The 71,486-nt window shown below is 37.8% G+C and overlaps 1 protein-coding gene and 1 pseudogene across 1 annotated transcript; one reads left to right on the forward strand and one right to left on the reverse strand.

The window, feature by feature from the left end:
• Positions 1-16,565: 16,565 nt before the first annotated feature.
• On the reverse strand, positions 16,566-19,457 carry LOC137815962 (uncharacterized). Its single transcript, XM_068619069.1, has 3 exons — positions 18,615-19,457; positions 17,543-18,077; positions 16,566-17,092 (listed from the first exon to the last, which is right to left on the reverse strand). Exons 1-3 carry the CDS (start codon positions 19,455-19,457, stop codon positions 16,566-16,568), a joined length of 1,905 nt encoding a protein of 634 aa, XP_068475170.1.
• Positions 19,458-25,513: 6,056 nt separating this feature from the next.
• LOC137815963 (E3 ubiquitin-protein ligase APD2-like) lies at positions 25,514-52,741 on the forward strand (annotated as a pseudogene).
• Positions 52,742-71,486: the final 18,745 nt, after the last annotated feature.

Here is a 71,486-nt window from a genome sequence, read left to right on the forward strand (position 1 = left end):
ATTTTCACTGTTGAAGGGTCTGAGACAAGGTGATCCTTTCTTGTTTCTTATAGTGGTTAAAGGTCTGGTAGGAGTTTCTAGGAATTCTGCCGAGCTTGGAATGGTAGATAGTCTGGAGATCGAGAGTAAGAAGGTTAGGGTAAATATGCTTCAATATGCAGACGATATTTTGTTTTTTTTTTTGCCATGCGAATTCTAAAAGTCTGTTTAACATTAAGGCAATGTTAAATTGTTTTGAACTGGCTTTGGGTTTGAAGGTGAATTTCCTAAAAAGCAGTATTGGTGGGGTGGGAGTTGATGCGTTCTATATTTAGGGTTTTGCGGCTATTCTTAATTACGATGTAATGAAAGTCCCTTTCAAGTACCTGGGGTAGCCTATTGGGGGGTGTCATAAGAGGGAAGCGTTATGGGATGGAGTGGTGGCTAGAATCAAATCGAGATTGGGAAGATGGAAAGGTAGGAATTTGTCTGTGGATGATAGGATTTGTCTCATTAAGTCATTTATTTAGGCTATTCTGTTGTTTTACATGTCAATGTTTATGTTGTCGGCTATTATGATAAAAAAGATCGTGAGTATTCAAAGAAACTTTCTTTGGGGGTGGGATTCTGAAGGAAGGAACATCGTTTGGGTTTCTTGGGAAAAGGTTTGTGAGTCTCGAGAAAATGGTGAGCTAGGAGTAGTTAATATCAAGAATTTCAACTTGGCTTTGCTGGGTAAATAAGTGTGGCGGTTGGGGTCTAATGAGGGAGGTTTGTGGAAAGAGGTTCTAGAGTCCAAATATGGAGGCTCGAGAAATCTGAAGAAGGATAGGTGTATTTACAATGCTTCCCTTTAGTGGAAAGATTTGAAGTTGATTTGGAAATTGGAGAAATAGGGTAGTAATTTTGAAGACTGCTTAAAGTAGGAAGTTGGTAATGGGAAGTCTATCAAGTTCTAGGAGGACCAGTGGGTAGGCACTAAATCTTTGAAGAATAAGTTTCCAAGGCTTTTTTCTCTTACCGTTGAGAAAGATACGTTGTTGAATCGTAGTGGGATTTGGACAAACAGTGTTTGGGAGTGGAGAAGAAGCATTTTTTTATTGGGAGAAGGTCCATGTTAAACAACTTCTCGAGGTAGTGCATGTCTCGTGCCCTGTTCTGAAAAAAGTTGATAGGTGGGTTTGGAAAGTAGATAAGCTTCAAAAAATTTCAGTTAATTCGACTTACGGGATTCTAAGAGATGTGAATGAGGGGGACTAGACGAGGATGTCTAAATTGTTTTGGAGGATAGGCTTTGCTTTAGCTCAGGTTACTGCTTGGAGGGTGCTGGAAAATAAGATCGCTACCAAGGCTAATTTGCACATACGCGAAATTGCAGTCGGAAGTGTTTGTTGTTGCTTTTATGGGTAAGAGAGGAGGAGCTAAATCATATGTTTTTTACTGCAGAGTAATTTGGCTGGTGTGGAATCTTTGTCATACGTGGTTGGGTATTTTGTCGGTTGCTCCTTTTCATGCTTACTCTCATTTTCTGCAGTTCAGGGTGAGTAATGCTCCAGAGTCAGTCAATTTAGGGATGATAAATAGTTGGATTGCGGTGATTAGTGCGATTTGGAGTCATAAGAATAAGATTATTTTTAAAGGTGGAGTTTTTGGATTCTTCTAAGATCTTTTCTTTGGTTCAATTGAAGGTTTGATTTTGGATCACTTATAAATCCCCTTTTGTTTGTTTTTCTTTTTCTGATTGGTGTCTTGATCTGTTGGTTTGTCTTTCTTTGCTTTAGTTTGTTGACAGTAGGAGTTTTTGGTAGGGTTAAATTTAAAGTAGTTGTCTGGAAATTTTATGTTGTTAGGATGTTCTTGTTTTCTTTGTATATGGTTTGGATCATACCTTAAGTGCTTCATATGTATATATTGTTTATTGCTGATAAAAAAAAGGAAGGCTTCTTCACAGAGAATGTTTATCAGATTTTCATGATACCTTGAAAAGACAATCTTCAACTTTCTAGGTTGAACTTCATAGTCTTCTAAGAAAGATAAAATTTCAAGAATTTGGAATATCCATCATTAAAAATATTGAATGGATAAATTAGCAAGATTCATTGGTCATGGTCTCCCCATCAATTAAGAAGAGATTTCCAATTTCCAATAATATGTAAGTTGTGAATCATATACGTTGTTTTTGTATAACTTTAAATAAAATAAGCTTTTCACTATTTATTTTTGTAAATTGAACCGGAAAAATACATTTTTTTTTATAAAAACTGTGATGTTAGATATTATTTAACAATATTAGTTAGTCTGTAATTTAACTAATATACCATATTTAGTATGAGTCATGCTATGATTAGTTTGTCATGTAAGCTAATTTTACAATATATTAGATGAATTATTGATGAGTTAGTGTAATTGTAAATGGATTTTTTTTAAAAGGATATAATTATTTGGCTATGGAAATCTTCAGAGTAAAATTACTGTTATGATATATGAGAAGTTAGAAATTGTAAATAGTTTAAATTGTTTTTCTTTTCTTTTCCTTTTTGGCAATTGCATCAACAGTGCAGAAGAGTGCAAAAGAGTGCAAGCCGCAGAACTTGGATATTTCTTTGACCAATTCGTGTAGGTGGACAAGTGGGAAAATATATTCGTGTCAGTTAATTATACAACAATATTATATCTATGCATGTGCATAGTACTAAGTATAGATACAGAATCGGAAATCCCTATTTGGATTTTTTTGGTGTTTTTGAAGGAAAAGATTTATAATAAAAACATGTCTAAGAAAATTAAGATAATAAAATATTATTTATTATACAACTAAAACTTGGCATTGTAAAGAAGTATTAAGAAATGTTAAATTAATAAGAAATGATTATCTAAATTTTGTTGTTAGTCTGAATCTTTTGTTAGACTCAATAGTTTGTTTTTGGGGGTTTTACCTCGTTTTATAGGTTTGTTTTTCTTGTTTTTTTTTATGAATTTTGGTCTAATATTTTATACTTGTTTGTTTTCTTTTTACTTTTTTTTTCTTTTTAGTAATATATTTTTTTTTGTAAAGGGGATGATTATTAGATTCTGGAGTATCAGTTTAGATTCTGGAATATCAGTTTAGAGATACAAGTTATATAATGATATAGGTTTTATAATGATGTCTATAATAAAGTTTTATAAAAAGAATTATATTATAATTTTTAATCCTCTAAATTCTCCTTTTATAGTTTTTCTTCAATGTACAAGTACTATATGAATTTATAAGCAAATCCTTAATCTTTAAAACATTAGCATATCGGTGTATTAATTTCTTTTGATGTTTCATGAGGAAACAATACCTCTCTCTCTATATATAAAAGAAATTTAGTGACAAAAATTTAAAATGATTTAAAAAAATAAATTAAAACTTTACTTTTAATTCGGTTACCACTTTGACAATGATACTTATTCCCAAGAGAGTATAAAAAATAGAGTTTTTGAAACTATCCATGAAGCTCTCTCACTAGATTCATTTGAGCTCTCTCACTAGATTCATTTGAGTGCTCTAAAATAGTTTATGAAACTTTAACTAGATAACACACCCATAATGACTAAGTAAAAGAGAGTTAGAAGTTGGATTTATAAAGGAAAAAGAAAAAAAAAAGGATTATTCTTATTTCCTTAATATAACCTTTTGATACAAACTTAAACTTTTAATGAAATTACTTCATTTGCTATAAAAAAAAAAGAGGATTTACTCATGTGTGTGACTCTTCAATGGGATAGTATATATTTTCTTGGTAATATTAGTGTTGCTACGGATTATCATCATCCTGGAACACGAATATGAAATAAAATATGAAACAAACTTAGAATTTAGGTTAAGGTTTTAGTTGAACTCACCCTGCAAGACAAGGAAAACAGCACTAAAGCCCTATAAAGACTATAATGGTCACATCTTTAGTCTATGTAACATGAAACCTAGCTAGCAACTTTTTCCATTTGTTTCTGCCTTTTCATCTTATTATGTTTGTCGCAACTTTGTTTAGCACCACATGCGCCATGTTTTTTTACAAAAATGGTAGCTTCATTTTCGTAGAAAAAATGATTCATTTTGGCCCATTTATGGATATCCTTCTCTAGCACTAACAGTGGTATATGTTCATTCGTTACATAATGACAAGAAAATAATCAACACAGAAATCCGTCAATATAGCGACATTTGGTCAAAATATATTTGTGGTCCAACAAGGATAAGAAAAAAAAGATTCGATATATGTGACCTTCAATAGTTTCATCAACATCTTAATTCAAGGAAAAATACAACCTTATATATGTTCATCTCGTTTGAATATGAGGAGCACTAATCTGAAGGCTGATTAGAACCTTTTTTCCATTTGCCTTTGCACCTGTCACGCCTTGCTATATAAGTTTGTCGCAAACTTTACTTAGCATCCATATGCAATGTTATTGTAACAAAAATGGTGCTTTTTCTTTCATGGAAAAAATTATTCCTTTTCTGCCATCATTTTGTGAATGCCCTTCACCACTAACCGTGGTACATATTCATCCATATTCATTGAATATTATTGACAAACTCAATATATATGAATATGTTCATAGAGTGGATGTGGTCAAAAAAATTGTGATATAATATTGAAGATGCTACATTGAGTTCATGATATTTTATGACATTTTATAATATATATATAAGTAGGTATAAATCTTATTTTTTAATATTTTTATAAAGTTTTATAAAGTTAAATTTGATTTAGTTTATTTTCTAATATGATATTAAGTTATATAAAGTATATCATAGAAAAAATTTGTTGGATTGATAAGTTACTATCCAATATATAATCTCACATACAAATTAATATATTTTTGATTTGTTGAACACATGTCATCACTCATAAATATATATTTTCACAATGCATGAGTTGATGGATCTTGAAGTGAGTAAAGTAATAATATAAATAAATTTAAAAAATCCATACTTGCCATGCTTGTTAATAATTTCATCAACCTTTAAATCATTAGAAAAAAGAAAAATGCATTATATTTATGGAATATAGAGGGACTGTAATGCAATGCGTGGATATGTTTTCTTCCATGTGTTGTTTTGGATGATAAAATAAATAGCTTATTCGTTGAGATGTTAAACAAAGAAATGAAAATAGAAGACAAGGAATGTAAGTAATATGATGAGAATATTATCGCACGCCGTCGGGTATAGACCCGACCGAATTCTTTTCCTGGTATGTAGAAAAGATGTATAGAAAGCATCATTAGAAGAGATAAATCTTTTCTTAATATTCGAGCTACGTATAGTGTTGGAATGACAGCTAGAAGTCTCCTTCAAAAGCATTTTTATAAGTTATAAATATGCAGCACGATAAGTGTAAATATGAAGCTTTGTATTGAATAATATAATGTTTTAAGGTAGGAGTTGAATGTACATATTCTTATTGAATAATGCAATGAGCTGAACTTGCTTGAACATGATGTCAATTTGGTCTTAATCTTAAGAGAGCAATTTAGTGAAATACATATTTTTTGAAAAAATTACCTTTTACATGCTGCACAGACTTCATTCATTATGTATAGTTTTTTTTATGAGTTTGTGTGCCGAAAGTAATCCATTAATATATTTTTTTTTTCTTGTTTAAAGAAAGGTAAAAGTTGAATGTGATATATATTTATCTGGATTTTTTAACCGTAAAAAGTATATATTTTTATAATAGAGTATTTAGGATGTTCTAACCATTTAGGTAATATTTACATTAAGAGACTATTGGTATATCATTAAAAACATATTCTTATTCCGGTATTCTATACAACATAATTTCTCCAATGTTATTTTCTTTAATTTGTGTTTTACAACTGATATCAGAGTCATTTAACAGCCTATCTTAACGAGTGTTTGTTGGGCCTATTGTGCCACTCGCTATCGGGTCGTTATCATATCACCCATAATATGTTGTCCCACGCACGAGCTGTCACTCTCGGCGTGAGAGATGTGTGTTGGAGATCACACATCGACTAGAGATGAGAATATTTCAATATATATAAGTGGGGTGAGTTAGGCTTAAAGTCCACTTTGTAATAAGTTGTAGGAACTAATTGAAGGAAATAACAGGAGGCAAAAGGTTGTAGAAACTAATTAAACGTAATTGCACAAGATTGCAAAATTGCTGAACTAATCTTATTCATTTTGATTTACTTCAATAATATATATAATAAAATTACAATTACTAGGAGCTATAAAATAGGAATACTAATAGCCCTATAAACTGACCATTAATGCAATTCTGATTTGGAACAACCTTCATGCCCAACAGATCTCTTAACTTGATGAAAACATCGATCTTCAATGGCTTAGTGAAAATATCTGCAATCTGATCTTCTGATCTACAGTATTCCAATTTGATCATGTTCTTCCCAACTTGGTCTCGCAGGAAGTGATATCGAATATCAATGTGTTTACTTCTTTGATGAAAAACCGGATTCTTTGCAAGATTAATTGCAGAGACATTGTCAACATAAATCTTAATTGGAACATTTAGATTAAAACCAATTTGACTCATGATATTGTTTTTCTCAATCGCCATCAATTCTTCATTCATAGTCTCTTGCCATTTAGGATGTTGAATGACATCTGCAAGTCTCACAGGTTCTGATTCTGCAAGAAAAGCAAAGTGAAACAAATCTCCATTGTCATAAACTTCATCATCAAGATTTACTTCACAATCTTGAAGGTGTACAGGTTGTCGTTGCTGCCTTCTTGGTCGCTCCAACATAGTTGCAATTGGAGTTGCAACTTCAGGTTGAATTACAACTTCAGGTTGAACTGCAGGTGCTTCAAGAGTGACTACATCTTCCACATCATCGTTCAAAACGTAAATATATCGTTTTTTCAAATCCATTTCAGCTGCTGCATTCCGTTGTCATTCCTCATCTTCGGCAAATGTAACATCACGACTGATAATCACCTTCTTTGTCATTAGATTGTACAATTTGTATCCCCCATGCTTATATCCAATGAAAATGGTTTTCTCTGCCTTATCATCCAACTTCGATCTTGCTGCCTTAGGGACGTGAGCATAAGTAATTGACCCAAAAACCTTCAAGTGTTGCACATTGGGTTTGAATCCGCTCCATACCTCAATCGGAGTTGTGTTAGGAACACTCCGAGTGGGTGATCTGTTTATCAAATATACCGCACATGTTACGACCTCAGCCCGAAAATAATTTGGCATACCTTTTGCTTTAAGCATGCTCCTCGCCATGTCCCTGATTGTTCTATTCTTTCTCTCAGTAACTCCGTTGTGTTGAGGTGTGTAGGGACATGTTATGTTATGCAACCCAAGTTCTTCACAATGCCTCTTGGACTCATTAGACTTGTATCACCCCCTCCATCACTACGCACCATCTTAATTAGTCTGCCACTCTCTCTTTCAACAAATGCTTTAAATATTTTAAAGCAATGGAATACCTCATCCTTGCTTTTCAATAGATAAATCCAGGTTTTCCTTGAAAAATCATCAATAAAGGTTAAAAAATACTTATTACCTCATGATATGTTCATCGGGCCACAAACATTTGTATGAACAAGCTCCAAAGGAAATTTTGCACGCCAAGGCTCCATAACAAATGGTATCCTATGATTCTTTCCAAAAATGCAAGCCTCACACAATTGATCAGGGTGATGAATATGGGGTAAACCATTCACTAAATTTCGTTTGCAGAGATTTTCCAAACTCTGAAAATTTAAGTGCCCAAAGCGTAAATGCCATAACCACGATTCATTATTCACTATTGCATTCAAGCCCTTGAATCACCCATATGAATATCTACTAGAAACATGTGGTTTTTTGATAAAAAGGTTTTAAGAATCAAACTACCTTTTTATCAAAAATTGAGAATTGATTTTTAACTATGTGCATCACGTAACCCTTTTCGGCCAGCTGTCCCATACTCAACAAATTAATTTTCATATCAAGTACATAGAAAACATCATAAATGTACATGTGATCACCATTCTTCAATGTGATAAGAATTCGCCCTTTTCCAGTTACCGGAACGAACTTGCCATCACCGAATTTCACTTTTGTGCGAAATGAGTCATCCAAATCTGCAAACAACTCTTTCTTACCTCACATATGATTCGTGTAACCTGTATCCAAATACCAAGTCTGATTGTTTGGAGTTTCATTTGATGTGGCTGCCATTAGTACTGCATGATCCTCTTCCTCTTGTTCATGATTACTATCTTCTTGAGCACAATTGGCAGCATGATTATCACCTTTTCATCTGCACTCATTTGCATAATGGTCGTGTTTATGACAATTTTAACACTCCATATTTGATTTATTATAAATGCCTTCTCGTCCTCCGCGACCACGTTCTTCGCGCCAAGAGTTGTTTGAACTTGGAATGTGATTGGAACCAGTGTTGTTTTGCTCAGCGCCTCCATGATTTTGGCCACCACGGCCTTTGCTGGAATAACTACCACCACATCCCCATCCTTTGCCTCTTTAAATTGTTATATTATTCATATTTATTCATATCTCATTTTCTCTACTCCTTTGCTCCTTGCTCATTGTTTCCTCCATTGCTTGCTACACCTCAAGACTCACATTGCTCGCTCCATTGCTTCTAGAGCTTTTCCAAACTCGCAGTAGTTGCAGTGCCACATTCTTGGTTGCACCTATACTCCTCCCGAACCTAGAGAACCACCACCACCACCAACATCACCAGGTTAGTAAATTTTATTATTTTATTTTTATTATTATTTTTTTGCAGATATTATTTTTCATGAGTTTAATATATGTTAAATTATAAGTACAATTTATTTTAGTTATAATTGTTAAGTTGGAACTTGTATGTTAAAATTGTTAGGTTAGAATTATTAATTAGTTAGATTATTTGTTATAATTGTAAAATTAGAATTATAAATTAGAATTGATTAATTTATATTGGATTTGATGTATCTTAATGAACTGTGTAATACGTGTTGGTGTTAGTATTGGGTCCGGGGATATTTGACCCCCGAAAAATATTGTTCTATTTTAGAAAGTTCATGTTTTAATCATTATACTATCCGTATTTTGTTATACTTAAGTTCACTGAGAGATTCTTAATTTCTCGTTTGAGGCTTAATCCATTCATTTATGTGGTACTTCTCGAATTGTAAAAATTTTCATACATCAAACTAAAGTTTATATAAAATTCATTAGATATTATATTGACCATAACTGTATTGAGTTGTTCGGTTAAACATAGTTGTTAATCTACATTTTATATATTTTACATAATTTTGGTTCATTGCATGTTGTGTTGATCTTCGGGTACATATTTGACTATGGACATTTGGTGTCGTCACTTTCATTTCGTGCCATCAGAAGACTAATGTGAAATGATGCTGAAATTTCGTAAAATATAAGGGATGACGATTAAAGATTATGTACTACTGAAATATAATAAAAGTGAATCTTCTCGAATGGAATATGGTGACACCTTTAAAAAATTAGTGAGATTTTACATAAGTCACCATATAATGTCAATGATGATTGCAATATGGATCGAATTTGGATTAATTCACCCTGCATATTTATAAAAACTTCTTATAGTTGGGAACAAATTTTGATAGCAATTAAAATTTCAAATATATTCCTAGCATTCAAATATGTTCAGCATTATCATTTAGGTCAGATGCTTAGAAGTACTTTTCAGTCAACTATAAGGATCAAAATCATGATAAAACAAGCGTTAAGAATAAAATGACAATACCAATCATCAATCAAGAACAAAATATTATGTTAAAATATCACCTCAATACATAAGAGTTTGAACATATTACTCTGAATCTCAAAGGGAAGAATTAGCCACTCATGTTGGTCATTACAAGCATAAAAAGCAAGAAAGGAAGATCCAAAATGTTTCTCCTTGACAGTTGCCTATGGGGTTTTCTATCTCTATCTATTATCCTAATGATGTCTAGGGTTATGCCTCGAGCCTTCTATTTAACCTATTCGGTCTTGGGTTAAGTGACATCTCGCTTAAGCGAGTTATTACTTGCTTGAGCGAGTTTGACTAGAAAAAGCTCAACTTCACTGGAATGAACTCGCTTGGGCGAGTTCCGTTAGAGTGATCTTGCTTGGACGAGTTTTGAGCGAGTTTCCAATGTTCCAACTTCCCCTTTTCACCTTGTCCATTCTTCTTTATCCCTTTCATCTTTATTTCCCCTAGACTAAAATTAACATAAATTTGGGAATAAATCATTCTCATTCATCTTAAAACACTACAAAAAATTGTGTAAAGTGGCAGTTATTAATAACCGCCACAAGTTTCCGTATAATACAACATCTTAGTAACCACCACAATTATCTTTCAGAGTGTGTCATTTTGAATTGCTACAATTATCCTTCAAAATAAAAACCCTACGTTCCCCTTCCCTCCATACACCATTCCTTATTATTTCCAATTTTTAGAAAACTTGCTTTGACTCTTGGAAACTGAATACACTCTTAACTCTGCACACTTTTCATAAACACTCACATGAAACCTCTCTTCACTCCTTCTCTCTGCTAAAATTTTCGCCCTCTCTCTCACGAAACCTACCACTCTTCCCCCCTTTTTCTCTACAAAACACTCACGAAACCTTTCTTCACTCTCGCCTTCACTCTCACGTTAGGTTCTTTACTCTGGTCCTCACGAAACACAAACTATAAAGCGTTCACATGTTACACTCTTGCCTTCACACGTCTTCTCACTCTCGTGTGCATAAAACCTAGCCTTCACTGTCTGCCACTATTTGTCAGCGTTTATTCAGGTTCGAAATCTACTGTTGGATTGTTCCTAATTTTTCAAATCTATTGTCACCAGTGCAAAATTATAAAAACAACAACCATTTATTTAATATGTTTTTACAGTCAGACGCTGTCGTTCAAAATGCGGTGGCAATTTTGAAATTAACTTCATTTAAGAATGCGGCGACTATTTGTTATCGCCACATTCTTAAACAAAACGCTTTATTTTAAGAATGCGACTGGTAAAGTCACATTCTTAAACAAGGCACTTTATTTAAGAATGCGGCTTTACCTAATAGCCGCATTCTTAAAACAAATCGCTTTGTTTAAGAACGCGACTTTACCTAATAGCCGCATTCTTAAAACATTTTTTACCCTAACACAGAAGCGCGCCACTTACGCTTTAAACTTTCCTTTCTCTGGGACTTCGTTTCTCTTCTATTCTTCTGCTAGGTGTTTCCTCTCTTCTTGTAGCCACATTGCCTTCGTGCCATTGGTCAGTCGTTTCGAGCTCTCTACTTTTTCACCATTAGTTTTTGTATTTTTCTGTTTCTCTTATTTGTTTGTTTTCTGCCATTGCTAGAAGGTCACCACTGTTTCATTGGCATTGTTTGGGATTTTACTGCGCCTTGCTCCTTCGTTGTTGCCACCTTGCTCCGTCACTGCTATCGCCGCCGTTGTCGGTCCCGCGCTGCTCTTTGTTGGGTTCAATAGTATCAAAGTTCAAGAGGGGGTGAATTGAGCTTTTAAAATTTTCACACAGATTCACTCTTTTTAGCAAACATAGGAAAAAAATCAATTTATTATGCAATGAGCAGATTTATTTTTATGCTTACTTCATCAAGACAGTATTTCAAATATCTGATTTTAAGGTATTAAGCGATTTTAACAGAGAACACAAAAACACCTTGATAAGCAAAGAAAAAACATATAGTAGAATTCTGAGACAATTTATGAATGTCAAACCATACAACACCTTTGAATGATTCGTGCTAATTGATATACTTGGTTTTTGCAAAAACAATGTGCTTTAATTATATTTAAATTAGTTGTCTAGATTTCAACCAGTTATTCAGATTCATTTATCATAAACCAAGAACAGTATGAACAAACCCAGAAAGAATATATTCAATTTTAATTGAACAAATTTATTTTCTGTCAAATCAGCATACACAACAGTAATTGAGTGCAGAGATTAAGAGAGATTGAACACCACAAGATTATACTGATTCACTCATATGAGCTACATCCAGTCTCACCTCTCCCAAGGTGAAATCCACTAAAAATAGTACACACCAATTACAAAACCTAATGTTCTTAAGCCCTAGAACAACAAGACACACCTAGCTGAAAAACCCTATTTCAGCACACACAACTCTTCAAGAAGAGTCTTACAACAACAATTACAAAGAAAATAATGATGAAATGAATACACCTGGAAAAAGATTGCAGAAATCTGACTAGACCAGTAGAACAGATTGCAAAGAGCAGTGACAACACCTCCAACCAAGCTTAGAACAAAACAAGAACGAGCACACCTTTTTCTTTTGAAAAACTCTTTCAAGAACACATCCTCATTGTCTGAAAACTCTCAATCTTTGATTTAAACTCGTTTTCTCAACACCCTTTTTAGTGAGTTATAACTCTCTTCATATAAGAAATGATTTATAACAGAATTTCAAAAAACAATTTAAAAAGTTGTTATAAAAAAAACAGATTGAAGTTATAATGAATAGATTTATTTTCAAAAAGGCAAATAGAGATTTTAAACAGTTGCAACACAATCATTTTGATAGCATAAAAGGCTGATCCAAGATACTTGATGCACAAAACAAAGTTATAAAAAAACTTTTCAAAAAACAGGCACCGGTTAAAAAAGAATCTTATTCATTTGAGAAAAAACAGATTCATTTTCTGTGCAGTAATGCATATTTTGGTAAAATATGAGAAAACCATTTTAGAAAACGTTGTGCTTGATCTTATCACCTTGATAAGGGTTAAGAGGTGGGTCACGATGCAAAAATCTCACTTTAAACACACTCTAACCTATATACAAGACTACCCAATTACAAATAAAAACTTCAAAGCAAAACACACATTGCTACATCAAACAGATTGACTTGAAGGAGCCACATCCATCTTCAACAATCTCCCCCTGTTTGATGGAGACAAATCCCCATGGCTTTGTTGTTTTGAAGAGAGATCAATACCTGTACTGCACCCAATACCAAAATACAAAAGCTGAAAGTGAACATATCATAAAACAGATTTAGGGCTAGAGTGTAGCTCTTTGTATCACAACAGCATATCAAGTTTGCATCACTAGCAATATGAGCTATTTTTCTCCCCCTTTGGATCATCAATCAACATTAATGCATAGAGAAATATAAAACCAAATAAAAGCTAAACATAACAGTCCAGAAGCTAAACAATACAAATTGTTCAACAACATAAGCATAAGATAAGCACTAAAAACATATCACTTATACTTGTAGTATAGTTCTGCCTACTGCTCCTGGATTCCTTCAATTTGATGGTCAAGATGCTGGAATCTGGCTTGTGTTGCCTCAAAATAGGTCTTTTGATAATTTCAAAGCACATCAAGACGATACAGAACCTGCCTTTCAAACATAGACATTGGTTCACCTCTGTATTCTGGAGCATGATAGGCAACAAAACCATTGTGGTTAGCTGCAGCAACATCTTCATTCATTGATTGTGGTGCTGGTGAATCTCCTCTGCATTCCATAGATGGAGATCTCTTTCTCTGACTTATAGAAGGTTGAGCAGGAGACTCCATTCTGTGAGATGATGTACTGTTATGTTGCTTGCACCGTATCATCTTCCATAGGCACTGTATTATCTCCCTCTTCATTGGTGAGATTTGATCCTCCATGTTCCTTCTTGTGAGTCCTGCTTTTATGAAATACCCAACTGTTTTCCACTTTTTGAAAACCCATCTTGATGAGAGTGGAATTGTCAATCTCACTCATAGCTTTGATAGTCTCATTCCTCTCATTAGTAGTATCAACACCAAAGTAATCAATTAATTTTGATACAAGAATAGCATAAGGAAATTTGTAATCAACTAACCTTTTTTTTCAACATGTGTTCCATTATGATGTATACACAGTTAACTTTTATCAGATTCATAATGCAGTACAGGAGGATTAAATCTTCCTCATGCAGAACAACATGGTTAGTGCCTCTGGGAATAAGTTGCCATGCAATAATATAGGCAATTAATCTTGGAGTTAGATTCAGATTACTTTCATGAAACCTGTTAACACTTTGAGTTGGATTCCTCACACAGCTCCTGTAGTATTGGATTTTATTAAACTTCTGAATTCCATTTGTGTTCCCTTTTCCAACCTTCAATCCAGAGTACTTGATTCCAGCCACTGAGTTCCACACATCATTGGAGATTTTAATCTTAATACCTTTCACATATGACACAAAGTTCTTTCCATCCAGTGTCAAGTTGGTGTAGAAGACCTTCACGAGGTCTGGATACACATTTCCAGTCATCTCTAAAAACTGCTTTAGTTTTTTATGCTTCAGTGCAGATCAGATTTTAGTTAGTTTTTCAATTTTTAGCCATGTGAACTTCAAGACCTTGGGTATGTTGATATATTTTCTACTCATCTCATGTATGTAGGCAGTTATGGCCTCTTCATCTCCAACAAACCAATTTTCCAGAACACCTTGAAAGTTGTTGTGCTTCTCCTTATTCTTCTTTTTCTGACGTGAGGAGGATGCCATTGTTGAACCTGTCTTAAGTCTGCACATTAATAAACTTGAAGACAAATTAGTGTGAAGTGAAAAACATACACCAAAAAATAAGCAAAGAACACAATTACCTTACCAGGTTTGGTTCAATAGTGAATGGTAAGAATTAACAATGATGGAAACAAAATTATATAGCAAACCAGTAGTGTTTTGATCAAGTATTTAAGAGCAAAGATATGTAAAGATTTGATTCCCTGTGCATGTGCAAAATATCTTTGAAAAGGAGCAAAAGATATTTTGAAGCACGGTTCACACATCAAACTTCCCCATTGTGTAATGAATACATCAAATCAGTTACAAAATCATGACAGAAACCGTCAAAGATTTGTTGGTTAATACCCACAATGTCAGTCAAACAGTCAAGGAACAGATATTAATGTTTCTCTTTCCTAGTCATCAATGCACACCAGTATCAAGAAAAAATAAACATGTTTAATTGATAAACAACATATTTATTTTTCACTGCAGTAGACAATTAACATTTATAATACCTAATTCATTCAGCAAAAAATTAAACCTATCTTTGGCTAAAGGTTTAGTAAGCAAATCAGCAAGTTGCAAATCAGTATCAATGAATTTAATTTTACATGTTCCATTTGATATGTGTTCTCTTAGAAAGTGATGTCTTATCTCAATGTGCTTATTTCTTGAATGCATAATGGGATTTTTTTGTTAAACTGATAGCACTTGTATTATCACACAGAATAGGTATTTTATTAAGCAAGATACCAAAGTCATTTAGCTGTTGCCTTAACCATAGAGTTTGAGCACAACAACTCCCTGTTGCAATATACTCTGCTTCAGCAATAAAGAGAGCAACACATGATTGCTTTTTGCATTGCCAAGAGATCAAGCTTGATCCAAGTAAGTGAGAGGTGTCACTGGTGCTTTTTCTATCAATCTTGTAACCTGCAACGTCCGAATCAGAGTAACCAGTTAGACTTAATGAAACATTACCTGGATACCACAAGCCAACATCTTTTGTTCCTTGTAGATATTTCAGAATCCTTTTGGCTGCATTGAAATGTGACTCTTTTGGAGCAGATTGAAAACGAGCACACATGCACACAACAAACATTATGTCAGGTATGCTGGCAGTAAGATAAAGACCCAATAAGTCCTTTGTACTTTTTCTCATCAACTGGATTTCCAGCCACATCATGATCAAGATGGTAGCTGGTTGAGAATGGTGTGCTGATTGATTTGCACTTGTCCATTCCAAATTTTCTTAACAAGTCCTTGTAATACTTATCCTAATTTAAGAATATGCCATCCTTGAGTTGTTTGACCTGGAAACCTAGAAAGTGATTCAGTTCATCCATCATGGACATTTCGAACTCACTCTTCATAATTTCCTCAAAGGTCTCACACATTTCTTCATTGGTTGATCCGAATATGATGTCATCCACATAAACTTGAACCGGAATTATGTCTTCCTCTTTTCTCTTGATGAACAATGTTTTATCAGATGTGCCTCTATCGTATCCTTGTGAAGTCAAAAAAGCACTCAATCTCTCATATCATTGTCTAGGGGATTGCTTAAGTCCATAGAGTGCTTTCTTGAGTTTGAACACATGTTCTGGATGTTGATGGTCTTCAAATCCTGGGGATTGTGAAACAAATACTTCTTCATTGATATATCCTTTCAAGAAGGCGCTTTTCACATCCATTTGGAATAGTTTGAAACCTTCCATACATGAGAAAGCAAGGAGAAGTCTAACAACTTCTAGTCTAGCCACTGGAGCATAAGTTTCATCATAATCTATTCCCTCTTCTTGGTTATATCCTTTAGCCACAAGTCTAGCTTTATTTCTGGTGATCACTCCATGCTCATCAATTTTATTCCTGTATATCCACTTTGTTCCAATGATGTTCATTTCATATGTTCTTGGAACAAGTGTCCATACCTCATTCATGGCAAACTGATTCAGTTCTTCCTGCATAGCCAGAATCCAGTTGTTGTCCCTTAAAACTTCATCCAGATTCTTAGGCTCCACTTGAGAAACAAAAGCCATTGTCTCACAAATTATTTGGAGACTTCCTAGTTGAAACACCCTTTTCAATATTTCCAATGACATTGTCAAGTGTGAGATCTCTTGGGGTCGTCCATTCTTTTGGTAAATCTGCAGAAACAATTGGTTCTTTGACAACATGTGAGTCATTTGCATCTATATTAATCAAATAATTTTTATGTAGAACAATTCTTAAATCATCACATTCTAAGTCATCTGAAACAGATTTTTGCATGTAATTGTCAGATTCATCAAACAATACATGCATTGATTCTTCCACAGTTAGCAACCTTTTATTGAAAACCCGATAAGCATGTCCATTCAAAGCATAGCCAATATGAATACCTTCATCAGATTTTGCATCAAATTTTCCCAAATTATCTTTGCCATTATTCAGAATAAAGCACTTACATCCAAACAATCTAAGATGACTTGCACTAGGTTTTCTACCCTTATACAACTCATAAGGTCTTTTCTTAAGGATAGGGCTAATTAGAGTTCTATTTAGCACATAAGTAGCAGTATAAACTGCATCTGCCCAGAAGTATTTAGGTAGCTTAGATTAATTCAACATAGTTCTAGCAAGTTCTTCTAGTGATCTATTTTTCCTCTCAACAACATCATTCTGTTGGGGAGTCCTAGGGGCTGAAAAACTATGTGATATCCCATGTTTTTCATAAAACCTTTCAAACTTAGCATTTTGAAACTCCCCCCCATGATCATTACGAATAGATTTTACACAGCATCCATTTACATTTTGCATAACTTTTTCCAATTTCTTAAAAGCCTTATAAGCATATTTTTTATAAGCAAGAAAGAGAGTCTATGTATATCTAGAATAATCATCAACAATCACCAATGCTTATAGATTTCCAGCAAGACTAGCAATTCTAGAAGGTCCAAACAAGTCCATATGCAGCACATCCAAAGGTTTCTTAGTAGATACCATGTCTTTTGATTTAAAAGAAGTTATGATTTGCTTACCTTTCACACATGCATCACATAGTCTATTATTCTGAAATTTGATATTAGGCAAACCAGAAACAAGATCCTTGGATTTCAATTTGTTCAAATAATTTGTATGAATGTGAGCTAACCTTTTGTGCCACAACCAAGACTCATCACTTTTTGACAGAAGACATTCATTTTCAGAATCATTTTCCAAGATATCCAAGAGATATATATTGTTTACTCTTTTATCTGTAAACAAAACCTCACCAAAAGAATCATGTGAGATTTTGCGCCCATTTGATTTGAAATTTACCTTGTACCCTCTTTCACACAATTGACTGATACTTAGAAGACTGTGCCTTAGTCCTTCCACATATAAAACATTTTCAATGGTGGTTGAACTTCCAGTTTCAACATTTCCTTTTCTTAGAATTCTTCCACGGTTATTGTCTCCATAAGTGACATGTCCCCCTGCCTTGAGTTTTAGGCTAGTGAACTTAGTTAGGTCACTGGTCATATGCTTTGAACATCCATTGTCCAAATACCATTGGTTCCTCTTGTTGTTTTTCTGCAAAAACAAAACAAAAATAATACACATGGTACCCCTTTTAGTCTAGGGTCCAGCAGGGATTAATACCTTTCCTTTGGAAGCCATTTGGCCAAGCTTTTAGGAACAAGGTATTTTCTAGCAATGCATGTTCTAGAAGTATGTCCAAATTTCATACAATAAAAGCAAGTAACAGGATATACTTTTTTACCACTGTTGAAAGAGGAAAAACTTGTTTTTGAAGGAACAAAAAAACTTGGTAGCTTTTTAACATTGTTTTTCTTTCCTAGATTATATCCAATTCCATTTTTGTTGAAAACATCATTTTGTGACCCTAAAAGAGTCTCAAGATTATCTTTTCCCTTAGTGAAGTTAGATAAAGTTTTCAACAAATACTCAACTTATTTTTCCAACATTTTACAGTTTTCACAAGTCTTTATAGAAGCATGGAAACATGTCAATCAAGGCTTACAAGATCAGTTTTAGCTTTATGCAGTTCCTCCTCAAGTGATTTTACCTTAGGTGCAAGAACATTATTTACATTTTGCAATTTAGTACATAATCATGAGTTTCTTTGAAGGCAACTAGCAATTGATCATAATTGTCAGATTCCATAAAGAAATCACTCACCGAATCAGATATTGATCCTTCATCTTTCATCATGAAACAGAGCTTTGTTTCTTCACTTTCTGTTGAGGAGCTGGTTGTTGAATATACTTCATTTTCTTCCCAAGAGATATAGGCTCTTCTCCCTTTACTTCTTTCAACCTTCTTGCTGGCTGGTTTTTCTTTTATTTGATTGTTAGGACAATCACTCTTTATGTGACATGTTTTACCACAACCAAAACAAGTATAGTTAGAAGAATTAGATTCATTCGGTTTAGGATACCTCCTATTTTGTTGAGTCCTATCTTTGCCTTTCTTCTTTAGGAATCTGCTAAACCTTTTTATAAGTAGGCTTAGTGTTTCATCATGTTCAACATTCTCTGCCTCCTCACTGCTATCATTATGTACACTTATTTTCAATGCAACTCCTTTGGTTTTCCTCTCCACTGTCTCTTGCTTTTTAAGCCTTTTGAGCTCTAGCTCATGCTCCATTAATTTTCCAAACAGTGCAGTAGTGGACAGCTTTGACAGATCTTTGCTTTCTGATATAGCAGTCACTTTGGGTTGGCAACTCCTATCAAGACACTTCATCACCTTAATAGTGAGCTCTTCTTTGTCAAACACCTTTTCCAGTCCAGTAAGATGATTTACAATGTGGGCAACCCTCTTCTGTACATCAACAATGTTTTCTTCAGGTTGCATCCTGAAAAGTTCGTATTCTTGAATGAGTGAGTGTTTTCTTGATCTCTTCACATCATTCGTGCCTTCATGAGTAACTTCCAAAACTTCCCACATCTCCTTAGCCGAATTGTACTAAGATATTCTGAAGAATTCATCCATTTTCAATGCAGAAGTTATGACGTTCTTAGCTACTAGATCATATTGAGCCTTTTTCTTTTCACTCTCATTCCATTCAGATCTTGGTTTTGCAACAGTTTCATCTTTTACAACATGCATTGGCACAAAAGGTCCATGGACCACAACCTCCCAAATATAAGAGTCAATAGATTCCATGAAAATTTTCAATCTTATTTTCCTGAATGCATAATTCATCCCACTAAACATAGGGGGTCTATTAATAGACGAACCCTTAGCAAAAAGCACTTTAAACTCAGACATATTGCACACAAACTTCAGTAAAATACAAGTCCTAGCTCTGATACCAATTGTTGGGTTCAATAGTGTCAAAGTTCAAAAGGGGGTGAATTGAGCTTTTAAATTTTCACACAGATTCAATCATTTTACCAAACATAGGAAAAGAATCGATTTATTTTTCAATGAATAGATTTATTTTTCTACTTACTTCAGCAAAACAGTATTTCAGATATCTCATTTTAAGGTATTAAGTGATTTTAACAGAGAACAGAAAAACACCTTGATAAGCACAAAAAAAAACAGATAGTAGAATTCTGAGACAATTTGTGAATGTCAAACCATACAACAACTTTGAATGATTCATGCTAATTGATATACTTGGTTTTTGCAAAAACAATGTGTTTCAATTATATTCAAATTAGTTGTCTAGATTTCAACCAGTTATTCAAATTCATTTATCAGAAAACAAGAATAGTATGAACAGACCCAGAAAGAACAGATTCAATTTTAATTGGACAAATTTATTTTCTGTCAAATCAGCATACACAACAGTAATTGAGTGCAGAGATTAAAAGAGATTGAACACCACAAGATTATATTGGTTCACTCACATGAGCTACATCCAGTCTCACATTTCCCAAGGTGAAATCCACTAAAAACAGTACACACCAATTACAAAACCTAATGTTCTTGAACCCTACAAGAACAAGGCACACCTAGCTGAAAAACCCTATTTCAGCACACACAACTCTTCAAGAAACCCTATCAAAAAGAGTCTTACAACCTCAATTACAATGGAATGAATGATGAAATGAATACACCTAGAAAGAGATTGCATAAATATGACTAGACCAGTAGAGCAGATTGCCAAAAACAATGACAACACCTCCAACCAAGCTTAGAACAAAACAAGAACAAGCACACCTTTTTCTTTTGAAAAACTCTTTCAAGAACACATCGTCATTCTCTGAAAACTCTCAATCTCTGATTTAAACTCGTTTTCTCAACACCCTTTTTAGTGAGTTATAGCTATCTTTATATAAGAAATGATTTATAACAGAATTTCGAAAAATGGTTTAAAAAGCTGTTATAAAAAGAACAAATTGAAGTTATAATGAATAGATTTATTTTTAAAAAGACAAAGAGAGATTTTAAACAGTTGCAACACAGTCGTATTGATAGCATAAAAGGTTGATCCAAGATACTTGATGCACAAAACAAAGATAAAAAAAACTTTTCAAAAAATCAGGCACTAGTTAAAAAAGAATCTTATTCATTTGAGAAAAAACAGATTCATTTTCTGTGCAGTAAAGCATATTTTGGAAAAGCATGAGAAAACCATTTTAGAAAACGTTGTTCTTGATCTTATCACCTTGATAAGGGTTAAGAGGTGGGTCACGATGCAAAAAGCTCACTTTAAACACACTCTTACCTATATACAAGACTACCCAATTACAAATACAAACTTCAAAGCAAAACAAACATTGCTACGTCAAACACATTGACTTGAAGGAGTCACATCCATCTTCAACACTCTTCACCACCATCGTTGCCTTTACGCAGAAGGTTGGTGGTGTTTTATATTTTTTTAACTTTGTTTTAATGTTATTAATTTGTTTATTTTTTATTTATTATAACTTGTATTTTTTAAAATTTATATTTTTTTTTAGGTTAGAATAGAATTATTAAATTATTAGATGGTAGATAGATTTATATTATTTAATATTTATAATTATTTAATTATTTTTAATTTGTATATTTAATATTTTTTAAAATAAAAGTTTTCATGTTAGGCATCACTATGCAACTTGAGATCTCAGCTATACTGACACCTCAAGTAACAAAAATCATTTGCCATCACATGAAAAAAATATTATTAAAAAAAGAAAAAATAAAGAAAATACAAAAATATGGGGGACTAGACCAAAACCTATATGTTAACAAAAACGATACATAGGTAGACTATATCTAATCATAAAAAATTCTAAGAACATACTAGATGGTAGCCTATTATACCAATGAAAAAATTCTCTATGAATAAATCCTAAATTAGCCAGCTTATCAGTACATGCATTTCCTTCCCTAAAAATATGAGTAACCCTAAACCTGATTTTTCCACAGTAATTAAGACTAGTATTTCATCAATTACGAAGCATCCAGGGAACATTAGTCCTAACAGTAAACACAACACAAACCAAAGCAGAATCACATTCCAGCCAGACATTAGTAAGCCCCATCTTTTGAGCTTCCTCCATAGCATGTATAACCCCATAAAACTCAGCAACCAGAGCAGACTAAACTTCAAGAAACACAGAGAAAGCTCCAATAAATTCCCCCACACTCCTACAGAAAATACCTCCACAAGTAGTAAGACCAGGATATCCCCTAGCAGCTCCATTAGTGTTAATTTTAATTCAGCCTGGTGAAGGAAACTCCCATATAGGAAGAGGGCGAAGAACTTTACCAGTACGAGTATTAATACCGAAAAACTTGATCACATTGAAATCCAATATATCATTTTTCATTAAAGCTTTAGACAAATTTCCCACTATACGAGTTAAATCTTTAATAACTGAAATAGTCCTAGAAACCTCAATCTTATCCTGAAAACGAGCATAATTCCTCATACGCCATATCATCCAAATAGAAAAAGTTATCACTGCAAGCTTAATCAATTTAACCAAAGGACTACCATTACTCTTAATAAAAGAGAGGAGATCATCCTTATTAGATAAATGAGAAATAGGAAAAATCTGTCGAACTCAACTCCAAATTAAAACATTCAAAATATAAGTGTTAAATAGATTCCTCGTGCTTTTCACAAAGTGTACACATATAACAAATATGCAGACCTTTATTTTAAATATGTTGATCTGTAGGAAGCTGCCCATGAAAAACTTTCCAAAGGACAAGAGTTTTCGAAGGCGGAAGATATGAAGACCAAATAAATTTACCCCAACCACAGGGAACTCCTGGATCCAAAAAAAAGTCATAGCCGATTTAAGAGTGAAACGACCAGACTCATCTAAAATCCAATTAGGAATATCCTGTTCCGCCATAACCATGACATGACTAAAAAGATTAGGCATTTGTTGTAAAGACAATGGAATATTCCAATCACCACTTGTCCAAAACTGAGAGACTGTATCCGAAATGCTAGCACCATCAAATAATCCTACAATATTCGTTAAAGAAGGAGTACCGCACCATTTATCATTCCCGAAATTAATAAAAGAACCTGTACCAACAGTCTAAGAAGTATAATCAAGTATAGTAGAATAAAAGTGCTTAATTCCAGGCCAAAGAGATCATGATCTATAAACCATTCGAAACTCATATTTTGATTTAAGAACCCTGGCTTTCAAGAGCAAAGACCAAGGCATATTGCTATAAGAAAAGTTCCAAGCAAGCTTAAGAAGATATGCATTATTTTCATGGTGAGGGTTAATAATCTTCAAACCTCCATTCTCAAGGGGAGAACAAATCGTAGCCCAATTAACAGTAGTTATATCTTTTTCCAGAATATCACCAGTCCAGATAAAATTTTGACACCACTGCTTAACTTGTTTAAGAAGAGAAACAGGTCATTTACACAAATTAAAACTATAAGCTAGAAGACCTGTAATCACCGTATTGAACAAATGAACCTGACCCATCATGCTAAGAGATTTACCTTTCCAAGAAGCAAGCTTCAATTTGACTTTATCAGCCAAAGGTTGAAGAAAACGACCCCTTGGAGCACCAACAAAGATAAACACTCCTAAATAAGTGAAAGGAAAACAACCATGACTACAAGAAAGAATACATTGATTTTTTGGTGACAAATCTTGCAGAATTATTCATTGTGAAGAAACTACTCTTAGAATTATTAACATATTGACCCGAAAAATCACCATATGTTTTAAGAAAAATACTCAAATTTCTAAGAGACTTATTATTTCCTATAGAAAAAAAAATGTCATTTGCATATAGTATATGAGAGGGGGTGAGAAAACCTTGCGCACTAGCCATATGTAGTATATTCTTATCATTCACAAGCTTTGATAGACCTCGACTAAGAACATCCTCTGCAAGATAGAAAAGTAAAGGAGACAAGGATCACCTTGTCTAACACCTCTACTACAAGGAAAAAAAACCCACCAAACTGCCATATATTCTTATAGAAAGCATAGCTGAATGAAGAATAGTACTAATCCAACCGACAAACGAGGTGTGAAAACCAAAGCGTGACAAAACTAATAGTAAAAACTTCCAACTCATAGTTTCAAAGGCTTTGTGAATATCAACTTTGTAAGCCACATTACCTCCGTGAACCTTTTTAGAAAGCAAGTTAATAGCTTTAGAAGCAATACCAATACAATCCAAAATCTTTTTGCCCTACACAAATCCATACTGATTAGGAGAAATAATTCTGATAGCCACAAGAGCAAGCCAATCGGCCAAAATCTTGGAAATAACCTTAAATTTAAAATTAGCAACAACAATTGGCCTATAATCTTTAATGTATTCAGCACCCTGAATCTTCAGAATAAGAGATACCACATTACTGTTCATTCCAGGGAGAACCGAGTTTTGTTTAAAAAACTGTTGGACAACATTGCAAACATCTATCCCAATAATTTCCCAACAACAATGATAGAAAACACCACTAAAACCATCAGGACCAGGAGCACTATTACCAATAAGGTTAAAAACAACATTATTTATTTCCAAAAAATCAGGACATTTAATCCACATCATATTCTCCTAAGCGGAGACCAACTCAGGAATATAAGTACCAATAAAATCTTCCATATTGCCCATTTCCTGCACATGAGAAATAGACTCAGCATAAAGAGTTTTATAAAAGTCCAAAATATGTTCTTTAATGAGTTTAGGATCCTCAATAACCACATTATCAATCCGTAGATGATGAATCCCACAAGAATTATTTCTCCTCTTGACCACAACATGGAAAAATGCAGTATTTCTATCCCCATCTTTACACCAAAGCATCTTATCCAGGATGCATTCTCATCTACAACAACATCTTTGTTTATGAGAATTTGCTGGTTTATTGAGATTTTACTTGCTCAAGTGAGAAAGTACGAAAAACACTGGTGCCTCTGAATTGATCTCACTCAAGTGAGAATGGGAAAAAATTATGTGCTCACGGGTGTATTCTCGCTTGACCCTGACAGTGTTTTTACAAACGCAGAATTAGGTCCAATGGTGCCATTAACTTCAAGAACCTTGGTGAGAAGCTCTCATTTTTGCTATGTGGTAGCTTATTTCTACTTTAATCTTTCATTATTCCTATTTCAAACTTGCAATCTTTGATCACTGTGTGCCAACTAAGTCTTTTACCTCTATATTTTGCCTAATTTTTGTGTTAAGCCATGGATTTATGTTTTTGGGTTAAAATTTGGGGGGTTTTGATTTTTTGAGTTTTGAAAGGGTTATGATAAATAAAGTTAAACTCTATGCTCTATAGAATTTGTTGGTATGATTGAATGTTGATTCTTGCATTTTGGATGGTTAGTTTTAGAAATTTTACCCTTTTGCATCAAAAACTTAAGCATGCATGGAAGGTGTTTGTCAAAATGCATTGTGAAAATTACATGGGATTTTTATTTTGGCATATGGATGGCTAGTTGACAATGCACAATAGGGGTTGTAAAAATGCTTTTGTGGAAATTACATGAGATTGGTTAAATTTTGAATTGAGATTGATAATGTATGAGAAATAGGTTGTGCCTCATTTAAATTTTTCAGTTATGGGTCGAAACAGGAGTACTGCAGCTCAAATGGCCCAAGGAAAAAGAGTGAGGATGGAGTCTCTAGAACCTCCGAGAGAAAGTAGATTTGGAAGTAAAGAAAAGCATAAAAGGTATGAAGAAATAAATAATTGGGCTTTTATTCCAGAGAGAAGAATACAGTTGTTGCCTGAGCAATATGACCCGCTCTTAGGGGGCCTGCAAAGAAGGAGTTGAAAGAGGCTAACTAAGCCCCTTCTGATGTGGTTCATGAATTTTATGCAAAAGCTTGGGCAGGAGAAGATGGAGTTCAAGAGTTGCGAGCAAAGGTACAAGGGCAATGGGTACCATTTGATAGGGATTCCATTAGTGCATTCTTAGGTGACCCCTTGCAGTTAAGAGGAGATGAGGATTGCACATATCACAGGTTGATGTCGCAAATTTATGGCTTCAATGATGACATACTGGCTAGGGAAATTTTTCTAGCCAATCACACTTACCAAATAACTGCAGTTGGTAAACCATGGAGGATATTAAGGAAGCATATGAAGACGTTATCTCAAGTTTGGATGGTCTTCATGCTGGCCAATATGGTACCTAATAACTATGTATCTGACTTAAATATTTTCAAGTGCCATCTTCTATATTAACTTTTAAAAGATGATTATTTTGTTGATGTGGCCAAAATTATTTTTCATGAAATTTATAAATTTTCTAGATTTGAAATTGGCCCAAATAATCTGAAGGAAAAGGATACTTTGGGGGTTCCCTACTTTTATTATTGCCCTTTGTGCAGAATATGGTGTGGAGGTTAATCCATCTGTGAATATTAGACCTCCAATTGATTTGAAATTTATTGTTAACAACTGTACTGCTGCAGAAGACTAAGCACCACAACCTGGTGAGGTTCCTATATATCAGTCACCTGTTCACCAACCATAATCATCATACCATCTAGGAAAGACAGGTTAATGGAATAGTTGCAGCAAATGCAGTCGGAGTAAAGAGCTACTTGGGACCATATACAAAGGCAAGAGAGTGACAATCATAGAGGGATAATGAGGCTCCAATAAGACATATATAAATCCTTTCCTCAAGGGCAACATAACCCCTACATGCCTCTTGATCAATTTGCTACTTATGTTGCTTGGCCTGGGGACAGGTACTATTATTCTTGGGGGGCAGATCCAACTAATGAAGCAGGACCATCTACGACTGGTGTAGATGATGAATTTAACACAAAGCTAGATGACTTTTAAGGGACGACTAATATGGTTATTTCTTTTTCAGTTTTTTTATTTTATTTTATTTTTCTTATTTAATTTGTTAGCATTTGTTGGTTTAGTTGTCTATTTGTATTAATTTTGGAATATTTTGTTGTTTATTGTTTTCTTGAATTATTGTTATTTTTTAGGTATAATTACCTTATTCGTCCTTACATTTAGGGTCAATAATCAATTTAGTAAAGTGGTTTCTTAAAAAAACAATTTGGTCCCTATGTTTTTTAAAATGTATCTAAAATGGTCTTTTCTGTTCATTCGCACCAAACGGCATCAAGTGCTACTTATGTGGCAGAGAGAAGTGGGATTGGGTGTTGTGTGAGGTGTCAAGTGACGTGGATTGAGAGATTAGTTTAGTGAAAAATGAATTTGGGTAGGGTTTTTTAAATTGCAATTGTGGGTTAGGAATTTTTAATTGTAAGAAATGAGTTTCTGAGGTGCGATATTGTAAGGTGTGATCCCGTGGTGCGATTATGGGGTGCGATTGTGAGCTTCCCTCCCTCCTTTCATCACTCTTTCTCATGCCTTGCCCTTTTCTTTCTCTCTCTCTTTTTCTATTTTTGTAGTTTCAACCACACTTCGTTATGGGTATTACGGGGATTCCCTTATCCTGTTTGGTCCAACCTCATCCCGTTTCATTAAAATCAGTTATGTTTTTGTGAAGCAGCTTCAAGTGGCAAGCAAGGACAAAATTTAAGTCTTTCTTCACGCTTTCAATAAGAAGCCCAAGTTAAGCTCCCAAACTAATTGGACGGTGTTGGATTTCTTCCTTCTTGAAGCGTATAAAAGCAAGGTAACATTGTTATAAGGTTTGGTTTGGTTTGTTCTAAAGCAGTCACCCAGAGAATGTGTTTGAAGAAATTGATTTTTCAACTTCAACGGATTTCTTTGTGGTTAAATTAGGGCTTCACCATCTGTATTAGGTGGGAAGAACGTACCTCTCGTAGTTTGGATTAGCTACATGGAATGGTGATTAAAGATCATGGTTGCCTCTTGTATCTTTTTTTCCGAGTATGAATGTCAGGTTTCTCTTAAGAATCATCCTTATTTTGCTGGAGACATGAAGTTTGAACTACCACAATTCCACAAACTAGCTTCCTTAATGCAATTCCTCTTTGAGGGACTGTTAATGGTAATTAATTATAGGACTAGTTGTCTTAGCTAAAAATTGGGTCAAAAACTACTTTAAGGCTATAAGTAGTTGAGCATCGGCTACAATTTTGGCACTAGATTATTTTCTACTTATATCACTAGCGCAGAAATTCTAAACAAGGGCGGTTGTTTTACATTTACAAATGCAGCTATAGAGCCACATTTGATCATCACGCATTCGTAAATCAAAAAGATACAAATGCGGCTATATAGCTGCATTTGTAAATACTATTTATAAGTGCGGCTATTTCTGGTAGTCGCATTTGTAAATACTATTTATAAGTGTGGCTATTTCTGGTAGCCGCATTTGTATATGCTTCTGAATCAGGTGATAGGGTTTAGGCTATAGCATTTACAAATGCGGCTATTACCATAGTTGCATTCGTAAATCTTGCGCTGGATTTACAAATGCGGCTTTGGTAAATAACCGCACTTATAAATAGTGGGTTTTTTTTAGTGCAATCTATTTAGTGCTAAACCCATATAAATTAACCTGTTCAATTATATATACCCAGCCAGACAAATACATAAATTCAGAGAATCAAATATATATTGATCAAAATGTACATTACAAACAGTAATCAAATTACGTATAATCCCTACACTATTGATCAGCTACCCTAGAGTTATAAAAGTTTATGAAATATGTGGACCAAGAATGTCTCACATATGACATGGCTTCCGAATTCATTGGTATTTCTTTTGTGAATAACTGCATTTCAAAATATAATTGACATAAATTAGTTTTAAGATACATATATCTTCAAGAATTATAAAAATGATTTAACATATCATGTTACCTCTTTCCAACCAGTTTTAACACCTAGTCTTACAATGGTAATCATCCATTGCATAATGTAATAGCCACACTCATAGCTTCCTGATTGTTTATTACACTATAATTCAATAAAAAGTAAAAGTTAGTATCTTGATAAACAATGATAAGAGAAAGAAAAAAATTACAAACCTTTATTCTTATCCAGTTCAAATTATTTGAACTGGATCGACCTTTTAGGATGTTATATCCACGCCATGAACTGGTTAATACAAAAAACCTTGTTAGTAGATGGTTAATTAGTAACTTACAAAGTTAAGTTTATAGTGTACTTACGTATCAATGATATTCTCAAAATTTGTGGGTATCTTCTTGTGTAGGGAACAAAATCACACAACAGTCTTATCAACCATTGATATGACAAGTATCTGTCAATGATGCCTATATCATCCATGAAAAGAGTTAGTAAATATTTAAAACATGAAATAGTAATATAATTGATGACATATTATTAAACTTACTCATTAATATAAGGGCATAAATAAATTTGTTTTCCCTCTTTTTCCAGGGTGTTAGTGATGTATGATTGGGTCTCATATGTCCTTGGTCCAACGGGATTAGTATATGCAGGATCTAAGAATCCATACACATTTTCCTTCTCCTCAGTGAGACAGACTCCATGCAAAAACCTACAAGTTATTAGTTAAAGCATAATCAATAATAATTTAACATAAAGTAATTGAAATATAGGTAAAAATACTTACATCATAAAAAATTGAATTATATTTATATTGAGCTCCTGATTCCCAGCTACAAATTCTAATAAATCTGTGTTGTACATCATCAGTGGCATTTCAGTGTTTATTTGAAAAAACGTATCACCAATCTGACTAGAACCTAGACCTAAGGAAGCTATAGGATCGTCAATTGGAACCTCACGCTTCTTCTCCGGACTTGGTTTCCAAAGAGGTTTCTACAAGATAAAGAACATTTGTATTAAATTATATGTAATATAAAAATATAAATAAAAATTAATACAATGAAATGAAATTATTACATGAGGTTGTGGCATAAATCGAATGAGGTGTTTGGGCCAGGCAACGAATGTCTGAAATGCATCGACCACAGTGGTTAAATCATCTGAAGGTAGTGGAACGCGAGCATCAGGTACTTGTACTTTTTCAACTCTTACCTTCGCCACATCAGATGTAAGGTGGTGGGCTTTTCATAGACTTTTCCAAGGGCCACCACCTGAGGAATCTTGCCAGCCGCTACCAGTAGCTCACATTCCCTCGTCTGCCCAATGATATCATCCCCTGATGTTGTAGAAGCCGCACAACTTCCCTTTGTGCTCTTGGGAGTGGGACTAACAAGGGGTTGAATCGGCTCACCACAAAGTTGTTGCGATAGAAACTCTTCTCACATTCGATCATTCTCTTATCTCATTCATTGTAGGAGCCTCACAACTTCCCTTTGTGCTCTTGTCACACTAGTGTGAATCCTGATTCATCAACTTTAACCCCACTTTTATTGTCAACCCATTTACACTTGAAAACTGGAACGAAAAACTTACTGTAGTCAACCTCTCATATCTCTTCTATAAACCGATAGTATGCCATTGATCCAAGTACTGGATTTGTATCTTTCGAAGTCGAAAACTGCATTGACTCGGCTTCAAGAGTAACACCAGAATTTTGAATTGTACTCTTTTCATCCATGGACTTCGGGTAAAATATACAATTATTCACTTCGTACGTTGTACATGAGATGACATCAAACTTCAATCCAGCAGCTAACCAGGTCAAGGTCTCTGATGTCGTTGAATCCTTGAACACCTCATCTTTAAACCAAGGCATGAAAGTTCTATCATGTTCCATCAAGACCCATTTCTCTGCTTGTCTTGGGTTATTTGCCTTCACAATGGCTTTATGAGCTTCTATGTAAGGTATAACTTCATCTGTGTTATTCAATATGTACAAATGTGCTTGCAAGACTTATGATCGAGATTTGCTTACAATATTCACACCACGTAAACATTTACTTGTAGAACGGCTGTGGTGCCATGAATTAGCTGGAAGACCTATTGGATTTGCTTTTGACATGTACTCTAAACAAAATTCAATACTTTCTTCAGCTATGTACCTTTCAATCATTGAAGCCTCTGGACGATAATGATTTTTCACATAACCTTTCAAAATTTTCATATACCGCTCAACAGGATACATCCATCTTAACTACACTGGTCCACACAATCTAACCTCTCTTACCAGATGCACCACTAGATGAACCATGATGTCAAAAAGAGATGGAGGAGGGATCAATGACTTTACAACAGATGGAAGAGAAGAATGAACACAAACGGGTTATGGTATGTCTAACATTTTTTGGTAAGATCCCACGAATAGATACCGACAATAACTGTTGCATCAAGATGTGGCAATCATGAGACTTCTGTTGGGTTTAATAGTGCCAAAGTTCAAGAGGGGGGTGAATTGATCTTTTAAATCTTTCTCGCAGAATCAGTATTTATCACAGTGTACAGAAAATAAATCGATTTATTTGAAATTGAACAGATTTATTTTGGCACTGTTTGTGTTTGAAAAACGTTTATACAGTCAAGTTAATCACAAGATTATGCAGATCGATTTTCCAGATTCACACACATTGATATAATGAAGAAAAATAGTGAATCACAAAACAACAAGCGTCAATTTTAAGCAAGTGATTAAGGTTCAATTGATAGCTTGACACTTAATTGAGAACCCTATTACAATCAACCTGTTCCAGTGGCTTTTAACAGATTATAGATGTTCTTTTTAGCATCAATCAGTTTTTCCAGAAATTAAGAACAGTATGAACCGAGCCCAGAAAAAACAGATTTATTATTGATTGAACAAATTTATTTCTTGACAGTTTAACAGTTATGCAGAAATTTAAGTGCAGAGATTAAGGGAGAATGAACACACGGCAATTATACTGGTTCACTCAACTGAGCTACATCCAGTCTTCACCTAAACCAAGGTGAAATTCACTAAATCACAATTCAAACAAACACAAATCCCACTGTTCTTGAACCCTACAAGAACTTAGGTACACTTGCTGAAAAACCCTATTTCAGCACACACACACTCTTCAAGAAACCCTATCAAGAAGAGTGTAGAACCAAACTTTTACAAGAAAAGAAATGTGAAACGACTACACCTGATTGAGGATGCAGAAATCTGCCTTAAACCAGTAGAACAGATTGCTAGAATAGTAGCAACACCTCTCACCAAGCTTTTGGAACCAAACAAGAACAAGCACTTTGTGATTTTCGAAATCTTTGAAGAACAGATGCTAATTCCTTGTAAATCCTCAATCCTCTGATGCAAACTTGTTTTTACAATTGTATGATAGATTGTTAAACTCGGAAACAAGTTTTCATTTTATAGAAAACCAACTTATAACAGTTTTTTGAAAAACAGTTAAAGCTGTTATAAAATGAACAGATTGAAAATAAAATGAACAGATTTATTTTCAAAAACAGTTAGAGAATTGGTTATGTGAGGAGACTTAGTCAGCCATTCTGGTGCAGGGACAAAACTGAAAACCGTTTAAGATAGCCATGGCACCAGAGTCAAAAAGAATCTATTCATTTACAGATGAACAAATTTATTTTTCAAAACGAAAACAGAGAAAGCTTAACTATTTAAAACATAGTCGTTTTGAAAGGTAGAAGACTTAGTCAAAATACTTGATGCACAAAATCTAATTTTCACAAGACTTAGCCAAGGCATCAGTTTAAAAAAGAATTTGTTTATTTAGAAAAGAACATATTTATTTTTATGCAGTAAACGATTTTTGTAAAATATGTGAAAAACAGTTTAAGAAACCTTATGCTTGTTCTTATCACATGGCCAGTGGTTAGGAGGTGAGTTACTCAGCAAAAAGCCCACTCTTAAACAACCTCTAAACACTACCTAAGACACACTTAAAGCAAAAGGAAATATACATGAATTGTAGATAAAAGTCTTCATCAAACACATGTCTTGAAGGGGCAGCAACCATCTTCAACAACTTCAACCCAATTAACTTCAAATCTTTCATTGACACTAGGCTCTTCACATTTGAGGAATGTCCTTGTGGCACTTTCACACCCTTTAGACATTGACAAAAACTAATTTTTTCAACTTTTTGACATTGTGTAACAAGCTGGGGGCAAATATGTACGCTTACCCATTTCTATGGGTTCCAACTCGCCTCGTATGTTCATCTCAATCAAATCTAAACGAGCATTTAGACCATCCTTCGTCTTCCCCCGTTAATGTTAAGAAGTGTACCAATTAAGCTATCACACACATTCTTCTCAACATGCATTACATCTATACAATGTCTGACTTCTAACCTCGACCAGTACGGAAGATCAAAGAAGATTGATTTCTTCTTCCAAATGTTTGTAAAAGATGACTATTTTTTTTACTTACCAAAGGTGTGGTCTATGTTATTTACCTTTTCGGTAACCTCAACACCGGTTAATGGAGTTGGTGGACCACTAGCCTTTTGGTGTCCATTAAAGGCTTTTTTCAACCTCCGGTAAGGATGATGACTTCTAAGAAACCTCCGATGTCGAAGATATACTATCTTCCTTCCATGTTTCAATTGTTGAGAAGTAGTGTCTTCTTTGCATATTGGACATGCTTTATGACCCTTAACACTATAACTTGATAAGTTACCATATGCCAGAAAATCATTGATGGTGCAAAATAACATGGCATGAAGCTTGAAAGTTTCATTAGCAAATTCGTCAAATACTTCAACACCCTAGTCCCACATTAACTTCAAATCTTCAATTAGGGGACTTAGATAAACATCAATATCATTCCCTAGCTGTTTCGGACCGGATATCATCATAGACAACATCATGTATTTTCGCTTCATGCACAATCCAAGAGGTAAGTTGTAAATAACTAGTAAAACATGTCATGAATTGTGATTTTGTACTCATATTACCAAACGGATTCATTCCGTCTGTAGCTAAACCAAGTCGGATATTTCTTAATTCTTTACCAAACTCTGGAAACTCGTCATCAAATTTCTTCCACTGAATAGAATCAGCTGGATGTCAGTACATGCCATCAAATTTCCTCTCATCTACATGCCATCTAAGATTCTTAGCATCGTTTGGGTTTGCAAACAAACGCTTCATCCTTGGAATGATGGAAAGATATCACATAACCTTCATTGGGGGTCCATGCTTTTCTATATCTTCAATAGTATCATCATCTTTTTGTTTCAACTTATAACGTGATAACCCACACCTCGGACAACTTTTCAACAATTCAAAATCTTTTCGGTATAATATACAATCATTAGGACATGCATGTATCTTTTTATACTCCATACCCATAGGAAAAGAATCTTTTTGGCCTCATAATTACGATTAGGTAGAGTATTTCCCTATGGAAGCATATCCGTTAACAACAGCCGACAACCGTGTGAAGTTAGTTGATTCAGGACACAATGGAGTCTCTGCATCGCTTGACATACTTCCTGATCCTGCCTGTTGACCAGAACGTTGGAACTTGCATCGTCAAACTTGGATCGACGTGCGCACCGCTTCAACCTCCGTCCTTCGTCACGATCCACCTCAAGAACCTGCAAAAGAACAGAGCGGCGCCGCTGCGGCCGATCGCACTCCAACGCCCAAGTCAGCGATTGAACCACCAAATACTTCAAGAGCAAACACTCAAGAACTCTCAAGGAACCGTGCAATGTTCTCTCTCACAGTATGCTCAAGAACTCGCAAGCGTAAAGAAGACAATCTGAACGTGCGTACCTCGAAAGTTCGTTAGGAAACCCTTTTATACCTGGGCACTTTCTCTCTCCTGGCAGTTACACACCTGGACACGTGGTTCGCATCCAGTCGTACACGTGCCATCATCTGGAGCCTCCTTGACTTGGGCGCTGCTTCTGACTCTCCTTTGGCTAAGTTACTTATGCATGATACTACTCAGTGCATAGCTGTCCTGGAGTGCGATCTCTACTGGAATTGGCGAGTTAGGGTGCCTTCGTACACCTCCCCTGTGGTCTCGCCGGCCGCCTTCATAATCTACACCACCTTCATCTTCGGCGATGTGCTTGCTCTGGCGATCTCCAATCACTTGGTCGCCTGAGTTTACATCTGGCGACTTCATCTTTAACCCGGTGATCGCCGGTTCTGGTATGCTGGAGATCGGAACACGCCAACTTAATAACTGGCGACTTCACGAGCCCCCCCGACTTCTTTCCCTTCTGCCAACCTGGCGTCTTGTCAACACGCCGATACTGTAGCTTGATGCCACGTCATCACTTCAACTACCGGGGCGGTACACAAGCCCCCCAGTCTTAAGCGAAGACCTGTCCAGCGAAAAGACTAAAAGAGTCACGTCAATACCGATCTACGTGGCATGGCACGGAATTTCAAGCGGTTGTACTTTCTGCTTCTCTGACGCTCTACCAAACACCTAACCCATCGCTCGACACGTGGCTTCATCAACGGTTACCTTCAGTTAACGTTTGCGCTTCCCAAACCCATTTCGAAAAACCCTTAAACCCATTTCGCTCCACTGTTCCATCACTTTCTTCGTATTCTCAGACGCTCCAACTCTCTTCTGCAAAAAAGCTCTCAACGTTCTTCAACTTCATGAATCACCAACTTCCTTCATCACTCTTCCGATCACAAAAAGGTACTTCCTTTCCTTCTTCTGCTGGTTTTTCCTGCATTTTAACCGATTCGCATCATCCTTTAACTGTCTGGTGCATACGTTGTGGGTTGTTTTTTCCATTTCTCCTTTCTCGTAACTTAGGGCTTCGTCAACGTCACAACGAACCTACGTTCGTTCATTTTTCACCCTTCTTCCATGATCGAGTCAGCCTCTGCGAACCCTGATCATTTTTCCTTTTCTTTTTCCTCTGCAGCTTCCGCAATGACTCGCTCAAAGATCACCCCAAATCCTCCTCCTTCATCACGAAACCCCTCCTCACAAGCACACGACCCACCGCGAGCACGTGGTGCTTCGTCTTCTCAGGCTGAGAGGCCTGCACCCTCCCGCCCCAACTTGACTCAGGCCACCCCCCCTGTCGCCGGAGGAGCCTCTGTTCCCTCCCCAGACTTCAAAAAACTGTACCCATGGGCCACCTCGACATTTTTGAGGGAAACATCTTCTGTAAATTCTGCTGGGGCAGTTCTACGATTGAAGAAAGGGGACGAGCCTTACCAATCATTCCATAAGGAGCACGACGAAAAGATGACGGTGCTACCTTGCCCTCCCGACATGCCGGTGTGTGTTGACGATAAGGGGAACACCGGCGGGTTGTTCTGCCTCATATACACCACCCTGTTCAAGAAGGTGAAACTTAGGTTTCCCTTCACCCGTTTTGAAAGGGAGCTTCTCACCGAGCTCGATATCGCCGCCGCCCAGCTCCATCCCAACAGCTGGGTGTTCGTACGGGCTTTTCAAATAATGTGCGACCACTTGGGGCTGCCAGCGTCAGTGGACGTTTTCTTATTTCTCTTTGAAGCCAAGCACCCAGGAGATCGCCTATGGGTAAGCTTGAACGGGATTGCTGGGAGGTCGATCCTCTCTATCTTCCGACAATCCTACAAAGACTGGAAGGGCAAGTTTGTCCAGGTGCGCCCCAACGAGAAGGACGCTTCGTTGCTCGACGGTTTCCCCTTGTATTGGGTAAACAAGGGAAACAAAGAGTCCAAGAGTAGCTTCAGGAGGCCAAGAAGTCCTGATAGCATGGGTGCCTTGGAGAGAGACCTCTGCTTCTTCTGGAAGAGCGTGGCAGATGCCAACATCACCTTCCTCACCACCACGCTCATCTGCTTCGAATTCTTCGAGGACCAACTCGAAATTCGCATAGGTTAGAACGTCTAAGTCTTTATTCTAACATTACCTCTGTTAACTATTTTTGGGCGTCTTGTGCGTTGTGCGCAAGACTTTGGTTTTATTTTCTGCACCATTTATCTGCTTTGCTGCATACTGCCTTATGCATTTATTTTCTCTCTGAGCTAACCCATGCATTTTTGCTCTATGCAAATAATATGTTGGGCCAGGGCAAACTCGCTGAACTGAGGGCGCTCGCCCGAACCCACGGGTTGGCATCGGGTTCACAAACCGTGCCAAACTCGGTGGTGGAGATCGCCGCCGCACAGGGCCGATCGCCACCCAAAGGCCCAACTCCTCCCGATGTCCAACCCGCCAACCAACGCAAAAAGCTTGTCCTCAAGAAACCTAAGAGGAAAGCCCCCCAAGTAGTCCACGAGGAGGAAGAGGAAGACGACGAGGCAACTAAAGATGGCCTCGTCACGAAGAGGAAGAGGGTGGCACCTTCTTCACCATCTGCTCCACCCCCTCTTCCAACATCAACACCACCATCTACACCTGCTCCGCCTCCAACATTGCCACCCCCACCAGCTCCTGCCTCACCAGTCCAAGCAATTCCATTGGCGTCTGCGCCACCTGTGGTTGAGGCCCCTGAGCCAAGCTTCATGGAGGACCCCCCGAGCGCCTCCACGCCGTATGTATCAGCTGGAGGGGGTCCTCCTTCAAATGCCTCAACCGCAAACGTCGCTCCAATCGGGAATGAGGTTGCCCACAACTCTCCGATTCTGATTACTGAATCCCCGACGTCGCCACCACGCCAAGAAGCACCTGCTGAGCAACCAACTAAAGAAGGTGGCGGCGAGAGCCAACAACGAGCCCACCCGGTGCCTCCACAAGCAAACCTCTCTCTCGAGGTCACGAGGATGTGGGAGCCTTTCTCGGCCAAACTGAAGATGATGGCAGAGGACTTCCCCACCATTATCTCTAGAGCTGTGGAGAGCTCCACCAGGAAGCTCCAGGATGACCTCTACGCCCTTCGAACTGAGAACAGCACTATAAGGATTGAGGCGGAGAAGTTGTCCTGCAATATGACACTCGCGGAGATTGAACACTCCCGAGTAGAAGATGCAATGAGCACCGAGCTCCGGGTGGCGCGCAAGGAGGCCACCGATCTCCGCCACAAGGTACAGCTCTTGGCTCAAGAGAAGATTGAGCTAGAGAGCAAACTGGTGCCTTATCGCGTGAAAGTGGCTCACCTGGAGGGCTTGATCAAAGCTGATGCCGCCAAGGTGAAAAAACTGGAGCAAAGGTCAGCCGATCGGGAGGTCTTCCTGGGGATGGTGGAAAAAGAAAGGGACGACACCATGGCGAAGCTTGCTGAAGCCAACAAAGAAAAGAGGAAGATCGCTGCTGAATTGGGCCAGGTGCAGGCAGAATCCAAGAAGGTTGCTGAAGACCTTCTTCAAGCTCAGGAAACCATCGACAAACTCAAGAAGCAAGCTGAAGAGCTGGAGCAGCAGAACAAGGGGCTGAAGGAACAAACTGAAGAACTCAAGAAACAGATTGAAGAACTTAATCTGAGTTCTGCCCAAATTCTGGCTGCTGGATTCGAGGCCGCACGGGAACAGTTCGCCTGCTTGTTCCCCGATCTAGATCTCAGTATGGTGTCCCTCAACAACGAGGTGATGGATGGGAAGGTGGTTCCCGCTGAAGACTGATCAATTCCCTCCATCCACTACCTTTACGCTTTCCCTTTGCATATAATTGTAATGAACTTTTTTCTTTTTCTGTATATGTGCCCCGAACTGATATTTACTTAATGACAAAGTCCTTGTATTTCTTCTTATAACTTCTTTAGCTGTTTTAACTTTCCTTGCACAATTTGCTTTAAGAAATTAACTTAGCGATTTCGTAAGCGCGATCATATACTTAACTGCTTCGAACCACTTCGATCTCGGATAGCAATCGCTTTAAAACTCGTAATCTCAAGGCAATGATCTTCAGCGTAAAACCATTCTTCCAGCAACGAACTTTAACTCAGCTACTGGCTTAAAACATCGCTTCACCCGATCTGCTTCATCAAAACGGGTCTTTAACTTTCTCGCCACCGTTTGAACTTTTCCTGGTCGCCAAAGACTCTTGGCGATATCAGCTTTTTTCTGGCTTCATACCTTGGCCATTGTTCCTTTATCTGGGGGTAGAGGCGCCTTTCGGATCCTTCTCTACCTCCTTGAGCTTCAGAACAAGAGACCGGGTGGCTAGGCGCTCTCTTCGAGCCTACCTTAGCCACCTTCCAAACTTCTTCCACCCTTTACACCATACCTGAACTCGTTCGAGACGAGAAGGATTTTATCTTGCCTGAACCCGCTCATAGGCGAGAAGGTCTTTAACTTGCCTGAACTCGCTCATAGGCGAGAAGGTCTTTTAACTCGCCTGAACTCGCTCATAGGCGAGAAGGTCTTTAAATCGTGCCTCTACATTGCCCCAGGGGTTACATCTCCTCCCCCCCCCCCCAGAAACACTGAGGACTTTCCACTGGTGCCTCTACATTGCCCCAGGGGTTACATCTTCTCGCCCCCAGAAACACTGAGGACTTTTCACTGGTGCCTCTACATTGCCCCAGGGGTTACATCTTCTCGCCCCCAGAAACACTGAGGACTTTTTACTCTTCCTCGCCTGCACTCGCTCGACGGCGAGGAGGTCTTTTATCTCGCCTCAGGACGCGCGAGGGCGTTGAGGTCTTTTAACTCGTGCCTTCGATCGCCGAAAGACGATGAGGACTTTGACTTTAACTTTAACTTTAACTGATGCCTCCGATCGCCGAAAGACGATGAGGACTTAAACTTTAACTGATGCCTCCGATCGCCGAAAGACGATGAGGACTTAAAACCTTTTAGAAAGCATGCAATATATCTTTAACTTGTCTTAAGTCACGTATAAGTGACAAGGTCTTTCTTCAAAACTTTCTGAAAACAACGAGCATGCAATCTAAAACAACTTAAACTTTGAAAACTTCTCTTTATTGGGTGGCCTCGTTAAAAACCCTCCTTAGGGAAAAAAGAGTGCCCCCTTCAAACTGTTTGATAGAGACATTGTAACATAACTTTGTGTTTGTCTTTACTTACAAAGCTTCTTAACTGTAATACAACTTGAGGTGCGTGGCGTTCCAGGTGCGAGGAATCGCCCCTCCTTCCAATGTCTCTAAGCGGTAGGCGCCGTTCCCGAGCGCCTCGGTTATTCTGAACGGTCCCGTCCACTTGGGCGACAGTTTATTCTCCATCTCGTACTGGTGGGCTTTCCTCATCACCAGGTTGCCTTCTCTAAACTGCCTCGGCATCACCTTTGAGTTATATCTTCGTTCAATCTTTCTCTTCACCGCCTCAGCCTTCAATCTTGCCTCTTCCCTGACCTCATCCAGTAGATCCAGGTTCAACCTTCTCTCCTCATTCGAGTCTTCCTCTACGAAGTTCTGGAATCTCGGCGAGCTCTCCTGGATTTCTACGGGAATCATTGCATCACACCCATAGACCAAGCTGAACGGGGTCTCATGGGTTCCTGACTGCTCGGTGGTGTGGTACGCCCAAACTATGCGGGGTACCTCCTCAACCCAGCTTCCTTTGGCTTTCTCTAGCCTTCTCTTCAAACCTCTCAGCAACACCCGATTAGCTGACTCTACCTGGCCATTTGTCTGAGGGTGCTCGACGGATGCAAACACTTGTTGAATTCCCACCCCTTTGCAAAGCTTCTTCAACAGGTGGCTTGCAAATTGAGTCCCATTGTCCGACACCAGGCGCTTGGGCACACCAAACCGGCACACAATGTTCTTCCACACGAAACCTTCGATCTTGTGTGCGGTGATTTGGGCCACTGGTTCTGCTTCAATCCACTTGGTGAAATACTCAATCGCCACCACCAAGTACTTCATCTGCCTGATCGCCAGCGGGAATGGTCCCAGGATGTCGATTCCCCAAGTATGAAACGGCCAAGGGCTGTAAATCGACTTCAACTCCTCAGGAGGCGCCTTGTGCCAATCGGCGTGCTGTTGGCATTGTTTGCAACACTGCGCGTACTTCTTGCAGTCTTCTCTCATCGATGGCCAGTAGTACCCTGCACAGAGAGTCCTTGCGGCCAGAGATCGACCCCCGACGTGGCTTCCGCATATCCCTTCGTGGAGCTCTGCCATGATTCTCGTGCACTTCTCGCCATGCACACATTCCAGGAGTGGGTGAGTGAACCCAAACCTGTACAACTCGCCATCAATCAATGTGAACTTGCTAGAATTCTTTTTTATCTTCCTAGCCTCTGTCGGATCCAGCGGGAGAAGGCCATCTGCCAGGCACCGCTTGTACTGTGTTATCTAGGTGTATGGCTCATGGGTAGCACAGACCTGCGCCATGTTCACCTTCTCTCCTCGACATGCTCTAATTCTCGGCGATCTCAAAGTTTCTTGCGTCAAAGACTTGTGACTTCTTGCCGCTTTTTCCGTCGACCTGCTTATCTGAAGAACCAGGTGATCTGCTACAAATGCTCTCGGCGCCTTCAGAGTTTCTTGAATCACCGTCCTCTGTCTACCCCCCTTGCCTGAACTGGCGAGCTTAGCCAGCAAGTCAGCTCGGGCATTCTGCTCTCTGGGCACATGCACCACTTCAAAGGAGGCAAAGGAACTCTTCAATTCCCGCACATACTCCAGGTAAGCCGCCATTTGTGGATCTTTAGCCTGGAACTCACCTGTTACTTGCCCTGTGACTAGCAGCGAGTCACTCTTAGCCATCAACACCCTCGCTCCCATCTCCTTTGCCAGCAAAATCCCGGCGATCAGCGCCTCATATTCTGCTTGATTGTTGCTGGCTTTGAAGGCAAACCTCAAAGATTGTTCGATCAGCACGCCGTTGGGTCCTTCCAAAATGACTCCAGCACCGCTACCTTGCTGGTTCGACGATCCATCCACCGAGAGCACCCAACGGAAATCGTCCCCTTCAACTCGTGTCGCCTCAGATGAGAGCTCGACCACGAAATCTGCGAAGATTTGCCCCTTAATCAGGCCTCGGGGTTCATACTTAATATCAAACTCTGACAGCTCTACTGCCCACTTCACCATCCTTCCCGCAACGTCGGGCTTCTTCAAGACCTTCTGGATGGGCAGGTCAGTCATCACCAGAATCGTGAAGCTATGGAAGTAGTGGCGCAACCTCCTCGCCGAAAATACCACCGCCAGCGCAGCCTTCTCCAGGGCCTGATATCTCGTTTCGGGGCCCTGCAACACCTTACTAACAAAATAAATAGGCTTTTGAACCTGATCTTGGTCCTGGGCGAGCACCGCACTCACCGCCCTCTCAGTTACAACAAAATACAACCTGAGAAGGGTTCCCACCAGCGGTTTGCACAAAACCGGCGGGCTCGCCAGATACTCCTTCAGCTTGACGAAGGCTTCCTCGCACTCCTTCGTCCAAGCAAACTTGTTATTCCTCCTTAAGCACTGAAAATAGGGATGGCCCTTCTCTCCGCTAGCTGACACGAAGCGAGACAGGGCGGCCATCCGACCTGTTAGTTGTTGCACTTCCTTCACGGTAGCCGGGCTCCTCATCGCCAGGATGGCGGCACACTTATCCGGGCTGGCTTCTATTCCCCTTTCAGTTAAGAGGAAACCCAAAACTTTCCAGCCTCCACGCCGAAAATGCATTTCTCTGGATTTAGCTTCAATTTGAACTTGGCGATCGTCGTGAACAATTCCTCCAAGTCTGCAACGTGCTTGCTTTTCTCTGGCGAGGTCACGACCATGTCTTCGACGTACGCTTGCACATTCCTTCCCAACATCGGTGCAAGTACTCGATCCATCAACCTCTGGTACGTGGCCCCTGCGTTCTTCAGCCCGAATGGCATCACCTTATAGCAGTAGCACGATCTCTCGGTCATGAAGGCAGTCTTCTCTTCATCCATGGGATGCATCTTGATCTGATTATACCCCGAGAAGGCATCCAGGAAACTCAACAACTTACACCCTGCAGCACTATCCACCAGGGCGTCTATGCTTGGTAAAGGATATGAATCCTTTGGGCAAGCCTTGTTCAGATCAGTGAAATCGACGCACATGCGCCATTTCCCATTACTCTTCTTCACCAGCACGACATTTGCCAACCATTCAGGGTACTGGACTTCCCTGATGTGGCCTGCAGCGAGGAGTTTCTGTGTTTCGTCCCTAATCGCCTACCTCCTCTCCTCGTTGAACTTTCTTCTTCTTTGTCGCACTGGTCTCACCAAGTTGTCCATCGCCAGATGATGGCACAAGAAGTCGAGATCGATCCCGGGCATGTCCGAAGCGGACCATGCAAAGGCATCCAGATGCCGTTCAATCACCTTAGCAATCTGGTCCTGGAGCTCGACCTCCAGAGATCTTCCCAGCCTGAAGATCTTTCCCCCGATCTCTCTCTCGAGCCACTGCTCGACGGGTTTTGGTCTGGTTTCTCTGGCGATCACCGCCCTGGCGATTCCCAGTTCTCTCGCTTCCTCGGGGCGATTCCTTGCCTCTTCTTCCTCCAGACCGGCGTTCCACTCCCCCAGATCAGCATCCACCATCTCCACGTCCCTTCCGGCGGTCTCCTCTATCACCGTCGACCTGGGCTTCACACCAGGAGGCGGGGTGGTTGTTACGTAACTCACCGATCTTTTGTTTTTCAGGCTATTCTCATAGCACTTCTTTGCTTCTTTCTGATCGGATTTGATGGTGATCACCACCCCCTCCATAGACGGCAACTTCACCTTCATGTGTCGAGTCGACGGTATGGCGCCTATCCGATTGAGCGTGGGCCTTCCCAACAGGATGTTGTAGGCTGAAGGAGCGTTTACAACAAGGTATTTGATTTTCTCCGTTCTCGAACCCGCCTCGTTTGTAAACGTACTCCTCAATTCTATGTACCCCCTGACCTCCACCTGGTCACCAGCGAAACCATACAAACACCCTCCATAGGGCCTCAGCTGGTCAAGGGGCAGCTCCAACTGCGTGAAAGTCGACCAGAACATCACGTCTACCGGGCTTCCTTGGTCCACCAGCACCCTGTGGACCTTTCTTCCTGTTGTGATCAACGAGATGACTATGGGATCGTTGTCATGAGGCACAACGTCCCGAAGATCCTGCTTGGTGAATGTAATGTCCACTTCCGGCGAGTGGTCTTCAAACATATCCACCGTCATCACAGACCTCGCGTACCTCTTCCTCTGTGATGCGGTGCATCCACCTCCTGAGAAACCCCCTGCAATGGTGTGGATTTCCCCGTGCGTAGGCATCTCGTGTTGCTGGGCTTCTCCACCTGCTAGTTGGGAGCTCGACGCGCCCCCCGTCCTTCTGCCCAGCAAATAGTCATTTAGGAACCCGCTCTTTACCAGATCGTCGAGCTGGTATCCTAAAGCTAAACACGAATCCACGGTGTGGCCAAAGCCTTGGTGAAACTCACACCAGGCATCTGGCTTTGGTCCCAGCACCTTGTCGCCCACCTTCTCTGGCGCTTTCAACCTAGCAGATATGTTGGGAATGGCGATCAGGTCCGCCAATCCCATGACAAACTTGTGCTTAGGCGGGCGATTGTATTCCCGGCGTGCTGGTTGCTGGCGCCCTTGGCCCCTGCCCTTGTTCTTTCTTGGATCATAAGGATGGCGAGTCCTCTGATCCCTTCTGGCCGCCGCTGTCTCCAGAACCCTCTGTGGCTGGATCCTGCTCTGGGCGCGTGGCCTAGCGGGAGCCATGCTTCCTCTCTTCTCGGCGACTTCACTCTCGTCGACGATGTGGGCCACCGCAAGTCGCCTCACCTCAGCAAACGTGGCGGGGTGAGCCCTGATCAATGCCTCGCAGAATGGTCCCGGCAGCACGCCCTTCTTAAATGCGTAGACCAGCATTTCTTCATCTTTAGCCGGCGATCTGATCATCTGCGCCCCAAAGCGATTCAAGTAGTCCCTGAGGGACTCTCCCTGATATTGCCTTATATCAAACAAATCGTAAGACACCCTGGGCGGTGCCTTATTCACGATGTACTGCTCGACGAAAATCTTCGAGAACTGTTGGAAGTTGGTAATGTGACCGTTAGGCAGGCTCACAAACCATTCCAGCACTGTTCCCTGGAGAGTGCTCACGAACATCTTGCAGTATACGGCGTCTGATCCTCCTGACAGCATCATCTGCGTATGGAACGTGGTGAGATGAGCCTCAGGATCCTCCACCCCGGTAAAAACAGCCTTGACAGGTACCACACTCGCAGGAATAGGCGTGTCAGTAATCGCCTGAGCGAAAGGCATGGGAAAAACACGAGGCGGCGTTGACGGCGCGACCTCTTCAGCAATAGGACGCCCTTGCTGCTCCTGAAGAGCTTGACGCAGCTCTTCAGTCACCTTGCTAAGCTCATCATTCCTGGCCCGCGAGGCGGCCAGGTCCTCATGCATTCTCGCCTGTTCTATGCGCGAAGCTTCCACAGTTGCCTGCAATGAGCGCATAATTTCTACCATCTGCGCCATGGTCATGGCGGCGGCGCCTTCAGCAGCAACGGGTGCAACTGGACTTGAACGGTTGCTTCTCATTTTTCTCATGAAAACTCAGCAAATCACAGAGAGTAACGAACAACACTTCCTTCAGCGACGATTGATTCAGCGATCAATCGGCCAAAACTGCGCGAAACTCCGCAAGAAAACTCAAGAACACAGCGAACCTCCACAGAAACCTGCAACTCCACCAGAAACCACCGCTTCTCCCACGACAAACCAAACGAGCCAAAGAACTCAAACTTCACCGAACAAATCTCGCGTAAACAGCAGAAAACCTCACTTCACCGAACAAAAACCCAAACGAACGGTGAAAAACGCGAAATCACCGAACAAAACTCAGATGACCAGCGAACAGTGGTTGCACCAGCACACAACCACACATAAAACTACGAAAACCTCCAAGAACTCACGCTGTGGATGGGAACAGGTTTTACACGGCCCCACGGTGGGCGCCTGATGATCCTGCCTGTTGACCAGAACGTTGGAACTTGCCTCGTCAAACTTGGATCGACGTGCGCACCGCTTCAACCTCCGTCCTTCGTCACGATCCACCTCAAGAACCTGCAAAAGAACAGAGCGGCGCCGCTGCGGCCGATCGCACTCCAACGCCCAAGTCAGCGACTGAACCACCAAATACTTCAAGAGCAAACACTCAAGAACTCTCAAGGAACCGTGCAATGTTCTCTCTCACAGTATGCTCAAGAACTCGCAAGCGTAAAGAAGACAATCTGAACGTGCGTACCTCGAAAGTTCGTTGGGAAACCCTTTTATACCTGGGCACTTTCTCTCTCCTGGCAGTTACACACCTGGACACGTGGCTCGCATCCAATCGTACACGTGCCATCATCTGGAGCCTCCTTGACTTGGGCGCTGCTTCTGACTCTCCTTTGGCTAAGTTACTTATGCATGATACTACTCAGTGCATAGCTGTCCTGGAGTGCGATCTCTACTGGAATTGGCGAGTTAGGGTGCCTTCGTACACCTCCCCTGTGGTCTCGCCGGCCGCCTTCATAATCTACACCACCTTCATCTTTGGTGATGTGCTTGCTCTGGCGATCTCCAATCACTTGGTCGCCTGAGTTTACATCTGGCGACTTCATCTTTAACCCGGTGATCGCCGGCTCTGGTATGCTGGAGATCGGAACACGCCAACTTAATAACTGGCGACTTCACGAGCCCCCCGACTTCTTTCCCTTCTGCCAACCTGGCGTCTTGTCAACACGCCGATACTGTAGCTTGATGCCACGTCATCACTTCGACTACCAGGGCGGTACACTTCCATATCCATGCGCTTTTGCAAAAGACTCAGCTCCTACATCACAAATCATGTCCTCCAATCGATCATCATTTACATCATCGTGTACTTCTTCATGCATGGTGGACCCCACGTATTCTTCACTTACGGAAACACATGGTAAATTTAATAATTCACCATGCCATGTCCAAGTTGTATAAGATCGAAGAAACCCATCATGATGGAGATCAAGCTCAAGTGGACATGGAGGCCAATCATCAAGAGCAAGAATAGGATGAGGCTCAAATAGAGGACGGCCATGGAGGTCAAAGCCCACCTCAAAGGTTTACTAGAAGCATGTTCAAAGCTTTAGGAGCTAATGGACGTTTATTTTCTCTTTTTGTAATTTCTTTGTTTGAAGGTGCTTAGAGGGAAACATTAGAAACCTCTTTTGTTAAAGCATCTTTAGGTCTTTAGAATAGGAGTCTTAGGGGGGGTGTGTTAGTAGATAGGTGTAGGAGTAAATAGGGAGGTGCCAAAGTGAGAGGGAAGGTCACACCTTCTTCATGACTATAGTTGGCGCCACTTTCATTTGTTTTTGGGGGGAATTTTGAATTCATTTAGCTTTGCATTTCAGCACCTCTAGGCTATAAATTAAGGTGCTGCCTTTGTATTTTTCAGATTTGAAATTTGATTAGAGAAACTATACTCAATTTTTTAGAGAGCATTGGAGAGCTTTGTGCCTTCCTCACTAGTCTTATCTTGAGAGTTTCCATGGTTACCTCAAGTCGCGACTTGCACACTCATCTTGGAGTCAACATCCTCTAAGTGGCGTGATCATCCAACCATTCCTCCATCTTCATGAGCTTTCTCTTCTCCTTCCTTCCTCCTCTTTCAATTGTTCATGTCTTAGCTTGCTTCTCTTGAATTTCTGTTCGGCATTTTCATTTCTTATGAGCTTTGCTTCGGTTCATTTGTTTACTTGCTGTTCTTCATCATTTCTTCTTCATTTCTAGTCTTTTGTTCGGTGCATTTCTGTTTTTGTGTTGTTTAATCGGTGCCTTTGCCTTTTCTTCCAATTCAATCGGTTCAATTTGACAAAACATGGAACTTCCATATGAGTTTGGGTTTTGGTACTAGTCTTGGTGAGTTCTTATTCATAGAACCTTGATCCAATTCTATGATAAAGTGCCTATCTCATATCCAACTCAAGATGATTCCTAAGAATGTCAAGAATCATTCAAAGTGTGCTAGTGGAATCATATCATGTGGTATCTAGAGTTTAGGTGTGTTCTTGTTTAAATTTTGAGTTGTGTTGCACTTTAATTTCAAGAGCTCTTTAATTTCTTGCAATTTACGGTTCTGTTTTAGGCTTATTTGAGTTTTCTTGCTGTTTTCTTAATTGTGCCTGTCATATGTTTGAGTATTTTCCTTTTTGAATCCATACAAGTTTTGTCTTAGTCTTGTTTTTCCATAATTGTCATCACTTCTTGTTGTACTTTTATTGATTTTGTTGTTTCTTGCTTTGGTGTCATATAATTTTCTGAGTTTGATACTTGATCCTTTGTGCATTTTCTGTTTTAGTTTGAGTTCATGCTTGTATTCTAGACCTATACAAGTTCCTATACATCATTTTCCATTATGTCTTTGCTAGTTCATAATTCTGTTTTTCATTCCTATTAGGATTCCTCTGTTTTCTGAAAACGTGCTTACTGTTTTTCCTTATTGCAATTGATTAAGTCACTGAAAAATTCTGAAATTCTGGATTTGTGTTCTTCAAAGTGTTAGACAAGAGTATAAAAAAGAAGTACTCAGAAATTCAAAGTACACAAAAAATGATAAATAAAATACAAAAAATGTACAATTCTGCCGAATAAAAATACGGTTATCTAGCAGCGATTTTGAAAAATTTATCTCAATTAATTGGCTTACTTTTTTTAAGTGATTCCAGTGCCATTTTTGAGCTAAGATCTTGAAGTTTGTGTGGTTAAAATTTCATAATCCAGTTCGCTCTATATCATTACAGTTAAATCAGTGAACATCAAGCACAGTTTGCATAAAAAATATTTTCCAGTAGCTAATTTTTTGTTTTCTTCATCTACTCCAGTGCTTTTCTTTAAGTATTCTTTTGTGTGTCTACTTTCTCATTGAGTTCTTAAATTTTCTTGCTTGTCTTTTGTTCATTAATCTTTGAAGTTTGTCAAACATCTAGTATTCCTTTTGTTCTAGCCTTTCTTTGCTTATATTTTTTCTTGTTTGTCTTTATTGCTTCTTTGGTTTTGTTGTGGTTGGCTTTGAGATTGGTGTGCCTTGCTTTGACATCTTTCATTTGAGGATTCCAAGACCTCAAGATCAGATTGGTGCAGGGACATTATTTCTTTGAGAGTGACCTCTTTTTCTGGCCAAATTCACTTCGGCAATTTGGTTGCCAAACTCACTGTTTTTGCTAATTTTGTTTCTTAACTTGTTTGCTGTTTTTGTGTGTTTGCTGTTTTTATTTGCAAATGGCTGGATTTTCAAGTGATGCATCCTACAAGCAGCATTCTCCTTCCAAAGCTTCGGTCCTTGGTGAATTGCATGAAGCTCAACGCACCATTAGGCGTTTGGAAGAGAAATTGCAAAAGATGGAGGTGCAACAAGCTAGGCCATCTCCTTCTATCCATGATGGGCATCATTCACATAGACCTTCAACAAGAGCTTCTTCAAATGACATAGGCCATGAAGAAGACTATAGGAGAAGGAGAACTCCACCCCAATTCCATGGACATAGACATCACAACCAAGGGGAGAGACATCACCATGGAAATGGCTTCTACCAAGATGCAAAGGCTAGGCTACCTTCGATCAAGCTTCCTTGTTTTATTGGCTCTAGTGATCCTAGTGTATATTTAGATTGGGAGGCTAAGTGTGAACAAATATTTGAGATCCATGAGATCCAAGATGAGCATAAGCTTAAGCTAGCCACCTTAGAGTTTAGTGATTATGCCATGAAATGGTGGCATGGTGTTGTAAAGGACATTATCTATCACAAGGGTCCTCCCGTGGACTCTTGGAACTCTTTAAAGGATCAAATGCGCGCTAGGTTTGTGCCCCCACATTTTAGGAAAGACCTCATGTTCAGACTCCAACGGTTTCAACAAGGCACGCTAAATGTGGATGAATATTACAAAGAGCTAGAAACGCTTGTGCTTAAAATTGAATTAGAGGAAAGTGAGGAAGCTATGATTGCTAGGTTTGTGAGTGGTCTAAGGAAGGATATTCAAGATATTGTTGAGTTACAAGAGTATTCATCATTGGGGTCTTTAATTCATCTTGCAATGAAGGTGGAAGCCCAACTTGCTAAGAAAAATTCTTTCAAAAATACTTCCAAATGATGGTTACTACAACAAGTCTTGGAGGAACAAAAAGTCTTTTTCTAAATTTCCTTCCAAAGATTCTTCTTTCAAACCCAAGGAACCTAAGCCATCTACTTCTAGGCCTAAATCACCCACTAGAACGTCTAATACCAAATGTTTTAAATGTATGGGTTATGGTCACATAGCTGCTAATTGCCCTTCTAAACGAAGTATGTACATGCATGATGGCATTGTAGTGAGTGAGCATGATTCGGATTCTCCTAAGCATTCTTTTCATTCTAGTGCATCTAGTGGGGATGAGAGTGAGTGTCCACTTGAAGGGGATTTGTTAGTTGTGAGAAGACTTCTTGGCCAAGTTTCACAACCTTTTGATGAAAGTCAAAGGGAAAATATTTTCCATACAAGATGTCTTATTCAAAACAACATTTGCTCTTTGATAGTGGATGGGGTAGTTGTGCTAATGTGGCTAGTACAAGAGTAGTAGATAAGCTTGGATTGCCTACTATCTCTCCAACTCGGGGAGTATGATGGAGATCAAGCTCAAGTGGACATGGAGGCCAATCATCAAGAGCAAGAAGAGGATGAGGCTCAAATAGAAGACGCCCATGGAGGTCAAAGCCCACCTCAAAGGCTTACTAGGAGCATGTTCAAAGCTTTAGGAGCTAATGGACGTTTATTTTCTCTTTTTGTAATTTCTTTGTTTGAAGGTGCTTAGAGGGAAACATTAGAAACCTCTTTTGTTAAATCATCTTTAGGTCTTTAGAATAGGAGTCTTAGGGGGGTGCGTTAGTAGATAGGTGTAGGAGTAAATAGGGAGGTGCCAAAGTGAGAGAGAAGGTCACACCTTCTTCATGACTATAGTTGGCGCCACTTTCATTTGTTTTTGGGGGGAATTTTGAATTCATTTAGCTTTGCATTTCAGCACCTCTAGGCTATAAATTAAGGTGCTGCCTTTGTATTTTTCAGATTTGAAATTTGATTAGAGAAACTATACTCAATTTTTGAGAGAGCATTGGAGAGCTTTGTGCCTTCCTCACTAGTCTTATCTTGAGAGTTTCCATGGTTACCTCAAGTCGCGGCTTGCACACTCATCTTGGAGTCACCATCCTCTAAGTGGCGTGATCATCCAATCATTCCTCCATCTTCATGAGCTTTCTCTTCTCCTTCCTTCCTTCTCTTTCAATTGTTCATGTCTTAGCTTGCTTCTCTTGAATTTCTGTTCGGCATTTTCATTTCTTATGAGCTTTGCTTCGGTTCATTTGTTTACTTGTTGTTCTTCATCATTTCTTCTTCATTTCTAGTCTTTTGTTCGGTGCATTTCTGTTTTTGTGTTGTTTAATCAGTGCCTTTGCCTTTTCTTCCAATTCAATCGGTTCAATTTGACAAAACATGGAACTTCCATATGAGTTTGGGTTTTGGTACTAGTCTTGGTGAGTTCTTGTTCATAGAACCTTGATCCAATTCTATGATAAAGTGCCTATCTCATATCCAACTCAAGATGATTCCTAAGAATGTCAAGAATCATTCAAAGTGTGCTAGTGGAATCATATCACATCACATAGCAAGTGCTCCCTCATTATATTAACATCCAATATCGTTCCATTCAAATAGTTAACGCACGGACACCTGATCTTTGCTCCATCATGACCACTATTAATCGGGTTACGTTGTGCAAATTGTATAAATTATTCTACTCCTCTTTCGTACTTGTAAATCAAAGCACTTGATTTACAAGTGCGGTTTTGATTTACAAATGCGGCTATACAAACAGCCGCATTGGTAAATCAAATTAATTTAAAAAATGTCACCACATTTTTTATGAATGCATTTAAGCGCAAAGTTGCACTAAATAAAGAGCATTCATTTCTTTATTTTGCACTAGTGTATACACTATTTCTATCATATTAATAATTAACGTGAGATTCTCAACCTACTATATTCTTGACAAAGATTGTTCATTTGAGTTATTTGATAATAACCTGTTTGTTAAGTTTAACAATTATTAAGGTAAACTTTTACATCATCTTAAAATTTAACTCAACTTTAAAAACTAATTTAGAAGAAGAATGTTGCCTCTTATTCATTATACTATTTTTTAATCATATTACTAGTCAACTAGAATGAGTAATACTTATTGTTGTTCATTATAAGTTGCTCCTCACTTATCATGATTTTATTTTGAAGAAACAATCTTTTTTCAGAAAGCTTACAACAATCATTATTTCTTTCAATAAAGAAATTTGTTACCAATTATGCAACAATATGTCCAATTCTATTCTCTAGTGTTACACCCAATTATCTTTGAAACAGGGCATTGTTATTTTTATGGACATTGCTAGGTAAAGAAGCTGAATACATGGTTGAGAAAGATGATAGATACCTCATTGGGGTTCTAAACATGAATGCCAGGAATATAATCTTGACTATGGAAGTTAATGTTTCAGCAAAGGTATACAATACCACCAAAGCCAAAAAGATGTGTTCCAATGAAAATGGACCTTGTAGGCTCAGTTATTTCTTCCCTAATACATATTATGTTATTCTTACGGAAACCAACAATGTAAAGCATAAGTAACCTTGTCTAGCTCATTTATCTGTACAGATCTTCGCTAAAGTAATTCAAGAATACAGTGTTACATCGATTGATTACAGGTAGATGGGGTATCGTATGTTGAAATTTCTTTAGTGGTCTGTGTGTTTGTCTATATATTACTTCTGGGTACAATGATTAAAATTTATGTTCTAAATCCTTTGGTTTAACTATATATAATTTTTGTTTCTAAAGATGTCACATTTTTGTGCGTAGAAAGTTATTGTGATTGTTGTTTATCTGATTTTGAAAGTCCTTGGAGTTTATGATGATGTTGAGAAACGTAGTCATGTTACAATCGATGTTATATACAGAACAAGTAATTTAGTTGCAACATAGACCGAGACTAAGCAACCATCTCAGCCAACTCGAAGGACATCAAGATCAAGTGCAAAATTTTCAAGACCCAACAATTTCATAACCATCTCAGCCAGTTCGAAGGAAAAGATCAAGTTCAGAATTTTCAAGACCCAACATGAGGCTTAAGTTACAGTCCATTAGAGGCCGCTTTTGGAAGCCATGAATGCTTTTGGAACCCACTTATTTCTATAGTTGTGTATTTTGAAAAACAATTATTCTAGGCTCCTATTAATGTATTTTGGAATTGTTAGAATAGATGGTTTAAACAAGAGGGGGGATGAATTGTTTGTCAAAGATTTTCGCAAAACTTAATTAAGAATGAACCTTTATCAAACAATCACAGACAAGCACTTAAGGAAAGCAATCAAACAATGATATAGAAATTGTTACAGAATTTTAACCGGTTGAAATTACGTTTTAAACGGTTGTTTATACCAGCAACAAAAACAAAATTAACAGAAACAATTATAAGGAGTTAGAAAAAGAGAGATTTACACAAAAGGTTTATACTGGTTCACTCAACCTTGAGCTACATCCAGTTCTTAGAACAACCTCTGAGTTCCACTAGTAATCAAATCCATATTACACAACCACACCACAAAGAGGTGACCTTGAAAACCACAAGACCCACTCACCCTTTTTACAACACTACACACCTCAAGTCAGAACACCCTCTGACTTTACAGGATTTCATACACTCATAGTTGTAATGAAAGAACAATTACAAGAACTTTGAAAGGGATAGAAAACACCTGAGATTATACAAAATAGGAAGCCTTATGATCAGATCTTGTACCAGTGCAAAGCTTTAACAGCAATCTTGCAAAACCTTTGAAAACTTCTTTCAAAAACAAATGCTATATTTATAGCATTTGAAATCTAGCCGTTTACGACTACATTAATGAGCTAAAACAGTTTTGATCACATTCAAAATAGTTAAAATAGGTTTTCTAAAAACTGTTATGAAAACACACATTTAACCGGTTGAAACCACGATTTAAATGGTTGAATGGGTAAGGTAGTTACATAACCAATTCAAAAAACAGTTTCAAAACCTTTAAGCCAGCTAATTGACAAACAACCGATTATATCGATAAATCAACCGGTTGTTTTCTCTTTGCTTGGAAAAACACTTTGTTTACTTAAAACAGATTGATTAAGCTTTGCGCAAGGATTAAGAACTGATCTTAACATAGATTCTAAACATCCTAATCTAAACCCAAACAAAAAACAGCACATCTTCAAGCTTTAACTTGGATTTGAAACATCAAAGCTCCCTTGTTCAACAGGAATGACATTTACATTCATGTAGTTAATGTATTTAGTAATTTTTGGAGTACATTAATGTTATCAGGTTCTATGATAATTAAGTTTTCTTCATTACAAATCTATCATAAGTAAGTTTGCTTCATTCCAAATGCATTTGCTTATTTCATTTCCTTGAAGGTTAAATTTTATATTATATAGCGCATTACTTGATACTAAAATAGAATTTAAAATTTCATTTCGGTTTAAAATTTCATTTTGCTTTACTTCATACTGGAGTATTATATGGAACATCAAATATTTGGTTCATTCAAATTCATTTTGCATTGATATAGATTTCAGGATACATATTACATATTGGACATAATGAACTCAACATACTAATATATATACATTAACTCATTCAATCATAATCCCAAAATATACATTGATTCATCACTCTTGGAAATTTTAAGAAAATAGTCAACATAACAATGTTTATTGTAATAGCAACCCTACTTATAACATCTAAATCCACTTTCTTGACTACTTCAGAAGTTTTTCCATGCCACAAATCTTGTTTCTTTGTCTAGCAATAATTCCATCTTTGTCATCCCCAGTGTCTTCAATACACCATCTAGAGAAATTGCATCCCATGCTTACGCCAATCCTACTCTGTATTAGACAAAACAATAACCAAAACAATCAATACCAATGCATTTTTTTTTCATAAACCACATTTCAATACATTTCACCATGTACTTTGGACACACCTAAAATTGCCTCCCACCATTTTTTTACAATTATTGCTTTTGAAAAACAATTTCTTCAAACCACATTCTTTGGGTGACTGCTTTAGAACAAACCAAACCAAACCTTATAACAATGTTACCTAGCTTTTATACGCTTCAACAAGGAAGAAATATGACGTCGTCCAATTAGATTGGGAGTTTAACTCGGGCTTCTTATTGAAAGCGTGAAGAAAGACTTGATTTTTGTCATTGCTTGCCACTTGAAGCTGTTTCACAAAAACATAACTGGTTATAATCAAACGGGATGAGACAGGACCAAGTAGGATAACGGAACCCCCGTAATACCTATAACGGAGAGTGGCTGAAACTGCAAAATAGAAAAATAGAGAGAGAAAGAAAAGGACAAGGCGTGAGAAAGAGTGACGAAAGGAGGGAGGGAAGCTCACAATCGCACCTCAAAAACTCACTACTTACAATTAAAAATTCCTAACCATTAATTGCAATTCAAAAAACCCTAAACCCCAATTCATTTTTCACTAAACTAATCTCTCAATCCACGTCACTTGACACCTCGCACAACACCCAATCCCATATCTCTCTGTCACATAAACAGCATTTGACACAGTTTGGTGTGACTTAACAGAAAGGACCATTTTAGATACATTTTGAAAACATAGGGACCAGCTTGATTTTTTAAAAAACCACTGTACTAAATTGAATATTGACATCAAATGTAGGGACGAATAAGGTAATTATATCTATTTTTTCATTCAGTTTGTTTTCTAGTTTATTTTCTCAAATAAAAAAGAACTGGAGTATTTGATGAGCATATATTTATTCACACTCACTAGCCTTATTCATAGATTATTGGACTATAATAATAAATAAATCCATTGTTTTAATAAATATTCTTATAATTGGGTTTATTTGGGCCATATATATTATTATTGTTAATTTTGTGTTTTTAGGGTAAATGATCTGAAGCATCTACCTTTGTGAATGGGCCAAATATGCAAAAGTCCAAGTTGCTTCTTTGAATCAAAACAAAAAACAAATTCTGAGGAGAAGAAAGAGAAAATAAAAGCTACAAGATCCCAGAAACAGAATTGGAAACAAATCTTCTGCAAAATAAAAAGAATTATGGAAAGTTGAAACTGTTTACAAAATCTAAACTGCAATATTTTCCCAAGATCCTTGGAGCAGAAAAGTCTATTAAAGGACACAAGCATCAAGGAGAAGAGGAGAGCTTCATAGGGTTTTCTTAGTTTCTTTTCTTATTTGTAATTCTTTTGCCTCCGCATGAAAAGCTAAACCTTTTGGTTGATTCCTTTGTGATTCCCCATTGAGTTTTGAGGTTTTGATCAATAAAAGTTTCTATTTTCAATTCTCTATAGCAGTTGTTTTTATTGTCTAATCTCCTAGAAAACTAGTTTTTGTGAGAGGTTGTACTTGAACGCATGATTGAGAGTCTTCCTTATCTTAAACTTTGGTTTCTTAGTTAGTTCGTATTGTTCTAATTAATTTCTTGGGCGCATGATTCAAGAGAGAGGAGATAAGCATTCGCATGGAGTATACGCATGGAACAAAGTGGGTATTGATTAAACCGGTAGATGCATGCTTTACTGGTGAGCTTCAGTTGAATTAGGTTTGGCGCATGTTCAATCTAGTTTAGCTCTGTTGAGGATTGAGAAAGGAATAATCTTTAGAGAACCTGTGAAGAATTCATTGGTGGAAGAACTTGGGAGTCAATCTGCATTCTTTACTGATTTAAATCATTATTTATATTTTTCTGCTTAACGATCGCAACCCCTTTTACTTTACCATTATTGCTAATTTTCATTGTTTGCATATAGGTTTTGATTTCTATTAACTGAAATCACTATTGGATTCGTTGGGAAACGACTTGGGGTCATCTGACCACAATTATACTATGATCTCTCTAGTTTGGACAAGTCTACGCTAGAATCATATTAATTTGACAGCAAAACGACAGCTATCAATATTAATCTATTGAAAAAATGAATTTGTGTTTTAAATATTAAATAGTGAGATGAATTAGACACGGGCTAGAAAAAAAATGATTGAATCCCTATTCAAATCTAATTGAAATTGTGATACATGAAAATTTCACAGGATGATTGATTAGGATAGAGAATGACAAAACAAAAAGGAATGAGACCATTTAAACCAAGTGAGTGTGTGAACCTTAAACAATTTTGAGAGTTTTACTGATGAATTGATAGTTGTGGTTGCTTAATTTTTATTTTATTTATTTCATAAAAGAGCATGAAGATGATTGAGACATTTGTTTGTGTAAATTAGGAACCCAACACCAAATAACCAACCTTAATTTTATTATAATTCATTTTTTTATATATCCCTTTTGAGCCAAGAATTTTTATTATTATTGCACCCTAAACTTTTAATGATATATTTTCCTACCCTTGGAATGTTTTAGGAAGGAGAACATAGATGCAATAAATATAGAAAAGAGAATGGTTGGTTCTAAATTTTGAAAGCTCATAAAGTTGAAAATATGAAGAATCTATTCCTATTGATGAAAAAAAATCATGTTGAAAATCATGAAAAGATGATCATGAAAGAAAAATAAGGAAAAGTGTGAACTCAAAAGGAAATAGTGATTAGATAACATATATGTTCTCTATAATTGGATTGTAGGTATGTTCTTCTTTTTTAAGATGTGCATTTTGTTATCTAAAAAACCAATACTTTTTTTGGAAGCCTAGCCTCATTACAACCCTGGAAAAAAGACCTTAAGATTCATGTTTCTAATATGTTTGTAATTTGAAGATGAAATGAAAAAGCAACTGTGATTTGTTATGATTCAGTGAAAATAGAGAGAAACACTTACATGTGAGCATATTAGAAGAAATTCTGTGATGAATTGTCATTTATTTGTTTTGATTTGATTCTGGAAGTTGATTGTGTCTATATTTTTCTGTATTTGAATTTGGAAGCATCATAAGTTCTAATTTGATCTATTGTTTAGTAAATTAAGTTGTTTTGATATTTAAATTCAAATATATTCATTTACTTTGCTTGATGACAAGCAAGATTCTAAGTTGGGGAGAGTGATAAGTGCCTAATTTCAATAATATTTCACATTAAAATAAGGGCACTTATGAGTATTAATTGCTAAATTTCATATAAAATAATTCCTAATTTATGAATTTATATCTTTTTACATATTTTATAATCTTTATTTGAATAAGAGCATTTTATTCCCAAATTTGGTGTTAATTTCAGGTGTCTAGGGAAAAATGTAGATGATTAGGCTAAAGAAGAATGATATAAGCTAAAACGAGAAAGTTGGAAGGTCCCATGACACATAAAAGCGCCAAAAAGCCAATTTTGCAACAAGAAATCTCGCTCAAGCGAGCTCATTCTCGCTTGAGCGAGAATGCTCCAGTGACGTTTTCGAAAATTGACGCCTTTCTCGCTTGAGCGAGCTACATCTTGCTTGAGCGAGAATGCGTCAGACAAATTGGGTCATTTTTATGTTTTTTATCAATAAGCCCATCAGCGCAAAGCAGGAAGTCACCTACTCTAGCAAATTGGGTTAAATAGGGGGCTAAAGGCTCAACCCTAGTGTGTCAGATTGAGAGGAAAATATCATTGAGTGAATTGTAATTCGATTGTGAGAATAGGAGGTGTAGGAAACATTAGAAGAGGCAGTCGTCAAGGAGAAACATCTTGGATCTTCTTTTCATGTCATCCTTGAGTGTACTAGTCATCATGAGTGACTAATTCTACCCTTTGGGATTGGGAGTGATTTGTTCGAACTCTTATGTATTGAGGTGATATTTAAATATAGTATAATGTTCTATTCTTGATTGATTATTGGTATTTTTGTTTTGTTTATAACTCTTGATCTAGAATATTAAATCTGACTGGAAAGTATTTTTATGGTTTTGACCTAAACAACAATACTTAACATATTTGAGTGTTAAGAATAGACTTGAAATCTTAATTGCTATCAACGTCTGAGCTTGATTATAAGTATTTTTTTATAAATATGCGAGGAGATTAGAGATTAGAGGAGATGAGTTTGTACTTCTGTTTTGAGGAAGGAGTATTCAATAGGTTTATGGTTGCAAAAGTTATCGTGCTATTTGTTGCCTTCATACTTTGATTTTGTCATTTGATTTCAATTTTCACAACAGCCATGGTCATGCAGTTCACATTCTAATAGTTGTTGCTTACATGTAAACAAATCTGATTTGACTGTTGTGTAAGGGGAACACAATCACTAACTAAAACATGAAGTAGTTGTTTTTGAAGGTCTAATAGGTTGGCTAGCAATGGCATTTTATATATTTGTTGTATCTATTGGAGATCAAATGAGATTATTTTGTGAATTTTGGTAGGTTAGGGGTTTCATGTTCAAGCGGGACCATGTGTCTCATCTTGTGTACCCTGACATTTTTTGGATTCCGGGTTTTTGTATATGGATTGGAGTACCCCTAGTACTCCCATTAATTTCATTTTTTATTGTCGTTAAAAAAAACAAGTGCAAATGACTTATTAGTACACAACATCTTATATAAAAATATGCATTATTTAAATCAATTATGGAGAGTGATAAGAAATAGAATGGCCACAAAAGATAATTTAAGTAGAGGTAGTACATTGGGTGTTATGTGTGATGAGAAAGAGGAGACTCTAAGTCACTTATTCTTAAAGTGTAGCATTGTTAAGGCAGCTTAGAACTTGTGTTACAAAATTTATTGGTAAGGTCATTTTACTAGATTGTGAAACAGAACACTATTAGAGACTTTTTTCAATACTCAGATTGAATAAGTGTAGGGGCAAAGTGTAGGGTTGTACGTGGATTTCCATACTTGGGGAAATCGATAGAGAAAGGAATAATATAGTGTTTTGGAATGCTACATCTAACTCAATGGAAATTTTTGCATTAGCTCAATTGAAAACCTGATCATAGATTATAGGTAAAGAGATACTAGCTAATTTTTCTTATTCTTATTTATTCTTATTGATGTCTTAATCTTATAATGTGTTTTAAATCTATAAAAGAAAGTAATTATTCTTTAAAGATGAAGATTTGTTCAAACATACATTAGGCATGTCAACTGATTTGTTTATTCATTGGTTGTCCTTACAAACGTTAAATTTGGCCTTAGCATCATGTGGTGGGAGGTTGGTAGTCTTTCTATTTTGTAGGAGCAGGGGTATGGACATGCAAACAACTGTTGATACGAATTGAACAAAATTTCCAACACCACTTATGCCTTTTACTGTTCTTGGAGGCCTACGGTTCTTTAGTACTTAGACGATTTAAATGCTCTGGGGGTGGATCAATCCATGATAACAATACAAATAGTAAAACAAACTCAAAAGACATTTACATATGAGGGCGTTGGAAATACAACTCCAAGAGAAAACCAGATACAACAACGATGGCACACAATTAAGCTTAAAGAATGACAATAGTCAATTAAGAGTATGCAAACTATGTATTTGTGGTTACAATTCAAATCAACCTGTAGTTCATCAACTCGTCATACCTACACGTAGTTGTCTTTGGATTTTGAAATTGCCCATTTTGGAGATACAGGTTTAGTTGGTTGTCTGATTTCATAAATAAGAATACATTTTCTCAAGGTATCAACCCTAATTTTCAAAAATATAATCACTTTTTGTGAAGGATAAGGAAATGTGGCTTGCAAAAGTGCTTTTCTTAAGATCCCTTAAATGTTCCAATTAATTTATTTCATTTTTGTTGAGGAAAAAAATTATTTGTCAACAACTTTTCTTTTTTGTTTAATTTTATAAAGTTCATTTAAAAATTATTTTTGTGCAGTGTCTCACCAAAATCATATTATTTTTGTTCAAAGTAAGAATTAAAAAAAAACTAACATTTTTTTCTAAAGAAATAGCAAATGATAAACATTACATTTCCACGCACTAACTAGCATAAATAAACTCTGAAATTCAATCTAAATATATTTGTGAACTTGGTGTGAAGTATCCATCATTGTGATGGATTACGATTGTGAGGTCTAAATCAATCTATGGGGGAATATGCCACAAGAGAGGGAGAGGAATGAGAAACAAAGAAAGAGATGGATGGGAAACGAAGAAAAGTTCTTAAAAGAGAAGGAAGATGTGTTAACTAAGCTCTAAGGCTCTAGTCTCGATCAACCCATATAATACAAACTTTTGTACGTAGCTATAGATATATAGCATCCAAAGTAGGGGAGAGTTCGGGAGAATAATAATACTAACAAATCATCTATCATTGCTAAACTCCTCAATGATTTTCAATCCAATAATTTCATAATCATTCCAAACGTACATTTAAACCTACAAATTTCTTCTCTCCATCAATCACTCAATGTGTTCGATGTAATATGAAAATATAGTTACAAAAGAATAAATGTTGAAACACATTAATGAAGTGCCATGAGATTCTTTTAAAATTATACAAAAGAAGAGCTAACTAGTAAAAGTAAAAAAAAAAAAAAAATAAGTAGAAGATGATTTGGTAGATATCCGATGTAGAGGAGATGGTTATGTTAACTTGTTAGGTGTCCTTGAGTGTTGTGGATGTGATGAGTGTCCACTTGTGTTGTGAAGGATGAAAATGAGGAGTGAAGATGCTTGCTAGTTCTTCCACTTGTATGTATGCCCGTGTGATCCCTTGTGAGCATCACGTGTACTAGTCCCTACATGATTCCCCTTCACAATATGTCACCACTTCCCAAAGTGATTCCTAAATCATGTCTCCATCCGCATCTTCATGAAAACACAACATCATAAGATCATCAAAACAACCCTACCTAATTTCTCACCTTCTAATCAACCCCTTCCATCTTTCTCTTCTCACTTTTTTTATCATCTCACAACTTTTTAAGTGTATATGGATTCAAATATTCCTCAAATAAAAAAAACTACTTATAATATATATACTTTCATTCTATCTTATCTTCCCCACAATGAATTATTGTTTGTACTTCAATAATAATCTAATAGTTTTTTTTACTTTTTTTTTGAGTAAAAAAATAAATAAATAAAATAGTTTAGGGTTACTTCAACTCTATTACAAAAAGATAGCTTATGTATAGACATAACCTTAACCAATACCATCAAAACATAAGGTAGTTATTAAAACATAGTCTATCATGTTTGTGTTTTGTACAATTTTTTTGCACCATAAGAATAGGATTTCATCGTTGTTGTTGGTGAACACTTAACAATTTATCTTTACATTACTATAAATCACTAAAAAATCTTCAGTGTACAAATGAAACTGAAATCATATATTTAACTCAAAATTTAAAAAATTAGTTTTAAATATAATGTTCTTACGTATGTATCACAATTATTTATTTTTATTCAATTTAAGATTTCCTTGTTTACACTTTTCATTCTAATAGAAAGAAATGGTAGTTTTAATTTGAAGGTAAATTATTTTTTGCCACCGTTTTACTGGTGTGCTAACTTTTGTAAATGATTAATCTTTGTAAAAAAATTGATTAGCTATTTTAGTGGCGTCTCACCTTTTAATTATATTTTCATTTACAATATCACTTCGAATGTGAAATATACTTAAAAAACCTGAATCACATTCCCTCGAATCAACCCATTGTTAATATTTTCTAACAAATTTTGGTCAAACAAAGAGATACTTATGACCCTACAAAACATTTTAATTATCAACTCAGGCAAATTACAACTAAAAGCATTATGTAGTGACAAGATTATTTTTATTTATTTATTTATCAGAAAAAAAATAAAAATAAAAAAATATTTTAAGGATGTCTCAATCCTATTACACACAAAAAGAAAGTATATTCAAATAACTAGATTTAGGCACCTTTATGTTTGTTAAAATCATTATTGAGAGGAGAAAGAATCTGTTGGGGACAATGTTAGATAAAGTAGATGTATGAAGGTGTGATTTTGGTATTGAAAGCAAAGCAAGAGTTTTGTAGTGGGGTTTGAATATTCTTGAAATACTCCATTTATTTATTCTTTACTTTTTGATAAAAAAAATAATATTTAAATTATAATCAACATGGATCCATGTACTTTTTTATTTCAGATAAAATGGTTAAACTAATTTATAAAAGTAGGGGGATTAAACTCAACCTTAATAGAAGAATTTGTTGGGGGTATAGTTGTTGAAACTATTTTAGAGATGTATCTAAAATGTTGCCAATTTTATGTTTGAAGTATTTGATTTTGAGCATGAAGAGAGAATGTTGAAAATTCTTGGTGACAATAATGACAAAAAATAAAGAAATGGAAACTATCTCTATCTGATGAAGTAGTTTTTGAAGTTGAGTTTGACTAAAAGCATGGAAACATTTGTATTGAAATTAGTGTTGGTTGAGAGTGTAATGAAGAAGTGGTGAGATAAGAAACAGGAGGAAAAGCACTGAAGAAACATTTTGATTATGTTACTTTTAGAGTAGGGGACCCTAATTTGACTATCTCACTCAACTCTAACACCAAGAGCCCTTGTAGGGGCCTCACCCGCCAATCACTCTCCTAACTCAAAATGGAATTCTATTCCACTCCTTCCAATACTCTCTTCACCCAAGATACTAACTACAAACTCATTCATCATCTTCTACAAACTCAAAACACTACCTCAAATCTCATTTTTCTTCTTCGGCTTTATATTATATGTGGAATACTTAGAATATTTTAACCCTATGCAAACTCTTTTTTTTATCGGTAAAAAACAAATTAAACTACGTGACGTACTTAAAAAATAATTTAACCTTTATAAAAAAAAATTAACCTACAACTCAATCATGTATTCCAACAAATAAGAAAATAATAGTTTAATAATAACAAAATAGTTGTGCATATTAAGAAAATAATAATTATCAAATCATACGTAATTATTGTACGTAAGTTTACTTCTTCTATATATTTTCTATATATTTTCTTACCATCTTATATAATTTTTTTTTATAGTGCACTATACAAACTATGATGTTTGTCTTGATTTCCTTGACTTAGGGAATTGAATATATTTATGCAGCTGATCTAATTTGGGAGGATTTCTTGCAAATTGTGAAGGAAAAATTCTAGAATTTTTGTCCTCCTTTACGAAGAAACGTGCACTAAGAAGGGAGTTTAGGCACTCACCTAACAATCTTTTTGTATCTAGTCAAATTACCAACTTTTTAGGGATTGTAGGATAAGTTATGTTAGTTTTTTATCATAAGGGTTTCAACACGCATAAATGTTCTTTTTAATTTTATTAATTCTTTGTTGATAAAAATATAAAACATTCATAAATATTCTTTTTAGTTTTATTAATTTTTTTTATAAAAAATATAAATTATGATAATCAAAACATCTATAAATATTCTTTTTAATTTTATTAATTTTTTTTATAAAAAATATAAATTATGATATTCAAAGAATATTACAAAAGATTTACACAAAACAACTCTCACTTTTTTTCTTCGAACTAAACCTCTCTATAGGCTATAAAAAGTCATTTATATGTAGTCCATCCATGTACACAACCATAAACCTCCAACCTCAAGTGTATGTGGTCCCCCATCAAGAAGCCACTCCGACCCATGTGAGGTAAGCACTACATTTTCTTTCCACATGAGAATATTAATTTTTTTGGTAGAATTTAGTTTAGGTTTTACACTCACTTTACACTATGCTTCTTTATGTTTCTTTCTCTTTCTTTCATTTGGAAAATGTATATATTAAAGTACACTTTATTTTGAAATGAATTGAAGAGAGGAAAGAGAGAAATGCAAAGAAAAACATGCATGAGAAGAAAGGGACAGATGTGATAGAAGAAAAGAGAAGATGAAAACAAATTTTAATGGAAATGGGATAAAAGAAAAAGTGATGTGTTTATTTTTAAAGTTTTCTTTCTAAATTATACCTTTTTTTATCGTGATACTAAATATGCACTTCCTTTACCTTCGTTTTTTTACTATATCAATATAAGCGACAATACATAATCCATTTGTTACATCTTCTTTTCAAAAAAAAAATAACTTTTTTTATTTATTTTTAAAACTGATCGAACGGTCAATACCATAACTCGGTCTCCATGACCGAGCTGACCGAGCCCGGCACATCCGTGTGGGCCGACTGACACATTCAATCCATTAACGCTCAAATCAATGTCAGCAAAGCTAAACCACCATTAAGAACTTGGTAATACGCTCCTAAGCACAATCCACTCTACTACTCCGACCCAATAAGGTAAGCCCATTAAAATAATATAATCAGCGCACATTCTAAGAACAAGGTACGTCATTATTGAGTATACTCTAACAACCGAGTGTCGAGTACCCTTTGTTTACTTGAGCGTTGGATTGCCTTCTGCAGGTACCCCCCCCCCCCCCTTCATTCGGCATTCACCTGTGCTAGAGTGATCGAGACCTGAAGGAGTAACGCTAAGGCGAGAAGGAGCAAGCTAAAGTTCTAGCAGACTGTCCGACAAAAAGAAGGGAAACGAAGCTAGTCAACAGTTTTCTAGGTTCCATCTCCATAGCAGGAACAACTGGCGCCCACCGTGGGGCCAAGAGAAACTAGCTGAAGGACGAAAGTAGATGGTATTAACCCGAAGCATGGAGAGGATGAGTGTAGCCGATCAGGCGATGTTGTTCGAAGAGGAAGAATGAAGAAGCTACAAAGAAGAACGAGCAAGATATGCAAGCTCTCCGGGCGGAGAATGAAGAGATAAGGAAGAAACTAGTGGAGGGAGGACCATCTGCTAGGCCGACCAATGTTGTCGGCAGGTCCTACACCTCCCCTACCAACCCGAGACCAGTAGAGGAGACCAGAGACAAGGCTCCCACCCATGAGATGGATGGTGAATCCTGTCTCAACAGGTCAGCCAGGATGACTGTCACGCTGGACTCGGCCTATCGACACCCCTTGACCAACATCTTCATTGAAGCTCTATTGTCGGACAAGTGGAAAGGTTTCAAAAGGGATGGTATGATGGATCCACCGACCCAAACGACCATATGGATGCGTATACTACCCATATGAGTCTTTATACCTCGGACGATGCAGTGTTGTGTTGAGTGTTTCCTACATCCTTGAAGGGAGCAGCCCTCAGTTGGTTCACCAAGCTCCCACCCAAATCCATTGATAGCTTCGCCACACTCGTGTCGAAGTTCAAGACTCAATTTGCCACCAGCAGGCCGCATCACCTGACCTCAATCGCCCTAGTGGGTATCCGCTAGGAGAAGGGAAAGTCGCTAAGAACCTTTGTTTATAGGTTCAGCAAGGTGGCAATGAGCATCCAAAATCTCAGTCCGGACGTTGCCATGCACCATATGTTGACGGCCCTGCGAGCGAGACCATTTGCTGATAATCTGTTTATGCCGCCAACCTTGACGAACTTAAGAAGAGAGCAACTAAGTTCATGCAGGTGGAGGAGCTCAAGGAGTTTCGCAATCAACTTGGTTTGGTTTGGATGTAGCTCTAACCAGCATACCCTGCCAATACCTCTCACACTCGGTTCGGTCTGGATGAAGCCTTAACCGACATACCCTGATGACACCACTCAACTTGGCTTGGTTTGGATGTAGCCTAACCGGCATGCCCTGCCAATACCTCTCACACTCGGTTCGGTCTAGATAAAGTCTTAACCTGCATACCCTGCCGACACCGCTCAACTTGGTTTGGTCTAGACGTAGCCCTAATAGGCATACCCTATCGACACTATTCAACTTGGTTTAGTCTGGACATAGCCCTAACAGGCATACCCTGCCAATACCTCTCACACCTGGTTCGGTCTAGATGAAGCCTTAACCGGCATACCATGTCGACACCATTCAACTTGGTTTTATCTGGACATAGCTCTAACAAGCATACCCTGCCAATACCTCACTCGGTTCGGTCTGGATAAAACCTTAACCGACATACCTTGCCTACACCTCGCCAGCACCAAGTCACTCAATGCCTCGATCGGCATACCATGCCGACATCCCAATAGTATTGGTTACATAAATAAACCTAAAAGCAAAGGATTACAGAACGAGGTCGACCGCCCATTTAACTTGTTAATTCAAAGACTCGTAAAACCGACCGATGATTTAACTTATGAAATTTTTGTTCAATTACTTATACCAAGCATACACAACGTTAAAGAAATGACTGATGCATTGATTAAAAAATAAGGGAGAGGCCACACCCCGGCCTTGGGGGAGAGAAATACAAAAAAGGGCCATATCCCGACCGAAGGGAAAAACATGAACACCTAAGCATGTTGGTCTTCATCTTCCTTCCTCTCAGTCGGGCCAGGCTGATCCCTCGCAGCCAGCGCCAAAGCCCTCACCTCGACCGTTGGTAGGATTCGCCCCTCGTATGTAGAACATGGGAGCTTTGATGTTTCAAATAGATGATGAAGGTTGAAGGTGTGCTGCTTTAAGTTTGGGTTTAATCTAGGGTGTTTAGAATCTTTGTAAAGATCTTTCCTCGTCCCTTGCACAAGCTTGCTCAATCTATTTTAAAAGAGAAAAGTGTTTTTCTAAGCAAAGAGAAAAAAAAAACCGGTTGAATTCTCAAAATAATCGGTTGTTTGCCACTTGGCTTGTTTAAAGGTTTTAAAACTATTTTTGACTTGGTTAAGTAACTGCCTAACCAATTCAACCGGTTGATTGTGACATTTCATAACAACTTTTTGAAAACCTATTAATCTGTTTTGGATGTGAATCAAAACTATTTTGGCTCATAAATACTGCCTAGAACGGCTAGTTTTGTGTGCTATAAATATGGCTTTTCTTTAATACAGAAGTTTTCTATCAAACACAGTGAGATTGAGATTGATTTTGAAAGAATTTTTTCAAAAGTTTTGCAAGATTGTTGAATAGTTGTGCATTGGTTCAAGGTGGGATCATAAGAGCTTTCTGATTCTTGTAAACTCAGGTGTAATTTGTTCCTTTCATGATTCTTGTAATTGTTCTTTCATAAACTAGTAAGTATGTGAAAATCCTGTAAAGTCAGAGGTTGTTCTGGCTAAAGGTGTGTGTTTGCAAAGAGGGTGAGTGATTTTTGTGGTTTCAAGAGCACCTCTTTGTGGTTGTGTAATTTGTAATGTGTGAGTGATTACTAGTGGAACCCAATGGTTGTTTTGGGAATTGGATGTAGCTCAAGGTTGAGTGAACCAGTATAAAATGGCTGAGTAAATCTCTCTCTCTTTCTCACTCCTAATAATTGTTTGTTTTAATTATGCTTTTGTTGGTGCTATAAACAACCGATTAAAACGAAGTTTCAACCGATTGAAATTCTGCAAACAGTTTCTTAATCATTGTTTGATTGCTTAATCTGTTAATTGTGTTAAAGCTTCATTCTTATTCAATCTTTGCGAAAATCTTTGACAAACAATTCACCTCCCCTCTTATTTATGCCATTAATTCTAACATCGTACACCTCGCTATCAATGTCGAAGGCACCAGACGTCAGCGGACCCCCATAAAGAACATGGGCCAGGCGAACGGCTTGGAGGAAACTCTGCTTGAGCAACTCCAAGGTTTGGTCGAAGTTGCGGTTCAACTCCGCCTCGGCCTCTTCCTTGGCGATCTCCAAGCGAGCGACCTCGGAACCAAGTGCCGAGATCTTATCCTTTCTCTCCCCCAACATCTTCAACCGAGCGTTTTCAATCATCACCCTCTCCAACTCGGCCTCCACCTCCACCATGTAACGCTCGGCCTCGGCAACCCCCTCCTGGGCCTTCTCTTTCTCGACCGTCTCCCGAGCCAGCTTTTCTGAATACTGGGACTTAGCAGCAAAGGACTGTTTCAGGATGCCTGATGCCTCGGACAACTCATGCTTCAGCCGGGATATCTTCTCGGCATGGCGATCTCGGTCTTAAGACTACAGCTGGATCATGACCAGCGACTGACAAAGCATCTTCAGACCCCTCTTAAGTAGGTCCGATGAAAGGACGGCCCGAATGACCTCTCGGGTGGCTTCAAGAAGTGCAAGTCGCACCCCCTCAGAAAATTGGTTGTCACCCCCTAAAACCACTAGGGGTGACATGGGAACCTCCATCGAGCGACCAGTCTCGGGAGGGACGACCACCTTTTCAGCTCAACGGGGCGATGGGGAATCAACTTCAATCGCCTCCCGACGAGGTGGCGGTGTCGGCATTGACCCAGGGGAGGGGGTAGTGGTGGAAATGTTGCTCCCCTCCCTTGGTCGTTTCTTGGATTTACTGGAAGGGTCAGTCGAGCCCTTGCTAGTTCGGGCGCCTGAGCCCTTCGCAACATCTAACGTCTCGATGCTCGGTCGCCCCTTCCTTTCGGTGGCCCGTTGCCTAAAGGAATCCAACACACCGCCAACTAGGGGGCACTCCTGATCCATGATTTCTACAAAAAATAACCAAGTGTTAGTCAGCGATTAAAAAACCGACCGAAAGCAAAAGAAATTATCATACCCTTAATAGTCGCCCAGCGCCGACGACTATGTATACGTGCTAATCAGCTTCCTCGTAGGAAGCTTCCTTGGAAGTGCATCGAAGAGCGAGAGAACCTCTAACTCCTTGTCACCCATGGCCGATCGAGGCCACTCTTTAAATTCGCGTGGCTGGTTGGTCCAGTAGAGGGGAAACCTCGACCGATCGGTCTCATCAAAGAAATAGGTCGTCGCCTCCGGCCGAATACAGACTTTGACAAACTTCTCTTTAAACCTTTTGTAAGAGGTGGCAAAGGAGTTGAAGAGGACACACCCCGACCGATCAATTAACGAATGCCACAAAAGGGGATTGGTCGGGTGAGACGTACAATAACTTAGAAAAGAAGAAAGAGAGGGGTGAAGACGCAAGACGTCACATAACAGGCGAAAGGCTTGAATGGACGCTCAGGTGTTTGAGTGAAGCTGGGTAGGCGCCACATTCAACGTCCGAAGGACGCCCATCGTGAAGTTGTCAAAAGGGAGAGAGACATGTAAGTCCGAAAAAGACAGGAATACATGTAGAAGAAGGGAGGACCAATGCCTAGCTGACCCATACAGACGCTCTCGATTGGTAGGCAAGGCTCAACACTAAAGAAACTGGAACGCCCGCCCCCCTTCAAAATTGGGAACCTGTCCAGAAATTTGGAAACAAAAGCCTTGGTCAAAAAGGTGGACGAGATCCCAACGACCTTAGGATCAAACCAACCAAGATTCGCCCGAGAAATAGCCTGTACGGGGGAGCCCGACCAGTCAACAGCGTTGGCCGGAACATACCCCCTAACAACCTCTACCTGATATGGCACGTCAACCACAACGACCGACAAGGAGTCGATTGTAGAGGACCCAAACGACGAAGACGAGGAAGAAGAACGCGCAGGAAGAGGAGAAGAGCAAGCAGAAGAAGAAGAATTAGGCCGAGACAGGGTAGACATCACTAACCTTACACAAAGACAAAAATCGAGACACAGTAGGAGAACGAGGAAACACTCGGATATCATAGCAATTAGTAGAGAGGTACCACAATACCTCGGCACTGTTTGGACCACTATTTATAAGCCACAAGGACCTCAGAAGATGAAACGTCGCAACGATCTCAACTGTTAGATCTCCTAGATCCAACGGCTCACAACGCTTCGCGCCTGAAAAACCCCTCATTAATGTGGGTCACATTTTGCGTCGCCTGAGGTCATGTCATACCTCAGGAAGCCCAACAGACACTAATTATAGAAGACCGACCGATGGTCACTAGTTAAAAGACTCATCGGATGCATTCATCCTGGAGCCTGGGGGCAAGTGTACTGGTACGGATCGAATAGTCAATACCATAACTCGGTCTCCACGACCAAGCCCAGCACGTCCGTGTGGGCCGACCGACACATCCAACCCATTAACACTCAAATCAAGGTCAGCAAAGCTAAACCACCATTAAGAACTAGGTAATACACCCCTACACCCCTAAGCATGATCCACTCCATTAATTCGGCCCAATAAGGTAAGCCCATTAAAACAATATAAATAGCGCACATTCCAAGAACAAGGTAGGTCATTATTGAATATACTCTGACAACCGAGTGTCGAGTACCCTTTGCTAACTTGAGCGTTGGAGTGCCTTTTGTAGGTACCCCCCCCCCCCCCAATTCGGCATTCACCTATGATAGAGTGACCGAGACTTGAAGGAGTAGCACTAAGGCGAGAAGGAGCAAGCTAAAGCTCTAGCAGACTGGCCGACAGGAAGGAGGGAAACAAAGCTAGTCAATAGTTCTCTAGGTCCTATCTCCCTAACAGGAACACTTTAATTGTTTTCTCAAGTTTTAAAAATTATCAAAAACTTAAAGAGAATCTAAAACCTTTTTCATAAAATCATTTGTATCTTTAATTTTCTAATTGTTGGATTATGTTTTAAATAATTGGTAACTAAAATCTTGGTAGCTAATTAGATACCAATTAGAAACTATTTATCAACATTAGAAACTAATTTAGATATCAATAATTTTTTTAGCCTCTAAAATAATATTTAATTTAGTCAATATAGCAATTAATTACTTTTTTGTCTTTGAAATTAATTTCTATTTAATGATTTTCTAGTAGTATTTATAAAAACAAGCTACCTCTCATAACCCCACAAAACAAAACTCATATAGTAAGGACCTGCCATGTAAATCTGATAAGAATCTTAAGAAAAAAAAATCATTCTCAACCTAAAGGCCTTACAAAAACTTACCAAAAGTTGTACATGTATAAGTGTGATTATAAAAGAAAGAAAAGATAATATTGTAGATGAAAAATAAAGTGACTTGCTTGCATATACTACCAGCTTCCAATCTAATAAAAAAAATCCTTTTCTGCTTTCCTGTAGCAGGTATTCTTCCTCCCTTAATTCCTCCTAGATCCAAAAGCATAAAACCAGACAAGGTATAGACCAAAACTATAGA

Source organism: Phaseolus vulgaris, chromosome 1 (assembly GCF_000499845.2).
Source record: "Phaseolus vulgaris cultivar G19833 chromosome 1, P. vulgaris v2.0, whole genome shotgun sequence".
Taxonomy (NCBI): domain Eukaryota; kingdom Viridiplantae; phylum Streptophyta; class Magnoliopsida; order Fabales; family Fabaceae; genus Phaseolus; species Phaseolus vulgaris.

Bases quoted from the DNA above. Each gene is read 5' to 3' on its own strand.
- LOC137815962 (XM_068619069.1), bottom strand. From the start codon at position 19,457: ATGTGGGAAGTTTTGGAAGTTACTCATGAAGGCACGAATGATGTGAAG. The intron at 18,078-18,614 runs GTACTAAATTGC...TTGTTTTTGCAG, and splicing joins TCAAAGAAACTCATGATTAT to AAAAACAACAAGAGGAACCA. The intron at 17,093-17,542 runs GTAAGCAAATCA...ACTTCTGGGCAG, and splicing joins ATGTGATGCATGTGTGAAAG to ATGCAGTTTATACTGCTACT.